We start from the raw sequence: 55,442 nt of genomic DNA, 5'->3' as shown, positions 1-55,442 counted from the left end.
TTAATTTTCCTTTGATTACGTCCCACACTTTCACTCGACCACCTTCGCAGCAACTTGCAACAGTGTCATCGAATATCTATAGATATATCAATAAATTAATTCAATCTGGATTATAATTATAGATCTATCATCTCACTACAAAACTACAAAATCCATATATGCAGCAGGCGACAACTAAGCTAACGATGAGTTAAGTGTACAAGTATAACGATCTTTTAATTTACTTGCATCATTTGCAAGTACTATTAGCTTACCTTGACATCAGATATGACATGCCTATGCTTGAAAGTCCGCCTACATCGACCGGTAAATATATTCCACACTATAGTGCCCATAAAACAATACGTAGCAATAATTAGAGAACATCTTCTGCTTTAAATTTTTGTTCTATATTAAGATTTAAACAACATATTAGAAATAATAATTTATTTATCCTATACTGACCTTTCACTTGTTTATCGCGAGCACCAGAAACGGGAATATTATTGTGCAAATCAAGGCAAGTAATTGTTCCTTGATGGCTAAGAGCATGGAAGTAATGTTAATTTCATGAAGAAATTGATGCAAATACGAATATAAATCAAATCTACTTATCGAAATACTGTATATTTTGCAATACACTGCTACGAAGACAATTCAATGGCCAAATAAATTAAAACTTACCCACGAAATATCTTTAAGAATGTGCCTGTGGCTAGAGACCAGCACCTGTATAGTTTTAAGTCGGGTTTTGACATAAAAATTATTCAGTAATCATCATCTAGGCCATTTATCTACTACAATTAGACATATAGCATAAGTACATAAAATTTTTACCTAATTGTAGTATCATAGCTACCACTTAATATGTAACCCTCTTTCTCACACATGTAGAGAGCCCTGATTGAGCCTGCATGACCATGAAAGACGCGTACTAATTTGCCATTCTGTGCATGGAGTAATTTGATTCTACGATCGACTGATCCTACTAGGATATACTCGCCACCACCAAAATGGACAATCCGATGTTTATCCAATCTATTTACAAGTATAACATAAAATAATGATTAGCATCTAGTCTCGTAATATAAACAAAAATTTTGAAGTGAATCATGCTTGCAAATATACATTGACTTACTGATCTGAAACGACAATGAGATTATATGCATCACAAAATATGTTTCTTTCATCCATTACAACATCTATAGTCTTAACGCCATTATAGGCATGCCTTAAATTTCGAATATCATGGAGATGCTTCGGGCTATTTACTGATTCTTTGGTTAATTCAACCTGGTGCGTCCCTTCGACAACCTGGGGAACAGGAACGGGAGTCATAGAGGCAAAACGGATGTTGCATCCTCGAGCGGAGGAACCCTATAGATCGATTTATATATTAAAAGGTCAGAAATCAAATTTTCTATTAATGCAGCTACAAAAGGTCGAATGATAAATTGTAGAGAAATCTGAATGAGTTCATTAACAATAAAAAAAGTAAACCGGGTATTGTATTCTGTTTGTACGTAAAGTTATGCACAGCTGTCACTTTTAATATCTTTATTTTTATATAATTTAGCTATCAATAAGAGCATAATTAACAAAACTATGGAAAACGCCTTCACCTACTTTTGCTAGAGTGAGAGATTATGGCTATCACTATCTGAAAGTAATATACTATCAGCAAACTGCTAGTCAAAATTGTTGTAGGATTTTAAATTTCTCGATACTATTAGCTACAGTAATTCATCAGATATTTACAGACAAATATTATCATTAATGAATTCGTTACAGTTGGTAAAACACTGATTAGTAATTATTGAATTGTAATATCATAATACTTTTAAATACTTTTAAAAGCTTCAGTGTTTTATTAAGAATGGTTAAAGATTAAATAAACGGAAGATATCATTTGCAGTCTAATAAATCGTATACTCATGATGATTGATTAGCGTCGTTACTTACTATTTAAGATTTCGCTCTTTTAACCACAATATTGTACAAGATACCATGCTATACTTATTTAAAAACACTAACTACTTCCGTACTATGATTTCGCTATAAACTGCTCAGGACGCTATATTACTTATTCTATTCTTCCATACCTTCATAAGCATAATTTCTTCCCAAACTTGTTGTTGCAACATATTATCATTTTGGACCTGCTCGACTAGAATTCGCCAATGTTGACTGACGCATAAGCAATTAGCTAAATGGACTCTATCCAACATTCCTAGAATATTCTTAGAAATATGAACAGGTAGACGTTTGATCATGTCAACATAAGTGCATGATCCTGATGTATCGTTGATAACATATTGTGGAAATGAGATTTCTTCATCAGAACTCTGACCATCATCGCTTATGTATTCTTCTAAATTTTCGTCTCTAAAATCTTCAATATTATTATATTGATTGTCGCTATCTTGGATACATTGCGGTATATTGGTCTCTTTACCAGAATAGCTAGAATACGATTTAGGATTTCGGTTATCATTATTGTCAGTCCAGTTTCCATATGTTTGAATTGGAACTGGTTCAGTTATACATGAGCTGTTATCCGATCGAACAGAAATTGCCGTAGAGGGTCTGGCTAATTGCGAGCTTATAACAGTACTTGATCTACTTTCTTTAGCAATTAAGGCAGACCTCGATGAAGGCGATGGAGTTCGAGGAGAAGATACAGTGTACTCTGATCGACTGTCATCATTATGAAAGCTATTTTCGGGAGAAACATCTATGAAGTAAAGATCATTAATTTACTTAGTTAACATCTGCCAAAGCATAGCTGATTTCTTTTTGTAAAGAGTTAACATTACAGTCAACCGATACTACTATTTCTCACCAAAAATTTGAAGTGATATCGATTTATTTTACTTACCTTCTTTAGTTTTCCACTTATGCAGAGCTTTACATTGGCTATTAAGTATGTGTAATAACCTTGTGTCACACCATTGCAAGATGCTTAGCAAAAAATTTATACGCGTCCATTCTTTAGCTGAAGTAAACCATTGCCAAGTTTCGTTGATACAATTAATTACGAAAGATTTCTTAAGCGCTCGATCAGATGGTGATGAAACGTAATCGATTTCTAAACTAGGACTACTACGCGATCTAGTGTAAGTGTAATCTTTTCCAACTAAAGGTGTAAGTAACATTAATAATCTTTCATACGTTGTTTTACAATCAATACGACTCATTAAGCCCATAGTAAAACGACGTTGCGATGCTTCGCCACAACGTGTAAACCATTCTTTAGTTTTATTTAAAACCTGGGTTAAACGGCAGGCTTCGCATTCGCCACATGTTGTAACATCGTACTTGTTAGTTGTACAACGTAATTGTGGTGCATTCGCTATACTAAATGGCGTGGGATTTGGCATTGTCGTTAGACCTATAGGAATACATAAACGATAAATGACGGCTGTTGAAAATCATCAATTTAATAATATATTTAGATATCTTGATGTCAGTGGTATGATATTGTAAAATTGAAATAAAAATCTCTGTTTAAACTTACGTTCAGCTAGATCATTAATGATATACTGTTAGTGCATTTTAATCTAGGCCTTCAGAAGCAATCCAATAACAAATTAGACTAAGTTATTTTGTGATACGTTGTTTTGGTCGGATAATAAATACGCGTATGTCCGGTAATTTCAGCAATATATGCTATTTCTACTTGATTTCCGTGATTGGAACGAATTTCCTATGAGTCTTTAGAAATAAAACGTCCTTTATATCAATTATAAATCCAAGAAATAGTATCTTAAGATCTTGTAGTCTCCTTATACGTATACCATGGATCAATCTCTACTAGTAAATTAAGAAATAAATTAACTCAAGTAAGATGATATTTTATGCCTAATTACATACATCACAATCTACTATTACAGTACAACAGGGAAGGCATGAATGTAGTAACATGTACAGGAAATATATATAGCAGGTACTATAATTTATTGTTTAACAATAATAACGGTCGTTGTTATAGGAATGGACAATGGAAAATTGAACAATGCGTTTCAGTTCAAATGATTGACAATATTTTATTGCCAGGGTCAACGACTGTTGCGTCGTATAGTATCCATACTAGTTACTCTCCAATCAACTAAGTTGATGAGATCTTATACTAGCCAAGATGTATTTAATATAATAAGACGAACCTACTATGCTTTTGTTCGTATTAAAATGTCATAGGCATAATTTAGATTGCCTATGGGGTAGTACATATTGTCCGCACTAAATTATGCAGGATAGTATTAAATTCGGTTCCGGCCGTATTGACTGTGCAAAAAGTTATGTATTAGAAAATGACTGTGTGCGAGTACTTATAAACTTTAAATCGCGCTAGTTCGTTCATATCGTCAGATCAGTATAGTATGCTGTACTATTATAGACCGTTGCCTATACTCAATGCTGTATGTTATGTCGAAAGCATGCTCTAGTACAAACATAACTTTCATTTTAATTGATAATCGTGTCTTGAATGCTGACATATAGAAGTAAGCAGCGTAAAGTAGTACCTACTGTCATATAGTCACTGCACTAAAAGCATGATGATGTGATAATTTTGACTAACATAAGTATCATGAACGCCATATTACAGCGTTCTAGTCATCCGATGAAATTCTATGGGGTAGTATTAAATATCATTTATACTACTTTATCTTATTATTGCAAAATTCGTTAGTTTAAGAATGTTACCACGGCAACGGTCGTCATGACACAAACCACTGCAACAACAGTGGCCGCCATATAACATATTCCATTAATTATCTACTGCTGCAGATCGTTTTGTAATTAATAGGGATTATACCGTGATGGAAACTTCCATCCCGATGTAGGTATAGAATTCCAAGCAAAAACAACAAGAACATATTATAGGCAGTGGAGCGTATTAACACGCATTGTTCTGCTTGAGTCGTGCTAATACGTTTAATACTGTCAACGTCACTAAATGCTACTAAATTATTATTACGGATGTATTAAATAATGATATGGATTGTCCACAATAATCATCTGTTTTATAATGTTGATGAGCTACTGTAGATAACAGTAGCAATACCACTTATGGTGATACTATCTCCCTAGATGCATAGGCTGTGACCATTATGGAATAATACCAGGCTGCCAGTATAATTGAACTGGTACTATTTGTGTACATAGGCTCGATTCTCTTAGATACAGTTACCAGTACAGAGTAACCGATTAAAGTTCAAGTCCTATTTTGTCACATTATCACAACTTTGGTTGAATTATTTAGTTGTCATAATCTTTTGATGGAAATTTACCATCAATAAGTCAAATCGATTGTTCAATGTATTATATTGCAAATACATCGCATAAAATTTAGAGAATAAAATTGGATCCTACTGAAAATAATAAGAAAGAATTGAAGAACTGCAAGTGTAATCAACGCCTCTTCTAACGATTGGTATAATTTACAGATTAATTAACATCAAGTAGTATAGTTCTGTGATTACTGCACGATTTCGTTGATGCAAACTAACGTGTAATAAATGCTGTAGTGATGTTATAGTAGCAGTATTGCTGAAGACAAATATTACTTAATATTAATTGTATTGGATGATTAAGATACAACATATTCACGATTTGTATCTCGTTAAATGTTCTCTTATATATTTATACTTTTAGTTGCTTTGATGATAACTTTAATTGAAATGTTATGTCGAACTAATCAGCAAAGGACTAAATGTTAAAGTGTTTGTAACGCGGCTTTGACGGTTTATTTTGTATTTTTTCTTATTCTATAATGAAATTAACGTGGCATTTAAATGTTTTAAAAGAGCCAAAGACGCGGTCATGTCAGCTTTTGAGCGTGCTAAGGTAGTAATCGTAAAAATTAATATTCCACTCAGATGTGAAATTGCAGTATGATCAAATGAATATGAGAAAATCGTAAATAATCAAATCTTTTATAGAAAGTTAAATTTCTTTATCGCTTTTCTATCATCTTAGCAATATTCTTACAGAGCTTATGAGATAGGTTATCAAATGATTTCATATGCAAATAAATGACCAATAAATTATGTAAAGCTATCAATATCGTTTAACATCCCACACCTAGAAGATAATTGTACTACTCGAAATCTTGTAGATCAATTTTGAAATTTGTTCAAAATCAATCTTAAGCCTATGCACTCGTAATTCTAATCGTTACGTTAAAATATTTTTTAATACCTTAATTTTAACGTATACTTGTGTACAATTTTCTTAGCATTCGGAATCTCCTTTGATGAATACCTCATACATTCGAGGAATTCCATCTCTTCCTCCATTGCCAGCTGTTCAAAATAGACAATCCGATTTGTATGAGGCAAGTATCGTGATTAATTGGAGATTGCATTACCTGTACTTTGAGGATAGCTTTTACAGACAAGAGATACTCAATGAGAGTGATATGATAACTCTTAACCAAAAACAATAGTAATTCCATGCTTCTAAAATAATTAATTAATTAATGGCGTAATAACTTTATTGTGATGGTAGAACATTGTAAATTTTCGTTTGAAAAATTATTAAATCTCGTTTACATTTCGACAGAATCTGTCACTATTTACTGATTTACTTATTTCATGCTATACATTACTTTTCGTTAGATTGTACAAAAACACGGTGAGCATCCACCGATGATGAAAAATATCGGATCATGGACTCAAGCAGCACCATTTAAAGAAGAAAAGTACCATAGAACCCCAACAGAGTGTATTGGTAATAATTACACGCCAACCGCCCGGAATCTTCGTATACAAAATTTATCCAAAAAACGTTTTACCTCAAATGGTAGTGGAACAAATCGTATCTAAATTGAAAGATCTATTTCTATTTATCAACTATCCGTCAGCTAATTTTTACTAATCAAACTTTTACTATATTTACTTCGCTAATTCCTTTCTGTCAAATAGTAAATAACATAAACGTACAATTTATCTTATACGACTGTTTACCTTGACCAAATGGAAATTTCATATTAGAATCCACTTCACCGCGCAATAAGCAAACGTTAAAATTAACTATTCCTCCTTCATCCCCTCGAACTAATGGGCTTTCACATAAAAAGAAGAAGGATTCAGAGTTAGCATATTTTCACATAGAATTACTTTTTCGATGGATTGTACTAATACTCCATATTGTTCACTGATAAATTATATTTTAAAGACTGATGGTATTACCTAGTAGCCCTCCACTATCACCTCAAGAGCAAATCACAGCTACTAGATGGCAAACAGAAGATTATCAAAATAGTTCCGAACCCTCTGAAAAAGATGCTGAGGTAAAAAAACTATTTAATTTTTCTTTTCTTTTATTTTGCATATCGTAAATATGGCTCTAATTTGTACCCTATTTTCCATATTTTAGCGTTACTATTACTATCTCTATAGAGGGATCGACCAGCGAGCCATTGCAAAATATCCAGAAAGCAATTTTACATATATAGAAAACTTAATTACAGATAGACTTATGCAACAGAAGTTGGCACCAGATATTATCAATAGTGTTAAAAGTGAAGTTTTAAACGATTACTACTTCAGCATTCGTACATGCATTGGTAGGTAGAAATAAGTGCCTCCAGCATGACTATGAGCATATAGCGTTACTATTGTATTGTAGCTTGGTATTGTATCAGCTAAGAAATATAATTCTGACTACAAATTATATTACTTTTTAGTCGATTATATATTGAAAGATAATGAAGAAAGGGAACGACTACAAATACACTGGACTCCAAAATCTTTTCCGTCAAGGTATAGTATGATTTAATGTTAGATTAATTCATGGACAACAATAGTATAGCAGTGCAAAGTTCTTTACCCTAACTTATGTTAATGACTTAATTAGTGCTAATTTAACTTGATAGGGAGGTAATAATATTATACTAAATTTTATATAAAATCCAAAATAGAACCATACGAGCACCTGTTCCCTGGCATTCAAATTACATATCCGCTAAAGAGTACATTGAAAGCCATTTGTTCACCATTAATCCATTGTTAATCAATATTGAAAATATTTGGAATGACTGGTAAGAATATATGTAATTAATTATACAACGATGCATTTTTAAAAATCGATTTGAAGCCCCTTCATACAATTGTATAACGCTTCATTCTTCAATGCTATTCTTAATTTAACTTACCCTTTAAATTCGACCCTATACAATAATATCATGTTTTTAATTTTAATAACAGTATGATTGATGTACACAATATAATTAATCAAGGGATAAATAAAATTAAAAATCCGTGCGCGTAAACTTTATTTGAATATCTGCAGTTGGATAATAAATTGACGAAAAAAGCCTCACCATAGGAAATCAAATTTATGTCTATTTATTCAATATCTCCACGTTTAAATGATATTGCATATAATTTGAATAAGCAAATTCCATAGATTACGGTTATTTGATCTCCTCAGGTAATATCAGCACCTCTATCGAAATAATAGCAAATAATAGAATTTGTTGTTTCTCATAGTTATAAGGACACCAGATTCGTTAATGTCGCGGAATTAATCAATATCACATCCTTACCGGATGATCAGTCTGGTCCTTACAATTATGAAGACTTAAAATCTCCACCGTTACCCGATGAATTGGAAGAAATAATTCGGAATCAATGTAATAGGACAAGGCAGATGTTAATCAACAGGTAAATAATGACAATTTTAAAAAATTATGTATGCTGCCATTATTGATTAATGAAATGCTATGTTATTAATATCTGTATAGTCTAATTTAAAAACTAATTTTTATTTACCTTTAGGTGGGTTCCAGAATGTGCTAAGCAATTCTTAACTAACAAACAATTATGGACGTATTTGATTCCCGCAAGCGAAGTAGAATCAACCGAATTAGTCCAACATTTGTATTCTTGCGTTGCAACATTAATGTCACGCCAACTTCGAAATTTAGTGATGGATTCCTTGCGGGATTTACTTGAATATTTTAAATTGTACAAGGTATATATATATATATATATATATATACATATACCGTAGTAGGCATAAGATTTAAATTTTTTATCGTAAATAATTACTACTTTTTATTACCTTAATATATAATTTAAGCAATTAGTACTAGACTGATTGACTAATCTTACTCTGCAGAATGGCAATGACTTTGAAAAATTTTATAAGGAATTAAACTTTCCTCAACGCCAGGTATACCTAGAAAAGGAATATTTTTTCGCATCATTTTGTTAATCTGGCTGTATTCGATTTAAGTTGACTTTATTTATCTTTAAAATTTAGATGATAACAGTTAGGGCCCTGACTAAAGCTCCTTCCATTATCATCAGTCCTACATTTTCTGATATTGGAGAGGTCATTGTTAGGATTTTTAAAGAGATAATCAGGAGTGCTGAAGATATACCCAGGGTATGCGAAAACCTTATTTGCTTGCTGCGATTAATAGATATTAGCCTGCATAAAGCATAATATACTAACTTTCAGCTTGTAGTTAAAAGTGATCCTTTTTGATCCCTCACCAAGATTTTTATGCGTTATGGCTTAAATTTACAGATCGAACACGAAGTATTTCCGAACATGAAGGAACATCAACTGGTTTTAAGCTCCGTAAAGGTTTCGGAGACAACGGTTGTCGATATTATTGAAGACGCGCTTAAGACCTATAAAAATAATACCAATGGCCCAAAACGGTAAAAGTCTGAAATTATTACTATTATGTGTTTAAATTTATCCTCCTGATTAACTCTAAAATAATTAATTTACGAAAACGCTATTCAAACCATTCCAGGTACCTCGATATCTATAAACAATACTTGCATTTATTAAGTGGTAAAGCGGAATCAGAGACGATCACGTTTCTTAAGGAAGATCATGAATTATATGACTTCTCTGAGGTATCGAATTGATTCCATCATTGCAATACTGCATTATTACGATCTACCTATGAAATTTCATATAATTGGATTGAAAATATTTTAATTTATTTCGTAGAAAATAGGCCAATTAAAAGCAACCAGAAACGAAATTGGCTCACTGTTAACCGTTGTATCGCTGAATATGTTGAGACTTGACTGTAGTGAATTGAAAAGAGATCTTATGGATCGTTGCAATTTCCTGATTAGAAAATTGGTGACTCATGTAGTAGAAAATCATCGTGAATTAAATAAGGCATTATGTCGTCGCTATGAAGAAATTTCTGAGCGATCTCAAGAGATTCCTCGTAATACCGAAGAGTTAGTTAGTTTGATGGAGTTCATTAAAGAAGCTAGTATGATAAAAGTATACCGATTGCAGGACGATATTGCTAAGGCTTCAAATCGATTAGACTTCCTCCTTGATTACGCAACATTGTCAACGGATGATATGAAATTAAATAATACAGTTTTTAATTGGCCTCATCAAATCGCTCGCACTTTTGATATAATGGGTGCTAGAATGCAAAATCGCAGGGATCTTGCGGAAGAAGAGGTATGGCATAGAAAGATTCTTAAGACAAATGAAAAAAAATATATAATTAAGATAATAAAAATCGCTATTCTACCGATGGAAACGTAATCGTGACCTTACAGTTTGATTTATGTTGTTGTAAGGCCTATGAAAATCCAATATTGACTAACATATTCTATTATTATTAAAGCTAAGAAAAAGAGTAAAACTACTGGAAGGAAAAATCATAACGTATAGCTCTGATATAGAAATATTTAGACGAAAAGAGATAATGGCAATGGAAGAAATGAAGAAAAATGTCGATACGTTGCAAGATCTTCATGAGAAATTGTTGGCTGCATCCGAAGATTTGGAAGCTATTAACAGTGAAGAAAAACTATTAGATTGGCCACCATCCGCTTTCCCCCAACTAAGTGTTATGTTCGCAACTAAAGACCCTTATGATAAATTGTGGAAAACTGCATTGGAATTTTATACTAAACATGAAATTTGGATGAACGGTAAGTAATTACTTTCAGATTGATTGCTGCTATCTGCCATCAGCTTCATCATGATAAAATAAGTCTTGCTCTGTCGATTAAATAGGCATTAAAATTTTTTCACGATATATAGGATCATTTCTTGAATTGGATGCTGATAAAATTACTGAAGATTTTGAAACCATGTGGCATACCATTCACCGATTATCAAGAACATTTTCGGATGTGACTTCGCCACGACGCGTTGTCGAAACCGTTAAATCGAAATTGGAGAAATTTAAAATAAATTTACCCATCTTACAAATATTACGAAATCCAGGTTTGAAAGATCGTCATTGGGAATCGGTATGTAATTTATTGTACCTATAGGAACCTCACCTTCATTTATTTCCAAATACACCAAAAAATCTACATGGAGTATAGAAGTATTTTATAACATAGACAATGAATCCATGGTCTGTATTTAGGAAAAATTGTAAATTTCTTTCTTTTGTCTTTGGTTAGATGAGCGAAATCGTCGAATATGATATTAAACCTGACGAAGATACCGCCTTTAGCCACCTGTTGGATTATGATTTAAATAAATTTATGGAGAGGTAATCACATTTAATGATATTAGTTATATAAATTTATATAGTAAAGTGAATGATCATTTGTTGTTTTAATTGGCGATCTATAAGATATTTGAACCAGTTATGATTTATAATTAATAACTTTACAGGCTGGAAGAAGTTAGCGGTTTAGCAACAAAAGAGTATGCATTGGAAACTTCTATTAAGAAAATGAAGAGTGAATGGGAAGAAATAGCTTTTGAATTCGTTGAATATCGTGAAAAAGGAATATCTATCTTGTCATCCATCGACGACATACAAGTTCTACTAGATGATCACCTTATCAAAACGCAAACTATACGTGGATCTCCTTATATTAAGCCATATGAAGAAGAGATTAAGATATGGGAAGAACAACTAACAAGTGTACAAGATATCTTAGATGCATGGCTTAAATGCCAAGCTACTTGGCTATATCTGGAGCCAATATTCGGTTCTGAAGATATTATGGCTCAAATGCCGGATGAGAGTCGTAAATTTGGCATCGTTGACAGCTACTGGCGCGATATCATGACGGAATCGGTGAAAGAGCCACTAGTACTCATGTGTACATCGCAAATGAATATGCTGCAACGTTTAGAAGATTCCAATATATTGCTTGAAGAAATCCAGAAGGGCTTAAATAGTTATCTTGAAAAGAAACGACTTTACTTTCCTCGTTTTTTCTTTTTATCTAATGACGAACTATTAGAAATTTTATCGGAAACCAAAGATCCGTTGCGTGTACAGCCTCATTTAAAGAAATGCTTCGAGGGTATTAATCGATTAGAATTTAATGATGACTTGGAGATTACTGGAATGATCAGCGCTGAAAATGAAATTGTCACTTTAACCAATAAAGTTTATCCTGTTAGAGCTCGTGGAATGGTCGAGAAATGGTTGTTGCAAGTGGAACAAGCTATGACGGGAAGTTTACAAAAGATAATTGAACAAGCCATGGATTCTTATCCTCAAGACCCACGACCAAAATGGGTCTTAGACTGGCCAGGCCAAGTAGTTATTTGTGCTAGTTCAGTTTATTGGACACTAGAAGTCATGGCCGCTTTATCTCAACAGCATGGATTGGAGAATTATTTACAAAAGTGTAATAAACAGATTGATGATATTGTTCAACTAGTCCGAGGAAAATTAGATCCTGGATCACGGGTTACATTAGGAGCGCTGATTGTTATTGATGTTCACGCCCGAGATGTTGTTCATCAATTAGTCGAACATCAAGTGAATAACACCGATGATTTTCAATGGATAAGTCAATTAAGATACTACTGGGAAGAATCACAAGTATTAGTTCGCATGATTACCACTAATATATGCTATGGTTATGAATATCTTGGCAATAGTTCACGTCTCGTAATTACACCGTTAACAGATCGTTGTTATCGAACTTTAATGGGTGCGATTAAATTAAATCTTGGTGGAGCACCTGAGGGCCCAGCCGGTACAGGTAAAACTGAAACATGCAAAGATTTAGCAAAAGCAGTAGCAAAACAGTGTGTTGTATTCAATTGCTCGGATGGGCTTGATTATAAAGCAATGGGGAAATTTTTTAAAGGTTTAGCACAGGCAGGTGCTTGGGCATGTTTCGATGAATTTAATCGTATTGAATTAGAGGTATTATCGGTAGTAGCACAGCAAATCTTAAGTATACAACAAGGTATTGCAAGTGGTGTCGAGAAGTTTATATTTGAAGGAACAGAAATCTCATTAGATCCTACTTGTACAATCTTCATCACTATGAATCCTGGTTATGCTGGTCGGCAAGAATTGCCTGACAATCTTAAAGTACTCTTTCGTACTGTAGCCATGATGGTACCTGATTATGCTATGATTGGTGAAATAGTATTATATTCGTTAGGTTTTGTCGATGCACGCAATTTATCGGCTAAAATTGTTGCTACCTATCGGTTATGTTCCGAGCAATTATCTTCACAACATCATTACGATTACGGTATGCGAGCTGTTAAATCAGTCTTAACAGCCGCAGGTAATCTTAAGTTGCAATATCCCGACGAAAATGAGAGTCATATTTTACTTCGAGCATTGAAAGATGTCAATTTGCCTAAATTTTTAGCCCAAGACATACCGCTGTTTAATGGCATTATCTCAGATCTGTTCCCTAACATACAATTAAGTCATAATGATTATGGACCATTAAAAGAAGCCATTCTGCGAGATCTAAGATTGAAAAATTTACAATCAATCGACTGGTTTGTCGAAAAAATTATCCAAATTTATGAGATGATGTTAGTACGCCATGGTTTTATGATTGTTGGCGAACCATTAAGCGGTAAAACAACCGCATATAAGGTATTAGCGAATGCTTTACTTGATCTAGACCAACAAGGTCAATTATTAGGAGAACATCGTGTACTCTATCGTATCATTAATCCTAAAGCAGTAACCATGGGGCAATTATATGGAGCATTTGATCCTGTTTCACACGAATGGTCTGATGGTATATTAGCAAATGCTTTCCGTGAGCAAGCTAGCTCGACAAGCAATGAACGCAAGTGGATCATATTTGACGGCCCTGTTGATGCAGTATGGATTGAAAATATGAATACTGTTCTTGACGACAATAAAAAATTATGCCTTATGAGCGGTGAAATTATTCAAATGAACGCAAAGCAAAATTTAATTTTTGAACCAAAAGATCTTGAGCAAGCATCGCCTGCAACTGTTAGCCGTTGCGGTATGATTTATATGGAATCCAAACAATTAGGCTGGCAATCTTTGATTAAATCTTATTTAGTCACCTTACCACAAACTATTACTTTATTGAAGCAAGAAAATATCGATATGATTGAGCAGTTAATGTGTTGGCTATTACCACCGACATTGAATTTCATCCAACAAGAATGCAAATCCTTCGTGGATACATCAGATATGCACTTAGTAGCCTCATTTTTGAATTTACTTACTTGCTTGTTGAAAGATATTCAGTCTATATATCAGGACTATCGCCATCATGAAAACGAAGAAGAGATTGCCATACTAGAATCCAAAACCAATACTTGGTTGCAATGTACTTATTTGTTCGCATTAACGTGGTCGATTGGTAGCGCAATCAATAACGACAGTAGGGTTAAATTGAATTTATTCTTTCGCACTTTAGTTAGTGGAACAGATAAAGAAAATCCTAAGCCCAAAGATATTAAAATACCTAAAAGTCATGTATTTCCAGAGCGTGGAACAATTTATGATTTCTACTACGATTATAAAGGATTACATAGCACCTGGACTCATTGGCGTGATAGCATACAACAAAATGAATTAAATACGCCATTGAGTTCTAAAATTAATGATATGATCATACCAACACTGGATACTACAAGACAGGTTTATTTCTTAAAACTCTATTTATCGCGTTCTATACCATTACTCATTTTAGGACCAACAGGCACTGGTAAATCAGCATTAACGATTGATTATTTAATTAATTTACCAAAAGAAGAATATGTACCCAATTTTATCAACTTCTCTGCACGTACAACGGCTCAGCAAACACAAGATGTTATTATGTCTAAACTCGATCGACGTCGTAAAGGAATTTATGGTCCACCTATGGGTAGGAGAGCGATCTTATTTGTGGATGATTTAAATATGCCAGCTAAAGAGAAATATGGAGCCCAACCACCAATTGAATTATTGCGCCAATGGATTGATCATGGCCATTGGTATGATAAAAAAGATACCACTCGATTAGAATTAACGGACACTTGCATCATTAGTGCTATGGGACCTCCTGGTGGCGGCCGCCATCCAATTAGCCAACGACTATTGCGCCATTTTAATATATTTACAATCGATTCATTCGATAATTCGACATTACTGCAAATTTTTGGTACTATGCTAGATTGGCATTTTCAACGCAATGATTTTGATTCATCCTTTATACACTTAGGAAAGATGATGGTCCAGGCAACATTAAATATCTATAATCTTGCTATTAGGAATTTCTTGCCAACACCATCGAAATCGCATTATATCTTCAATCTGCGCGATTTTGCTCGTGTTATTCGCGGTGTTATGCTACTACCGCCGGATCAAATACATGATCATGATGATAAAATGCTACGCTTATGGGTTCATGAAGTCTATCGTGTATTTTATGATCGCTTAATTGACGATCAAGATCGACAAAATTTCTTCAATATGATCAAAGATTGTACTCAGCAACAATTCAAGATTAGTATTAATAAACTATTTAAACATCTTATTTCCGATGTTCAAAATCCAATCCTTACCGACGATGATTTAAGAAGTTTATTTTTCGGTGATTATATGTCAACTGGCAATGAAGTTAAAGCTTACAATGAAATTACCAATTTTTCACAGTTAACATCAATCATGGAGCAATATGTAAGCGATTACAATCAAATTAGCAAAACGCCGATGTCATTAGTAATGTTCCGTTTTGCTATTGAACACGTATCTCGTTTAAGCCGTATCTTAAAACAACCCAATGGCCATGCACTCCTCATCGGGATTGGTGGTAGCGGTCGCCAGAGTGCAACTAAGTTGGCTACGTTTATGGCTAATTATGAAATCTATCTCATTGAAATAACACGCCATTACGGCCAGGTTGAATGGCGTGAAGATTTGAAGAAAATATTTCTTAAAGCCGGTCTCGATGGCAAACCTATCGTTTTCATGTTGAATGATAATCAAATTAAAGATGATTTGTTCTTAGAAGACATTAACACCATTTTAAATACTGGTGATGTACCTAATTTATATCAACAAGATGAAAAAATGGATATCCTTGATAAGATCCAGTTGATTGCTAAGCATGAGGGCAAACGATTAGAAGTTAATCCGTTAATCATGTACAACTACTTTATTGAAAGGGTTAAGGCTAACTTGCATATTGTACTGTGTATGAGCCCAATTGGTGATGCATTCCGCAATCATTTAAGAATGTTTCCCTCGTTAATTAATTGCTGTACTATCGATTGGTATCAAGCATGGCCAAAGGATGCACTAGAAAGGGTAGCTATGAAATTTTTGGAAGAAATTGATTTAGAAGAAAATATCAAGAAAGCTAGTGTGGAAATGTGCCAATATTTTCATAGCAGCGTACGCCAATTATCGACTGATTACTACTCTACATTACGTCGTTATAATTATGTTACACCGACATCCTATCTTGAATTAATATTGGTGTTTAAATCGTTATTGAATTCAAAACGGCGTGAAATTATGATTTCGAAGCATCGTTACACAGCTGGCTTACATAAATTAGATTTTGCTGCTGAACAAGTAACAGTAATGCAAACTGAATTAACTGACTTACAGCCTGAATTGATGAAAACATCAGAAGAAACTGAAGTGTTGTTAGCTAAAATTGAGCAAGATACCGTTGAAGTTCAAGCTAAGAAACAGCTAGTTGAAGCAGATGAAAGGTCTGCTGATGAAGCCGCAGCTATCGCAAAAGCGATTCGTGATGAATGTGAAAGTGAATTAGCCCAAGCTATACCTGCATTAGAAAGTGCAATTGCTGCTTTAAATACCCTTAAACCGCAGGATATTAGCTTTGTCAAAACAATGAAAAATCCAGCGGCTGGTGTTAAATTGGTCATGGAAGCCATTTGTGTTATGAAAGGTATTCGACCCGAACGTAGACCAGATCCAGCTGGCACAGGCAAAATGGTTGAAGATTATTGGGGTCCATCTACTCGTTTATTAGCGGATGTTAAATTCCTAGAATCATTAAAAAAATATGATAAGGATAATATTTCACCGGTTATTATTAAAAAAATACGCGAAAAATATGTCAATAATCCAGAATTTGAACCTACCGCTATACGGAATATATCAGCGGCATGTGAAGGCTTATGCCGTTGGGTACGCGCTATGGAAGCCTATGATAGTGTAGCAAAGTTAGTTGCTCCCAAAAAAGTTAAATTAACCGAAGCTGAACTAGTCTTGGCTAAACAGCAAGAAAAATTAAATGCAAAACGTGAGCAATTAAAAGAAGTAACCGATAAATTACAAGAATTATACAACCAGTTGGATGCTATGCAACAAAAGAAAGCCGATTTAGAAGCTAACATTGAATTATGTTCATTAAAATTGATTCGTGCTGAAAAATTAATCGGTGGTTTAGGGGGTGAAAAGGATCGTTGGAATGAAGCCGCCGATGCTTTAACTCAACGTTATAATAATATTACTGGTGATGTCTTATTATCAGCCGGTATTATTGCCTATTTAGGCGCATTTACCATTGATTTTCGTTCAAGTTGTGTTGACAAGTGGAAAGAATTATGCCAGCTCAAGGCCATACCCTGTTCCGATAATTACAGTATTACCGATACTATGGGCGATCCAGTTAAGTTACGATCATGGCAAATGGATGGCTTACCTATTGATACATTTTCAAATGAGAATGCAATCATTGTTACACATGGGCGCCGTTGGCCATTAATGATTGATCCACAAAATCAAGCTAATAAATGGATCAAGAACATGGAGAAGCCCAATCAGTTAGCAGTCATAAGATTAACCGATCAAAATTATTTGCGTCACTTAGAAAATCATATACAGCTTGGTTTGCCTATTTTATTGGAAGATGTTGGTGAAGAACTGGATCCAATATTAGAGACTGTCTTATTAAAACAAACTTTTCGACAAGGTGGTGTGGATTATATTAAACTTGGTGAAACTATTATTGAATATTCCAAAGATTTCCGTCTGTATATTACAACTCGATTAAGAAATCCTCATTATTTACCGGAAGTCACAGTAAAGGTAACGCTGCTAAATTTTATGATTACCCCTACCGGCTTGGAAGATCAACTCTTAGGCATTCTTGTAGCAAAAGAGAAGCCAAATCTAGAAGCAAGACGTAATCAATTAGTAGTTGAGAGTGCTGACAATAACTGGCAATTAAAATTAATTGAAGGTAAAATTTTAGAGATTTTATCCACAACGCAAGGTGACATCTTGGAAAATGAAGAAGCGATTAAAATTTTATCTTCATCCAAAAATTTATCTGCAGAAATCTTTGCTAAACAGCAAGTTGCATTGGCAACAGAGGAAAAAATTAACGAAGCACGTAATAAATATAAACCAGTAGCTACTCACTCATCGATCTTATTCTTTTGCATCTCTGATATCGCCAGTATTGATCCTATGTATCAATATTCACTGACATGGTTTATTAATTTATACTTGCAATCGATTGAACAAAGCAAAATGACATCAACATCGCCATCCATAGCAACGATAGCTTCAACACCATCTTCAAGAAAGCCATCCCTTGCCAACAAAGACAAAATGAGTACAGTTAAAAATGATGATGGCAATGATGATGATGATGATGATGACGATAGTGATATTGAAGAGCGAATTTTTCATCTAAATGAGCACTTTACCTATAGTATCTATAAAAATGTATGCCGATCATTATTTGAAAAAGATAAATTGTTGTTCTCATTCCTCTTATGTGTTGGTATCATGAAAAGTCAAGATCAAATCGATGATGAAGCTTGGCGTTTTCTCTTAACCGGAGGTGTAGCATTAAATAATCCTTATCCAAATCCTGCTAAAGATTGGCTAACCGATAAGGCTTGGGCTGAAATTGTGCGTGCATCTGCATTGCCACATTTTAAAGATTGGCTACAAGATTTTATCGATCGATCCCATGAATGGAAAGCTGTCTATGATGCAATCCAACCTCATCTAACTCCATTACCCTCACCTTGGAATCAGAATCTAAACGATATTGATAAATTAATTGTAATACGTTGCCTGAGGCCAGATAAAGTCATACCAGCCGTTCAAGATTTTATTGCGCATCATTTAAGTAAACAGTATATAGAGCCTCCACCTTTCGATCTGGAAAGTAGTTACATGGATTCACATTGTTGTGCCCCACTGATATTTATCTTATCCCCTGGCGCTGATCCAATGGTAACGCTATTAAAATTTGCTGAAGATAAAGGCATTAAAGGCCATCAATGTCGTGCAATTTCATTAGGACAAGGGCAAGGTCCAATTGCAGCTCAAATGATTGAGCACGCTATCCAACATGGTACATGGGTAGTGTTACAAAACTGTCATCTAGCAACAAGTTGGATGCCAGTATTAGAAAAAATATGTAAAAGAAGTTATCACACCGGATAAAACTCATCCCAATTTTCGTTTATGGTTGACCAGTTATCCATCGAAGCATTTTCCCGTCACATTATTACAAGATGGAGTCAAAATGACAAATGAACCACCGAAAGGATTACGTGCTAATCTATTAAGATCTTATTTGACAGATCCAATTAGCGATCACGAATTTTATAATGACTGTAATAAACCTGTAGCGTGGCGTAAATTGGTGTTTGGTTTATGTTTCTTTCATGCTCTTGTCCAGGAAAGGCGTCAGTTTGGCCCATTAGGTTGGAATATTGCATACGAATTTAACGACTCAGATCTACGTATCAGTTTAAGACAATTACGGTAAATAAAATAAGATATAATTGTCAGCCATTAACATATTTTAAAGCTTAAAGGTTTGATGATTGCATTTTAAATCACGGAAATACAATTATCATTGAATAGGTTCTTCATTGTGGGCTAGTCACCGCTAATATAAAATATAAATATTTATTTCATATACTGATGTGGATGATTTTATAACTGAATAATAACTATTCATTATATTTTACACATGACATTAAAACTGAAATTAATAGTAGCACAGATGGAGTTATTTATGTTGGTTTTATCTAATTACTACAACTAGATGTTTCTTAACGAATATGAAGAAATACCCTTGGATGCTTTAATTTACTTGACAGGGCAATGCAATCATGGTGGAAGAGTAACTGATGATAAAGATCGTCGACTACTTTTAAGTACATTGTCCATATTTTATTGCAATGAAATAGTTACAGACGATAATTATAGGTAACTAACATTGATTTTTATCTTATTAATATAATTCTATAATCAAGATAAACATTACAGATAACATAAGCAAACTGATGATATTTATAATACACGTAGATTATCCCCTAGCGGTTTATATTTTGCTCCATCTGATGGTTCTTATGATAATTGCATTGAGTACATACGAAGTTTACCATTAACGCCATATCCGGAAGTGTTCGGTCTTCATGAAAATGCTGATATTACTAAAGATCAACAAGCAACTTTACAGGTATTTGAGTTTACTTTAAATGATAACCTGCAATTTTCGTCATATCAACTTAATAATTTCCGTTGTACTTGACAATGCAGCTTTTCAATGATATCCTCACTACATTACCGAGACAAGCCACTGGCAGTAATAAATCTTCCCAAGAATTAATAGAAGAATTAGCTTTGGACATCTTACAAAAGATACCAAAAGATTTTGATATGAATTATGTACGTTAGTTAAATAATATTTTTTACCCAATTATGCATCGCTTATATCGGTAAATTGATTGTTGTAATATGTAATTAATTTATTCTTTTATACTTCTATAGGTAATGAAAAAATATCCTGTTAGCTACGAGGAGTCAATGAATACAGTTCTCAGACAGGAATTGATTCGATTTAACCGGTTAATTGTTGTAATTCGAGAGAGCTTGAAGGACATTTTGAAAGCAATTAAAGTAATTACACGGAATTATTTATCTTACTAGTTATAAATGCTATAATATACGAGGTAGATTAGATATACCGTACTGTATGCATCTATAATATCTGGTTTGGAATTATAATTTTCATGCTCTTATTATGATAATAATTATTTGTAAGCTAAATCATGTATATAATTAAGGCTATTTGCATTAACCTCGTTTAGGGTTTGATGGTAATGTCTGAAGTTCTGGAAGATATGTTTGATAGCATGCTTGTTGGCAAAGTACCAACATTATGGGCACAGAAATCATATCCGTCTTTAAAGCCTCTCGGAAGCTATATTTCTGACTTATTAGCGAGATTGAAATTTTTTCAAGCTTGGATAGATAATGGCATACCAAATGTCTTTTGGCTCTCTGGGTTCTTTTTCACACAATCTTTCTTAACGGGTGAGTATAGAAAAAGTAGCGCAGATTATTGGACTTTATTATAGTGAATAATTCCTAATAATAATTGAAACTTTTCAATAGGTACATCGCAAAATTTTGCCAGAAAATATACTATTCCAATTGATCATTTAGGATTTGACTTTGAGGTATTACGAGACGATGGGTCTACAAATGGAAAGCCTGAAGATGGAGTGTATTGTACTGTAAGTATAATAATATTGCCCTAAATATTCATTAACCAACAGTTCCTTTACTATTTCATACTAATATATTATATTATTTGTAGGGATTGTTTTTGGAAGGTGCTCGTTGGGATAGAGAAAAAATGGTTTTAGGAGAATCTTACCCGAAAATATTATATGATGCACTCCCAACAGTATCCTAACATATTTCTAACTACCGCCATTATGATAGCAAATTTATTTTGAAAGTTATTTAAAATTATAGAAAATTTTATAATTAAAACTATTCATTTTTTTCCTTAACTGAAAACCTCTAATCTACAGCTTTACATAAAACCTTCCAAATATGAAGACATTCCAGACAAATCTACTTATTCATGTCCTGTCTACAAAACAAGTGCTAGGCGAGGCACGCTTTCGACGACTGGCCACTCAACTAATTTTGTCGTATTTGTTAATTTATTAACGGATAAAGAAGCAACTCACTGGATTCGACGAGGAGTTGCATTACTCTGTCAGTTAGATGATTGATAGACTATGCTCATATGGGATTTTAATTGGCGTCCGTATATTTCATCGTAATATATTTCTCAGTACTTTCGATGAGTAGATGTAATCGAGAAATCGATATAAAATTTTTCTAGATAACTTTGTAGAATACTAAAATATTAAAAGTGTTACAAGATAAAATTTCAATTCACATTTTGAATAACATTAAAGCTCATATTCAATTCTTATTCGCGAGTAAACTTCAGATATTCTAAAATATTAATGTAACGTTACTACAGTATAACTGTCTCATTGGAATGGATTTGTATCCGTCATTATTTACATTTCAGTTCATGCCTTAATCAAGTATGTTTGTATGAAATTTTACACGATAAGATTGGCGTCAAATGCAAATTGTCTATTGAATATAGTTTGGGTTATAAAATATAATGAATACCGACATACTATTACTTCATTAATTTTATGTATCTGATTCAAGTCAATAAATTTTTTATATTTATTAACATTAAGTACGTATGCAGTCTACATTTAAAGGGGTACTTAAGCTAGCTAGCTAAATAATAGTACATTATCAAATTTTCCCGTTCACTCAGCAATAATATTTCCTGTGATGCGCTTTTTTACCTGATGTACCACCGTTTATCAATATATAGTAGAAGTGATAATTAGGATTCAGTTGTATAGCCTACAATCTCTATTTAAATTAATTTTAGTTATGCATCTTTATCAGGAAGTAAAACTTGATGATTGATTTTACTATTTGTGATCTGATTCAGACCTTGATTTGCAGTACATTAAAATTATGCTATTTATACTTTTCACATAGTGTGCCATAGATCTTAGAGATTCCAAAGTTTTACAAATGTGCTTATAGTCTCACTCTCTTTTTTAGAGTATTTATAGTAATTCATAGTAATTTATATACACGCTGCTATGTAAATATTTGACTATATCACACATGGTATTTTCGCTTACGAGCCAGAAATTTATTTCAAAAAGTAACCAAATATGATCTGTACGCGTATAATCGTATGTGTATTGATGTTATATAAGTAGCTGTCATAACAATTTGTTAGAAACTACAGTGAGATTAACGAGTTTTAGAAAAATAACATCTTAACTTGAGTAATACTGTGGTAGTCTGAGTACCAAAAGCCTTGTGGCAAAAATTTGTAAAGAACTCTGGTTCAGGTACCATAACTCAGGCTATTTCCTCCATTATTTTCAGTCTCTATGCAAGTGATAAATCAGCACTCAATTTCTTGGCTGAACTCTACAGGCTATTGATTAATTGCTATATTTTCTTCACGTTACGACTTCCGAACACTTTTTAAGCAATTGCTACTTTTATTTTACGACTAAATGCACTTAAATAGATTTCTACAGTGAGTTTTCGTATTAATTGACGTAAATTAGTATAGATATAATTACTAAATAGATACATAGATATGCTGAATCTAGGTCGCTGTGAACTATCAGGTGTTGAAATGCTTATCATCCGACAAAATACAGCTCAATTATTAGAGCTTAGCACACCTTTTAATGTCAGTAAATTAACTCGCAGTAGTCTATTTTTATATCACAATTCTACCACCGCTCTATTAACTACAAGCCCAGCAAAATTCAATAAATCCATTTAAAAATATTCAGTATTCAGTAGTCAATAAATACTTAGTTGAAAAAACGGTATCGTGATATTGAGATATTTCCACCTTGATGAGAAAATGGATAAAAAATTCGGTTATGTAACCATGTCAAATTTCACTAGCAATCTGTGTAATGATACTTACTGTTGCAACTGTCACGTTCAGCTAATAAAGCGACAATGCAAACAATGTTATCGATTTAAAATTTCAACTTTAAATTAAAAGATGATCTACTGCATCAGTTTGTTCAATTGAAACTGTCACGATTTCATGAATAAATGCAAGCTTAACTCTATTAATGGGATTAACCTGTTTTAAGTTATTTAGTCAACAAATCGAAAATTTATTGATAAGAATAGTAGTAATAGAATAGAAATGATCAAACTCATATGACATCGCTTTATGCTATGTCTAAGAGTATTTTAGAGTAGGTGCAGTAGCTTCAATGAATGCTAAATAATCATTGCTATTATCTCTGATTTATATTCTTCTGAAAGCTATTATTACATGGAGATAAAGTTTTAGAAAATTATGTAAGCGTACTTATAATGTTGGATAGACCAATACAGTATTTGGCGTTCTTAAGTTCTGTTTAAAATCGCACTTCAATATAGCCGATTAAATAATGGGTGAAATAATGGAAATAACACGAATTCTTTAGTATTGCAAATATTATAAAATGTATACATGCAAATACATAATGTCCTTACTAAATAAATAGAGTACTAGCTCTTGTGTGCTGCAGCAGTACGATACACTGTAATCTTAAGTCGCACATACTGTATTTTAACGATCAATAGCAAGCAAAACCATGATCTATAATCTTGTATTTTATTATTTAGGCAAAGAACCAAACATGGTAAATAAAAAAGTTTTGCATGAAATATTAAACATTTTACGCCTAAATGAAACGGGACGAATAAATGTCTAAAATAAAAAAAACGTTATCCTGAAGATTTCAATTTATGAAGTGTAATCATATAAAACACAACAATTCTATAGTACAATGCATGGACACGCACAATGAAGAAATATGCAATCACATGTCATTTATCAACTAAGTAAAATTATAGCTACAATCAATAAATCACGGTATAGTTACGGTAACATACACCAGTCATACAGCAATAATAGATCAAGAAACTTGTCAGTAACGATCTATGATTATTTTGAAAACTTGGGATACAATATCTGGTAAATGTTGAGATTAGAGAATATGAGTTGAAGTTAAGGGTAAGTACAGATCCATAATTTGCTTAAGATTTGAAATAGGTAACGGCCATTCAAGGTTAACAAAGCCTAATCTAAATTTGGTTATGATGAACAAATACAAGCTACAGTGGAAAAAAATATTTTAGGAAGAGGACTAACCTGTACGGAAGAAGCAAAACAGTGTATTATAATCAATTGGACGGTAATTGTTCAATAAAATACTATCACACAATAAGGTTAAGATGTGAACACAGGACATTTTCTATAACGCCTTTTATAGCAAACCCGATTATTGATAACCAATAAGGAAGTCATCTACACAATAAAATGTAGTTGTAATATTACGGTTATATAGCAAAGGATAAACATCCATATAATCGAGTTAGCATAATATTGACTAATGCGGACAGTAACACTTTCAAGGCCACTAAGCGAACCAAGATTATATACGTATACTCCTAGAATGGTAATACAAATATTAAGGAAGTTATCACTTCTACATCATATCTCCATACAATTTTACATTACTAATAATTAGATGGATCGATGTATAGAAGCGTAGGGTTATTGTTTGTGAAAATTTTTGTTTTGTCACTCGCTATGGACGACCAATCCATTCTACGGTTACGACCATCGTTCATGAGAAAGTTCATCGGCATCAACGATAGTGACATCAACAGCTTGCAGCTTATCACATTTTGGTGGTAAAGGACAAGTTTTAAATTTGACCGCATCACCCGCTTTTAATACGTATTCTCCATTAATACTATATTCGAAAATAGAAATTAATTTAGAAAAGCTCCTAATATTCTTAGTATTATCCGTCATAATTTACAAATAACAGTGACAACAATCGTCGAGTTGACATCATAACTATAGTTCCAAAGCCTATGCCTATAATAACATGGTGGCAGTGTATAGTCTATACCGAACAATTTTAATTTTATCTAGAAATCATCAACTCATTAATATTAGAACAATAACATTTTTTGAACGACTTTTTAACATAACACGGTTGATCACCATTAAAAGGCAACATCTACTATGGTCAATGAATTATCTCAACCAGTGATGATAAAAGAGTATTAACGATTTCGCGTTCCGTATCACAGTATACAGTACACTATATCGATAATAGAGTTCATTGATCGACTGTTCACCGGTCAACAACTGTACTGTATATATTGATATGCTATCTACAGTAATATGAATATAGAAGCGGCTCCAAATTGAATTCTGGTTCTTCAATACAACTGCAAAGATAACGATGCTACTGACAATATTTCAAGGTGTAATGTATGTTGACCGTGAACTGAAAAAGAACAAGATAATGCAGTCTTTGGCAGCACTTACTCGGATATATGAACAAATATCAAGTCATTACTATCCTCAGGCTTGATAAATCCATGGCCCTTGTCCCGATGAAAATCATGGCAGACTCCAATCCTACATTCACCGGCAACAGCTCTCTCATGCCTACAAGAAAATATTGAAATGCATGCGTTTACATTGTAAGCAAATCCTTCAGCCATTTTCGATATCCTTATAATGCAGCACAATCCATTGTCGCATTACAATCGATTGACATAACGATACTTTCCGTCTTGTTTGGCTAGTGTATAATTAATATATAATATCTTGCTGAAAAGAACTCGTTCCACGAGTCTGCACGTACACGCGTATACTAATATAGTCCATAGCGCACATTCAGTGCGCTAATAGACATTCATTTTAGGCACATGGAATTGAACTCCTTTCGATCAACACATTAATACGTTGTTGGTATGTGCATTGATCTAGATTTATCTTTGTCCATATTTTTGTGGATACTATTGGTCATACAGTGCAATGAACGTCTATCAACGATGATTGATGCTAGAGACATCTCTATTCTAGTCGACTGCGTGATGTAGAGAACATGTCAATGAGAAGTTATTTTTCACTGATGTACACTTGTACACTTGTACAGTGAGGAACTTTATTGGCTGTAATCTTCAGCTTGTCTCGGATTCATTCTGTTCAACTATGACGAGTATAGAATAAATAGCTTACGTGGATTCAGATCTTAGTCGGCGAGTTGGTACTGGGCTTGGTACGATAAAGTGAAAGTCTTGCTGGCTATTTTCTTGGGCGGCCATGTTCCTTGTGTTGCCTGGAGAGGAGGTTTAAAAGTAAAATCCAACATCCAGTTGGCGTCAGGTCTGTAGTCGAGCTTATGCAAGTGGAGTATTTCACCTTGACGTCGATACAGACGTCAGGTCTAGATACAGTACAGTAAGCGTTTGATAAAGTGAGATGTTCATACACTCATACAGTAAGCCGCGTACAGTGTACAGTCTACAACCTACAGTATAGCACGCTGCGGAATGTACTGTACACTGTAGGGTCGTGTGTTCAACTTTTGAATACTGTACTGTACAAATTGGAAGAGAACTGTGGAAACGCTTTGTACTGTACTGTACAGTACTGTATACTGTAGTATAGTCATGTGTCCATCATTAGGGACTGTCACTCTGTTTGCATTCCTCCTCATACAGTACACTGTACTGTACACTGTACTGCACAGTGTACAGTACAGTACAGCAAAGGTAGGGTGGATCGAGAGGCCGGACAATCAAGGGTGTCTTCGCTTTGGGGCTGCCATGCCAGGCCAGGACGAAATAGAGTAGTACAGTACAATATACTGTACAGTACTGTAATGTAAGCGCTATTTTAAAAAATTAATTTCTCAAATTTGATTTATTTAAAATTTTTTTTTTTTATTATTATCCTGTAGAGTAAATAATCTGTACAGTACAGTATAATAGTGTAAATAAACATACAGTACAGTATCGTACAGTGTACAGTACTCTAGTACTGTATCTACAGTACATTGTACAGTGTATACGAATACTGTAGTGTACACTGTACAGTACAGTACAGTACTGTACTGTACAAATTGGAAGAGAACTGTGGAAACGCTTTGTACTGTACTGTACAGTACTTTATACTGTAGTATAGTCATGTGTCCATCATTAGGGACTGTCACTCTGTTTGCATTCCTCCTCATACACTGTACACTGTACCGCACAGTGTACTGTACAGTACAGCGAAGGTAGGGTGGATCGAGAGGCCGGACAATCAAGGGTGTCTTCGCTTTGGGGCTGCCATGCCAGGCCAGGACGAAATAGAGTAGTACAGTACAATATACTGTACAGTGTACAGTACTCTAGTACTGTATCTACAGTACATTGTACAGTGTATAATGCACAGCGTACAATGCACAGTGTACAGTGCATAGTGTACAGTGCACAGTGTACAATACTCGCTATCGCCATCACTTCATGAACTGGCAATTTCTCCAGCTCAGTTGCCTCGATTATAAACAAACTACTGGCGTAGAACAAGGATAAATCAATTCCTATATCAGACCGTATAGGAAGAGAGTCGGGGTCGCCATGGAGAATCTGTCCAATCTTAAAATCGCTGGAAACACCGTTGAATATCGTATTTATAGTGCAGACCTACTGACCTCACAAGATGTGCCCAAATGCAATGAACAACTACAGGATCGGCGTAGTCAATATATTACTTATCTTAGGTCGTATCTAGTCGAATACATCTGGCATAACGAATCCTTTAACCTTCGAGTGATTCCACCTACAGGTTAGACCTTACCCTGATGTGCTACAAAAATGAATTCATAAATCGAAAGTCATTTCCAGCTTCATACTCAAAAGTATGACCTGTACAATGCTCATTTCAGTGGTAAAGAATTAAGATTAAAAATGATTATCATTCACTGCAATATAATCTTGGCATAGCTTGTTGTAACGCGATGTCGGTAGTGGATTCATCATACTGTACATGTTGCATGAGTGCATAGTCAATACTGCAGAAGTCAATATTCATACATCTATATTAGGCTATCAAGGTAATTTATTCCAGTCCAACTAATAATTCAAAATAATGTATTATTATACCTCATCATTTCCATGGTTGTTAGCTGCTTGTCCAGCTCACCTTTATGGCTCGACTGAGTTTGCAGACAATATTGATGATGAATGGTTTATCGTCTTCTTATTGTGGAAAATAACTTCGACATGGGATGACGTTATTGTTAGGTATAGGATTACTGACTGTAAAGTAGCTTACAGGTATAGTGATATGCACGCGTATAACGATGACTTTACTATCCAAACAGCATTTGGGACAATGATGAGCAATTTTTACTCATTGAAGCTGCAAATGACCTACCGAGCTGGTTAGAGCCCAATACTAGCGATAATAGGGTCCGTATTTCTACCTTTTAAAGTTAAATCTTTAAAATCAATCGATAGCATTTGTATTTTAACTTTATATAATTCACATATTTTCCACTGCAGTTATTGGTGCAACTGCTGGCTAGTAGTTTCCAGTTTCTACCATATAACTTCCATACGATTCACTAACAACACAATAGATGTGCACGTATTGTAATTTGCAATATGGATGTTAACGCATCCATTATAGTAATTGACTGTATACAGTACCAACAGCCTGTTACGTACACAGCTGTAATCCTGTTCTGCACAAATAAGGCGTCATTATGATGATACTGCTGTACAATAGTACTAAAGTAAAGATAGTTTTGATCCTATTTTGCGTAATTGTTCCTAGGGTGTTATTCTAGTGACTCTGAAAGAAGTACCAATGCAGCAATAAATACAACTCAATAGCAGTTTCGTATGGTTTGCTTTTAGATTATAGATTAGTGTAGGTTGTGATCCACTTCACTAACAAGCTCAAACAGTTTTAATACTATTAAAACTCACAGCAATGCGAAATCGACCACATTCAGTTTTATATTGCCTTTTATTACGTATCATAAATGTACAATATATCCAGAAATTGGATCGGTAGATAATATTATTAAACGATATACCCGTAAATCATCAAAGTGTATATTTGCAAATATTGAGGTAATAAATGTGAGAGGTTGTAGTCTGTTTGGATGTGTCTATTATTTGATAAGTGCAACTTTATCACATGTATATATGAGAACTGATGAACAGCAAACAAGTCAGATTGGCATCAAGAATCAATTTTTATCTATTAGGTCTTTATTTATAACGGTTTATTACAAATCATTCCCCTACCTAACACACCAGCTGAACTCTCGTCTTTACCAGTCGGCCAACTTTCAATAGGCAAAGCTTTGGCAATTGTCACGTCTCAAAAAGTAAATACTGTGGCGTCTTCCCCTATCCAACAGGCAATTCTCAATCGTATCGAAGAGTAAGTTACTTCTAAAACTGGCTACGACAATCAATTGCTTTACAGATGCTATAGGAGTAATTTTGTCTCGTTTTCTCGTCAGGTATCCAGAAAAATTAGTATTAAATAAGCACAGAGCTCACCTTTATGTTCCAGCTAATGTAGCGTATATCCTAAAAACAAGACCTGGACTTCTTTCACCAGCTGTACAAGCATTTTACGAACGCGATCCCTTAGACCTTAAGGTATGTGATCGTGATTATAATATATTCCTAGTCTGTATTGACATCGGAGCTTTACGTGTGTATAAAATTTTGAAGTTTAATTAACTTTAAAAGTATCTAATTACCATTCATTTAAGGTATGCCGCTTGATGAAGCATTTTCCTCCTGATACTTGCATAAAAGCTGAGGTTAACTTTATTTGGGTGCAAAGTAATATAAAATTTTTTGAACTACGGAACTTTTCTCGCTTATATTAGCATAAATCTTTGTATTAGATTACATTCACAAGATGCTTGTATGCTCAGCTGCTGCAACAAAAGTTCAAACCGGATAAGCGCAGCTCTTGGAAACTACCGTCTCAATATCACCCAGAATATAAAGCTTATGAGCTTGGAATGAAACTAGTAGGCTTTAAAATTCGAGCATCCTAGGCAACATTCACTTTTCATTAAACAATTCCTCTAGGTCTTAATGTCTTGTAGCAAACACATACCAGAATAATACTGGAATAATTCAATATCGCTTCTTTTTTATACTGTTCCGAATGAATTAAGGCATGCGGATTTGAGATACTATGTAGCAGACATGAGAGTAAATCAGGCGTAGCCACCCAGGTATGAAGTGATTACAGATAGTTTTCTGGTAAAACGTTATGAGTTCTCTATAGGGCTGGATTGATGTGGTACAATTAGGAAAGATCCATATGAATTATGCCATAATACTTATCTTATTCTTTAATAATTTAACTGAAGCAAACCCCGCATACTACACGTGCATTGGAGAGTTATCTGTCTAATTTGAAAAAGCATGGGTACTTTCAGGTAATAGCGACTGGATATTATTATCTGAATAGTGCTATTCGATGTGTCCAATACTGTACAAACACACACAGTATTCATTGCATTTCTTGATTTTAAGCAAGACTTATTCATTCAATTTTGGATGATACACACGTAAATAGTTATATTTATGAAAAGATTGGGATCATTGTTAAAGATTGTAAAACTATCCATCTCTTTATTGGTCATTAGAATGAGATAGAAGGTTCTCAAAAGTATCAGATGCTACTTGATGCTGCAAAGCAATATTTCATTAATCCATCGCTGGGAGGGTATGATAAATTAAAACTAATTCCATGCAAACTATTGCATTAAAATGATAACATACCCTTCATTCTTGCAGTGATATTGATCATCCTGGTTGTGAAGTTCTTAATATCCTCCGAACCGCAAATTATAAAATCGAAGATTTAAAGAGAGCGTCTGAATCATTGCAGCGGGAAGACGGTACTGCTACTTCATTAGCAATATCTGTTTCTATTTCTATGTAATTATGATTATAGTTGCATCAATTCGTATTGTTACGATTAGATGATAGTTGGTTAGAATTGTCATCTCAAGAAGTTGATAGTATGATTGAAAAGGCGAAAGGAAACCTAGATGAATTAAATACAGAAGATTTAGATTTCGAAGTTGACGATGAGGAGGTGAATTTTTTGGAAATCATTTAAGCGAAGTATCGATGGAAAAGTTTTTAATTATGTAATACTCGTAAAATGTCCTATTCTAAGTCCAAGGAGCTCGGAAACATCGCCAGCGGGATGAAATCCTTCATTAGTAAAATATCAGGTTATGAGGGCGCCGAATTTCCTAGGTGAATGTCTAAAATTGTAAATTTTCTTGTCAAGATTCCGCAGTATGTTTCTATAGTGAATTCAGTGTAGCTTGCCTAATTGGCCATGCATTGCTGCTGTAGTTCGAAAAATGATTGCGACGTCGACTTCGATCCTGATGCATTTCTTCAATCAATTTACAAGTTTACAAAAGGTTATAACCATTATGTGACTATACTTAACGTTATCGATGGTATCAACTGACTTTCGTCATATTTATGTAACATGGCTTATAAATGTTTGTGATTATGATATTGCTACTATTGCATAGTTCATATCAACGACAATGATGACCTGTCAGAGCAAGATAGTGATAATAATGACGATATAGAATTTGATTCATCAGGTAAGATAATATATTCCAATCTTAAATTATACCGGTATTCCTTGAAATGATTCCCCAGCGAAAATTCGAAAATAGTCTGAAGACATTGTTTGTCAATACCATTATTTTTTAAGATATCCATACCAGCATGAGTGAAGTACAGAAGTATATGGATCAAATGGATCAGGAGCTAGCTCCAACAACCATGGGCAAGAGTTTTACTAAAGCTAAAGGTTGGTAGTTAAAGTCAAGAAATTATTTAAAATAATGCTGATTTAATATTCCTTTATGTACTTTTAGTTATTGATAATTATAATTCCTGTTGACTATTTAAAGTGCTTTAGACAATGAAAGAATTATTAGCATAGCTAATAATCTACATATGTTAACTTAATAGATAACATTGACGATAACGGATCGAAGATGTCGCAAGATAATGTTGGCCAAAAAGATGTTCTTGACACGGATGATCTTGATAACTATAAGCCGATAGATGTAGATATCAATTTAGTTAAAAATATTCTAGAGTCATACAGCGCTCAGCAAGGGTTGCCTGGCCCTGCTACAAATATCTTACAATCTATGAATATCAAGATTCCCGACGATGCAGTTGAATAAAATTATCTTTAACACGTATATGGCACACTATTGATTCGGTAGCACAATTACTCAGTTCGAAATCTAAAATAGATCATTGACGAATTACAGAGATAAATGGCTTTAGAATATAGTATTTCTGTAAACACGTACGTCCTTACTTTATTTCCTAGAACACTGTGAATGATTCTAGGAAGGGTATAGAAACCTACTAAAAATTATGGTATGGGAGAGCGATATTTTACCAGCTGGTATGCGCAGACTTTAACAAAATATTAATGAGTTCATGTAATAGATAAATGAATTGCTAAAAATAGTTCAGGTTTGGAAAAAAATTCTTACTCACTAATGTGGAATTAGTATCAGCATTATTGCTAGTATTATCTTATTACTGTAAGACGAAACTCGTTAGTCGAAGAAGCAAGAAAACTTAGCCAACATGAAGATCAAGTAAAATCTACCTAACATTTACTTTATTTTTATTTACTGGCCTTTCTATAACAACTTAGCAACAAGAAATAAGTAAATATTAAGGACAACGTGAAACTATTTTCTATGTATAGTAAACAACATCTTAACATAAATTCTTTAAAGAGTCGCCAAATGCTACGAAACTACTTTAATGTGCAAACCAAATTCTACTAGCGATTCCAACAGAATGATCGTGTAGCATTTAAATTAACTATGAGTATACTTCGATGTTGGTTACCCTACACAAGTATAGTAGCACATCATAATATAAATAGACATCCAGTAAGGGTAAACATTAACAGCTTCACACTGCATTGAGTACTATACTGTATTATGCAGCTACTGCTACCACAAAATTATAAGGATAATAGTAAACTTGCGACCGTGTAATCGAGGGTTAAGAGGATGAATTATTGCCCGATACCTCTCAATACTCAATAACGTTAGTGTTCCAACTGAAGCGGTATAACATACTAACCAGAAGTAAATGCTGAACTTACAGATAATATTCATTAATGCAAATGGCCAACCAGCTTGTTGCTCTATAGTCATATAAATGTTGGCAATATTCAACTGAAAGGAATTCAAGATTTTAAATAATATTAAGTTACCGACGAGATAGTTTACAGCATTTTGAGTATAGCGATTTCGAATAATGTAGGCCATCACTATCGAATTAAAGATAAATCCTGCTGCATTTAATGTGATAGATATTGTTAAATAAGCCGTTTCAGACTCATTTTGTAGAGGTCTAGTTATATTAATAGGCGGATCTGTGATACTGGATGTCCAAATTTCCATTGTTTTCGATTGGCTCTTTCACTTAGATATTCCAAATTTTTTCCTAGATTGATTTCGATTGTAGAACTAGACAGTTAAGAATAAAATGTTAACTTTTAATTTTACTCTCTATATCGTAATCGTTATCAAATGGAATACTTTCGTTGAATACTTATTCGCTTCGTAGAGAGTCGTAGTAATAGTACGAATAAGTTTGACTAGTGTCTTATAAAAGACGTTACACCGTTCTCTTTTGTTGACCCCGTTATTCTATAATTTGATATTTTAGGTACAATAGCTCTGATTAATACAAAAAGTTTACCAAGTAATCAATTTTATTATTTTGAAATTTAGCTTTAAAATAAATCCAGAATGAAATAATAACTTAAAAATGTCTCATACAAGCAAGAAAGATGCTGTACTGTACCGGTAGATTTTAACTTAGCGCTTTCTATTCCGAAGCTCGACGTTATTTATATTGAGGCAAGAGATCATTAATAAATTTTACGCTATCGGCACAATCAATAGAATATATTATAAAATCGAGAACAAATAAGAAGGAAAATCTTAAAATTAAATTATCATGCTTCCGCAGAAATATTACATTTGAAAATACTAAAGGTATTTATTTTATCCACGATCAATTTATTGGCGATATTTTCACAATTATCAGTTATATTATCTATTTTGTGAGTATTTATAAACAATTTGTCGCTATACTGTATTTAAATTTATTGTGTAACAATGATTTGTAGTTTGCGTCGATTAATAGATTCTCGGATCGATAGTAGTAATCGTATAGTGGGAATAACGTTATTTAGAATTACAGAAGAATATTTTAGATAATAAATATTATATTAAGTATCGTATGTGAAATTATAATAACACGTGATTTAATGTTAATAATTCTGAATCTTCTAAGATTAAAGTAGTCATGATATGGCGGATACTGAGTAATTATGAATGGTACTTTTAATTATTTATATTTATGACAAATCTGAGCTGATTAATTTTAGATTAATCCCAATCAGTTTCTACAATCACACATCTACAGTTCGTATGCAAGGCAGAAAGGTCTAATAAAGCTTCCTGGTTTTAATTAGGTATTGTAACTAATAATTACGAAATAGTTCATTAAATATCATATTACTACAGTATCGTATCGGCCATACTCATGATATCAAGATTTTAATTAGCTTTTTCCGTTATTACTAATATCTTATTATAATGTTATTTGAATCATATATGTTACTATCACAAATTTTCTTCTTTGTGAATGGTTTACTCCTCTAGTAACTAATATCCTAATGTGCTCCGGGTACGTATAATTAATAAATTACTCGAAAAGTCTTCAGTTAAAAATTTTATTATCTCGCTCGACAAGCCTTTATGACTACTGAATTTCGGAACAACTAGTCGTTGTGAGCTCGCTCCTTTTATATTTTATATTAGTTTATAATTTTAATAGTGATGGCTATCTAGATCTAACAAGCATTGACTACGGTCGACAATTATAAAGGAATAACTTAAGAAAATTTCAATAATGTAAACTACCTAAAAGATCTTTCATCTTGTCAATATTCTAATAAGAGCAATTTAATAATTAATTAAATGGATAAAAGATGTTACCGCTTGGTGTATTTTGACAAGACGGTGCTGGAATAGCTCACGAGGTACTCCGACTATCAGGTAGCTGGGATACTTGATCTAGTAACTCATAACAAACTAAGCAACCTTCGGTTAACTGATAATCTAGTTCTCTACTTATTACACTTCACGTAACTAAGAGCTACGAATAAGGCAATACGCGTAGATCCTAAGTTATTACCTAAAGATGCAGGACTTACAATCTTCGAAGAGGAGCTCAAATTTAATAATGTGAACGCTCGTCTACGAGCACTGAGAAAACAACTGAGTACCGAGTCCTTGAATATTGTATTATTTAAATATTAGTATTTGTAATGATACGTACGTACCGACAAGACTTGATGTATCCTTTCAGTTTAATTTACATTCTAAACCGTAACACGATTACAGAACTCAGATTACAACAAAGGATACACCTTACTCGAGCTAATTGCTTTGAGTGAAAACAACAGAAACTTATATTGGAATATTCCGGTTGAATTCGAAGTTAACAGTACGCAAGTTAATCAAAATAAGAAGAGAAAAGCATGCATTTCGAACATTATATTGTATCAAAAAGCAAACTTTAAAGCTAAATGATTGCTGTACTGCTGCAGTTTATTAATAATGTTTATCATACGTATTTTTTATAACCGCTTTTTCGTTGCTCCTATTATAAATTATAGCATGCCATTTATTTCATATTTCTATATGCCCATTATCTTCTATTAGTTATCGAAGTTACTTTGAGTTAGATGCTGTTGGAAATTACTTGTAATACTTTTCTAGTTGTTATATGAATAAGTTTACAAATGATTTAGAAGCTTCTGGAATAAAAAATGATAAATCTACCGTCATTTCGAACCTCATACTCAAAAAATTTGCGAGATAACTTACGAAATTCAGCTATCGTACCTTGCTGCGATAGAAATTATTGTATTTTTTTCTCTGTAATAGCTACTGCCTGACGTTACGTTTTAATATTATAGTTAGATCGAGCTAAATAATATTACCTTAAATCATAATACATAGCCCGGATGTTAATATCTGTAATAATAAGATTTAAGGCTAGAGAAAAAATAATATAACTTACTATTGTAATAAGTCACTAACGTTAATCTGATTGCTAAGAAACACTAGGATACTTGCGCTTTTATTTAGACTTAACAAATTAATACTATATCTTGAAGTGTTCTAAACTGTCTAGTAACGTTAAATATTACCATTACTTTAGTATGCATAGTGATGGGCTCCATAAGAATTAAATATACGACTGCTAATAGAACTTTTCTATCCCTACAATTAACAGCAATCAACAATCTGTAGTTTAATATAGTCTGTGCATTGAGATTAAAGTTAACTATATCTAAATTATACTCTGTAAGGCAAAGATAAACGTAGCGTTATTTTCTCTTATATACGGTATTCGCGCATGCGAGACAGAATTATTGCCTTCGAGATAACTTAAATCCGGCAATCAAATAAGGAAGATATTTTTTAAGCTGTGGAGTTATTGCGGATGAACGCCATTTTGACTGGTAGCTTTATTCGAGTACGACTAGTAGATTTACTACTCTCGTCGTTACTGACACTGATATGGCGATTGCTTAGAATATAAAATATTGGATCATAGAAAAGTGATAATAAAAATAAGAGCGGAAATAATTGAAGTAGAGTATGCGATGAGTCGCCGTTGTCTGGATCTTGTTGAGAGCCATTTGATGAATTATCAATAAATAAAGCTGCATTGAAGCCAAAGATCCAAGGTAAAGCACTTATAATAAAGCACACGGTTAAAATTATTGACATTTTAACGACGCGCTTTTTTCGACGTTCGCCAGCTGATAACTTCTTATTTCGTAAAGCCTGGACTGATGTCTTTCTTAACTTGATAATAACTTTTGTATAACAATATATCATAACACAAACAGGAAGAATATAATCGATAAAGTTCAAAAATATTATATGCACTAAATGGAATATAGACTGACTAATATTAACAATACAGTCGTATTTGAGAATTTCATTGGCTGCTACACTATATAGAACCGGTAAAGAAATTATTATCGCGAATAGCCACAAAATTACAAGGATAATAATAAGCTTGCGACCGTGTAATCGAGGGTTAAGAGGATGAATTATTGCTCGATACCTCTCAATACTCAATAACTTTAGTGTTCCAACTGAAGCGGTATAACATACTAACCAGAAGTAAATGCTGAACTTACAGATAATATTCATTAATGCAAATGACCAACCAGCTTGTTGCACTATAGCCACATAAATGTTACCACAACTCCACTGGAAGGAATTCAAGATATTGGATAATATTAAGTTACCGACGAGATAGTTTACAGCATTTTGAGTATAGCGATTTCGAATAATGTAGGCCATCACTATCGAATTAAAGATAAATCCTGCTGCATTTAATGTGGTAGATATTGTTAAATAAACCGTTTCAATATTATTTTGTAGAGGTCTAGTTATATTAATAGGCGGATCTGTGATATTGGATGTCCAAATTTCCATCGTTTTCGATTAGTTCTTTGACTTGGATATTCTGAATTTTTCCTAGATTGATTTCGGTTATAGATCTAAGCAATTAAAAAATAAAATGTAAATTTTATTCCTACACTGTATATCTCAATCATCATTAACTGATATTCTTTTGTTAAATGAGTACTCCTATTGCTTACTTACTGCCCGCTTGAGTATATTTTTATATATCTACTAATGGAAACTAATTACCTTAATGATCTGTGATTGGTAAATTTTCTTTATGTACCTAAAGTCATAGTGTGAAAGTACAAATATATCAGATTGGTACCTTGGGCAGTGCAATAGTAACTGCACTAAAATTATTCCATATTACTGTGTTACATTCTGACTTGATACTTTAGGCAACGGATTATTAGGAAATGTTTAATAAGTGGCCAGTTATGGTATCTTGATACTTATCTTTAAAGTAAAACTAGAATTAAATAACAACTTAAAAATGCCTTACGCAAGCAATGAAGATAATGTATTGTGCTGGCAGATTTTCAACTAAACGTGCATTGTTCTTATGATCGACGTTATTTATGTAAAAGCAAGGGATCATTAATAAAATTTACGCAACCAGTATAATCTAAAGAATTGATCATAAAATTGAGAACAAATAAGAAAGAAAATCTTAAAATTTAATTATGCTTGCGAAGAAATATTATATTAAAAAAATGCTAAAGATATTTATTTTGCTTGCCATCAATTTACTAACGTCAATGTCACAGATGTTAATTAATTATCTGTTTTGTGTGTGTATATATGCAATATTTATTACTATAGTACTAAAATTTAGTGAGTTGCAATAATTTGTAATTGGTGTTAGTTAATGATTTCTTGTAACCATAGCAGCAACCATCTAGTGAGAAGAATGATATTGGGAATAGCAAAAGAATATTTCAGATAGTAAAAATTATATTAAGTATAGTATGTACAATTGTAGTAAGATGTGATTTAATGCTATTAATGCTGAAAATTCTAAGATTAAAGGAGCCGTAATATGGTGGATACTGAGTCATTATGAAGTGAAGTTTTAATTATTTATATTTGCGACAAATCTGAATCGATCAATTTCCTATCAATTTCTACAATCATACATCTACAGTTTCCAATCCATTTGTTAGAGAAATCAAAATCGAACAAATGGTAGCTAAAGTGCTCATTGATACAGGTTCAGATTTGACGCTGGTCCAAAGCAAGTACTTAATGGAAGATGATATAAACTACGAGGATCAAGTATGCGCGACTGGATTCATGCAAAATCCTATAATAGTGCCTACTACCAACATCAGCATTAAAATTGGTAGGAAGAAAAAAATTAGCCTTGCCGCTGTTGTGGATGCACTACCGTATGATGCTATTTTGGGACGAAACGCTATTGAAGAATTCAATTTACTAACAATTAATAACCTGGACCTGGAAACTGTGGTCAGTGAGGAGCCGGATAATTTAGAAGCTACTGCTATAAAGGCCATTAGAGAACCAGAAAAGGATATCTTTTCTAATGAGGAATCTGTCGTGGAACAAAAACGACAAAAGCCGGAAGAAATCGCCAAAGATTAACGGTATGTGAAAGAAGGTACAACTTTCAACTCTGAAACGGGTAAACAATTTCACCGCAGCAACAGCTCGTTGGCAACTCCGGAAGCGAAGTTCCCAGTTGAAAATCAATTGGCACTGCCGAGAATATATAAACAGAAAATGTCAATAGTCGGAGCACCATTCGAAAGAGGCAAAGGACAGCCATGTGGATAATTTCCTCTTAATATAGTCAATTGTAAATATTTGTATGAATATAGAAAAATAACAAATTTTAAAATTACTTCCTTACGAGGTAATTAAAATGTTATGATTAAAATTTATAACCCTGAGCTAAATTTTAGGCGAGGGGAGTGTCACGGTACGAACTACCGAGAAGAAATAGCTATCTAAATTTGGTGAATATAATAATATAGTGATAATATATTACAACTAGTTACTTACAATAGGAATTACTCTAATTGTAAATGTGTTACAGTAAATTTAATGCTGTGCTGTAATGTGTACGGAAATGATTCTGTGAATGGACATGTTGTAGTCCGACTGTGAAAAATTAGTTAGTAGACGTTCTCACCTAAGTATTTTTATAAGATGACTCATGAATGTTAGCTGCTGTAGAACGGTATATAAGCCCGTCAGATAGTTGAATAAAGAAGTTCTCAATTGTCTAGTTGAGTTTAACGTAGAATCAAAGGCGTCTAAATTCTTGTGAGTAGGGATACTGAATCTGCAAATTTTTTTGGAGATTTAGAGATTTATTTTACGTTATCCTTGTCAGGAAGCTGGTTTGTGACAGCAGCAAGCGAGCGTATTTTATATCTAAAGTTTACCTTGTAAGTACCCACATCTCCTCAATATTAGATACCGAGTAAGTAAACATGATATCATTTACTTAGGTTCATATCTATTCAATTTAGAACTATTGCCCATCATTCTCATCCTATAACCTGAAAAAACGCCGCTAAAATTATTGTATGCCTTTAGATTCAAATTTAATTATACATATTAATTTCTGTTAGCAATATTCTATTACCATAAAATTTTGTTTCATTCTACCTTTGCATTTCAGTTATTAGCTTACAATGATCAATATCTTTATTTTAACCCTCTGAATAAACACTTTAATATTAATGGTATATTTGATGAGATTACTTAATTATTCCTCTCTATTAAGAAACTTTTAATATCATTTATTGTAACTATTAGTAATTAATTTTCAACCCTATAAATTAACTTAAAATAAGAATGAAATTTTTTGGGCTTTTAGACAATTATTAAATTTTTTACTCGTATATTAATACATACATTAATTTCATTATAGATAGAGCTTCGCAAACTATTGAACAGCATAAACTTATTTTGCAAATATATTTTTTCGGTTTACGAATTGCAAAATTAATGGCGAATAGTGCGAATAAGAGTTTTTCTTCTGGATAAAAAATGTCGACGACAACTGCGACAGAAAAGTGGGTTAGATATCATGTAGAATAACGGATTGTAATATAACGACATCGAAAATAGGAGAGGACATATTTTAGGCAGATGATTTTAAAGCCACTGTTGCTGATACTTATGAAGACTTGAACGATTTTAATAACTGGAGAATAAAATTAATGTTATTAAACAAATCCAAGGCAATGCTGTCGCTAGAAAACATACAGTCAAACCAATCAACATTCTAATAACCTGCTTTCTATGGAAATCTTGAATAGAAATTGTAGTTCTATCTCTTAGCGCTGCTATCGAGATCCTTCTCATCTTGAAGATGACATTGCCATAACAATGAACCATAATGAATAGTGGAATGAAATAATCAATTGCATCTAAAAAGATAATATAGCCTGTAAAATATCGCTTTCTATAGGATATTGCAATACTGCCATCATAACTTCTATAACTTAGCCCGTTTGCGACAAATATAATCGGTAGTGAAACTGAAACAGAAAGCATCCAAGTAATTAAAACAACGATGCGAATATTTCGCGTTAATACACGAGATTTAGTTGGATGAATGATAGTTCGATATCTTTCAATGCTGAGTACTGTTAGTGTTGCTACTGATGCCGTATAACACGTAAACCAAAGGCATAAGGCTAACTTACAATTAATATTAATGAATTTAGTAGGTAAGTGTAAGAATTTTGCCCTATCAATGTTAATAACAACAACCAGTCACAGTATTGAACCCAAATATTGGATAGAATCAAGTTAAACACAAGATAATGAGTCACATTTTGTAATTGATGATTCTGGATAATCATAGATATAGCTAATAAGTTTATAGCAAATCCAAAGCGTACTCTTTACAAACATCAATGATCATCATTGATGTTTGTAAAGAGTACGCTATAAGAGCCACTGCTAAGATTTGAAACATTGCCGGTTATATTGCTCTTTACATTTAACATTGACAATTCCATTTATCGCTAAGTTCAACTTCCATACCATTTGGTTTCAATCTCGCCCTTTATCTTCTTTCTTATTCTATTTATTTCGCAGATGTTGTCTAACATGATAAATTAATCAGAGCAGGGTAATTTACAGATTCTAATAGTATATTTTGATTAATTTGAGTGAACCGTGAATAAGAAATAATGATTTAATGGCTACTCGTCAAAAACAATTAGAATTAATTTTAGTCGATTGATAGTTAATTAAAATGAAAGAGACCCCTTAGGTTTCATCTTTTGTGTACTCTCATATTTTAAAACAAATCTGTCCTACTCAAAAAGGCCTTAAAACATTACTTCATCGTTCGAGTTACTGCTTATATCTAATTGATAGCTTTGACACTAGAATGAGTTGCAAAATATAATTCCATACCAGTAATGGCACGAAATTTGACAGATTTAATTTGTTATTTTATTTATCATCAACCGCAATGAAGTATCCTCGGGAGAAATGATATTCTATTGAGATTATTGCCGTTAAAGAATTTCTTGTTATAACAGCTCGTAAATAACATAATTAGATTTAGAATTGCGTTGAAAAGAATAGACCTGATAGAAGTCTTGATGCTTTATTAAATCTTTCAAGGATAGCATTAGCTATGGTGGATCCCAGTATGAGCACTGCAAAGTATGCAAGACTGCACTGTTTATATCATAACTTTCGCTACTTTAGCTAAATTAATTATTTTGGGCTGAATTTACTATTTAAAAACTTTATAAAGCGATACTGCTATTTGAAATATGGGTAGCTAGACAAATTAACATTTAAACAGGTCAATCTTTTCATTATTATTATGACCAGTATTAAAAAAGGTTAATTACAATTATACCTGTCGATGGTTTATACAGCAACTTTTATTAATTTCTCAGAATCACCCGTTCCTAATTCCAAACTTATTCGGCAGTTTAGTGAATATCATGTACTAAATTATCTTTACAGTTCTTCAACAAGCTATCTTTATCTTTGTTATCTGGAAATTGATTAGATTACTATCATCTGGATTAACAAATTAAAAATGTTAATTTGATCAATAAAATTTGCCAAGAACAAATTATAGTACTTTACCATACGAAATTGTTTCTTGCAATTTAAGGCATCAGCTCTACATATCATAAAACTTATAAAATGATTGTAAGGTAGAAATTATTATAATTTACGAAACTTTTCGACGTGCAATATATTTTTTATTCTATCATATATGCAAATTTTATCAAGACAACTTACAGTGTTAGAGTTATTATACGTTTGCTTCCGAATAGTTCTCCTTATTAGCATTACAGTAAACAAAACGTTGTCTAACATGAGATTCTCATTTTATAACGCAAGCAGTGCATACTTATGTAAGATCGTCATTATTGTAAAAAAGTCTTGAATTTGATCTTAACGATTACTGTGTCGATTAACATTTGCCTTATCGATAAAGTATCCATTACAATTTTCCGTTGTTGCGGCATGTCACAAAACAGCTTTGTAACAAGAAAACGTAATGTACGATCAATAAGTCAATTCCTTGAATCACGTATCAAGGAACGATATCTGCACTATCACAAACACTTTTGCTCTACTAGCAGACTACACAAAGACTTAAACGCCTCGTATTTTACGTTAAACACTAAGTTTGAGAATCCTCTTTATTACACGATATACTGCATTTATATACTATTCTTCAATAGTTCATGAGTCATAGTTAGTACGATTAACTTTGGAATCACTTGCTGAATTAGATATTATAGCTACTGCTCCCTTAATGCAGACAACGGTACTTACGAACGTAGACATCTGGTGACTAATACAGAATAGTCAGATTACGATATGTCCTATCACGGAACATTTCCACGATAATTTACAATCTACCATAAGTAAATTACAATCACAATGATTCGAACTGTAAGTAGATGATTTGCATTCCCTATTATGACTATTAACTCAGTATGTGTATATGTGTTCTGTCATAAAAAGTCAGTGCTATATAATAATCATAGTATATCCAAATTAGAAGTTAACTAAATAAGGATAGTCTAACAGAATTATCCTAACATAGATATTTCTACTCTAATACAGTATATAACACTGTAATACGGCAGTACTCGTCAAAATATAAACTTGCAGAGAGATGAATCTCTGAGAATTTTAATCCAATTGAATTTATTTTCCAACCTATCAAGAATATATTCATGAATATCACTATCATTCGTAGTTCTCATACTTAAAATTAATAGGCTGTAAACTTTAGCTTTAAGACAATCCTTTATCATACATTTTACCTAGTGAGCTACTTTAATCCTGATTAAAATAATTCGGCACCATTTGATTTTGTACTATAACTAGCTCGTGAATTCACGTATATTGGTTTTTCTATCTTTACAGCTACATCGCATAGCAAATAAATTATGAAATAATTGACGATTAAAAGCAATAAAAATTAGCGGATTATAAAATAAGGATAAACTAAATAAAAATGGAATAAATTGTATAAAAATGTTATACAGTTGGATATTATTCTGTTGCATTGGTAATAAATCATAAGCAATGAAAATACTGAAAGTAGTAGCAAATATCCAAGGTAATACTGTACTACTAAAGCAAATTGTAAGAACTATTAACATTTTAATTACATGCCTCTTATGCTTTTCACGGTTAGAAAGCGCTGTTCTATTACGTAAAGCGATCGCTGAGGTTTTCCGTAACTTAGTTATTATCTTGACGTAGCAATATAACATGATTATAAATGGAATAATATATGCTAACGTATCTAGTAAAGTAACGTAGGTAACGGTATAAGCGAGTGTCAAATCAGTATCGATGACGCAATCATAATGGTGATATGGATCGACTTTTGAGATAAGATACATCGGCCAAGAAAGTACCAAAGATCCTAGCCATAACACACATAGCATGACTTTTAGTTTTCTACGATCTAAACGATATTTTACAGGATGAATAATAGCTTGATATCTTTCAATGCTAATGGCCGTAAGTGTCGAAACAGATGACAAATAACATGCTACCCAAATATAAAGCGAAAAATTACATGCCCTATCGATTGCGGATATTGGCCAATTGAGTAGGCGCATATTAAAAGTTAGCAATAAAACAGACATCAATATAAACTGAATAGCGTAGATTATATTGGCTAAAAGCAAATTACCAACAAGATAATGTGATGCACTTTGATTTTTTCGCCCATGTATGATAATCGAAATTACCAACATATTTAAAAACACGGCTAACGTTACAATTACAATTAATGGAATAAAATATGACCGTAAATCCACCAAGGAACGGTTTTGATTTAAAGTAGAATTGTAAAATTTATTGGTTGTATTCATGAGTAAATATCGCCTTGCTGTAATTTTATGATAATTTTACGAAATGAGTACCTAATACTATGGAAGAATTGAATAGTCCTGGGAGAAAACATAGATCAATTTAGTACTACACTATCAGGGCTAATCATAAACCTTTACTAGTTAGATTAGTTGATAACAAATTTAAATTTGCTTTCAAACTTATGTACAGAAGTAAATATCACTACAAAACTATTATATTCTTTTAGTACGAAAGTCACTTTATTTGTGAATTAATATCGGTAATGTAACTAAATATACTGGCAATATTGCACAACAAACAAGAAATAAACTGACGAATGGTGAATAGTATAACGAAAAAGTAGCTTGAATTATCATTTTTAAAGTAACTTACCTAGCAGATCTTGGAGATCTATATCAGCTTACAATTAATCTTGCCTCACGATACCCTATTTCACAATGTACAGTGTATTAAAAAGAGCTCTTTAGCGCAATATATTTTTAATTTCGATTCTATTCACTAATTTTGGGAGGTTTAAAAATGCAACCAAATCGATCGGCGAACGAATTCGAATGGATGGCTACTTCTTTCTCTAGTTAAGTATATTATGTTAGCATCCGCTAAATTTATCGGTTTTATCGAATCAGCCAGAAAGCAATTAACGCGAGTAAATGGAGATCCTGGATTTTGACTTTCAAATCGGTTATATGTCGATTATGTACCTTTGATGGAGTACCATCATAGACTAATCAATTCGTTTGATAATAATGGTCCTATGGAATAACTATAATTGCAATTTTATCGAAGTGATTTAACATCAGTAGTGACTATTGCAGCACACCATTTATATGAATCTTAAGTATCATTATTTGCATCGGTTTACAGAAACAACCGGTGATTTTTTAATGCCTAATTTAATATTAATTATCATTAATGAATGAGTGAATTCTCAAGTTCGGAGATTTGAAATAAACACCACTATTTTCCCTATTTTTTCGGTTGCTATATAATTTTTATTAAAAGATTGAAATACGATGAATTATAATGATCTTGGCATTATAACAAAAATTTCTTTTCTAGAAGAGCACTTTCTTCATATAATAGTGCTTGACCTTAATATTGTCAGTCATTACTACTAAGATCCGGTAATTAGCTAAACAATCATTTTTTCAGCAATTAATAAAGGAACTAATAGCAGTAGTTTTCTTTAGAATTTGCATTACTTCTTTGGCAGAAGCAGTAGACAGGCGTGTAGATGCGTTTGTCTGTCTTTGGCATAAGAAATAATCATCCCAGACTATAGCTTACACCATAGATACAAAACATAACTTGTGAATTTTAAATATCTACATGCTGAACAATAATGGACGAAAAAATTAAGAGATTCGTAAGCTACGTTTCATTTTGAATAGTATTTATAATAGCATTATCAATCAATTTTTAGCAATAATTTTCTAGTTAGTTATAAAGAAGAAAAAGTGTCATATATCATTGCATTATCTTAAATTGTATAGGACAGACCACGTGGCAAAATTGTGCTAGATCATGAATAACTTAAAGTTATTGTGGCCCCTCTTGGAGTTAACATATGAAAAAATTAATAGCTGCAAGTGATAATAAAGTAAAGTACCGGGATCACGTATGAACTTTGGCTAGGTAGGTGGCACTAAAATAATTGCAGATCATAGCTCTCTATTATATGTCTGCTACTTGGCTAATCTTTTATCCATAAACAATAGCCTGCAAAATTGTCAACTACATGCTTATTTCCAAATTGTTAATAATAAGTTTAACCGCCTAATTAAGGTAAGGGTTATTATAATTAGGTTCAACGTTTGTTTGCGTTCTAGTAAAATGATAGCAGTAACCTACAGCACCTAAATTAAAATACTATGCAGTTTTTCGGCAACTATGCAATAGGTACTTGTCACAAATTTCGATCTGTAACAAGAAAAAAATGTTAAAACTGTTATAGGAATCATGCTACGAGTCTACTGGCTGGTTTGTCCTCCCCGACACATACCTACAGTATGACTCTAAATCCTGAAGATAGGAGATCGTCAAGAGGAACAGTAGCACAACTGGTCCCTCTTAAATAAACTGGGTCACATTAGGTTCTCTGTTCTTTCTAGAAGACTTTCAGTAGTTATATTCAGCTAGAGTAGAGCTGTGTGTAGCTAATCTTTGCATAAGATCTAATAAAGTTCCAATTTTTTTCAAATTTAAAATTTTTGCGATCGGATTTTATCACATGATATTGGAGTTGACAAACTAGGTAACAGGGATTTCTTAAAATCCACGAAATATTTGATAATGATGTATTAAACACCAAGTCGATCTCAATTTAGAATGACAGTATAACAGGGCAATAACATTTGAAATTTATGTATTTTGTTCTGCCATATCTTTAAACTATTGAATTGCTTACATGCAAGCCTATCCTGCTATTGGATGTCTTTTACAGTATTACACACTGTAATATCGAGATTAGAGTACAGTAGAAATATCTATCTGAGGATAATTTTGTTGGCTTACCCTTATTTAGTGAATTTCTAATTTAGATATGTGATGTTTAAATATAGCGCTAGCTTTTATGGCTGCGATATACATACATATACTGAAATTAATAAATAAATTAGAAAATCCAGAGTAATTTACTTACAATTCAGATTACTATGATTGTAACTTGCTTATAGTAGATTGTAGATTATCGTGGAAGCTTTCCGGGATTAGAAATATTGTAATTTGACTATCTTATATTAGTCATTAGATGTCTATCTTCGTAAATACTGTTGTCTTCATTGGGTAGCAGTAGGTAAAAATTAGCTTTTGATTCATTGGAAAGTTCGAACATTAATATTACTAACTAGGATGTCTGAACTATTGTAAAAGGGTATATAAATGCGGTATACCGTATAATAAATTTAGTTCTTAAGATTAGCGTTTAACTAAAACACAAAGCGTCTAAGTCTTTGTGTAGTCTAAGAGTATTGGAAAAGTATTCCTGATAGAGTAGGTATTGCTCCCTGATACGTGGTTCAGGGAATCACCTTATTGATCGGACATTACATTATTTTATTGCAAAGCTGTTTTGTAACAAAGCCATACTCAATAGCTAGGTTATTAATTGTTTTTATCAATTAGATATTTTCTGAAACGCTTAACTTAGGTTCTCTGACTTTAGAAATAATCTCTAGTCACTTATCTTGTGTAGGTGTATTTAAGCTTCACCAGTAATACATAAGATTCAGAGCTAGAGAGGTCAATAATCCCCAATAAATTCTATTAATTATACACATCAGGGGTCACTATGGGTTGTATCGTTTAATTATTGAGATTGACAGAAATTTATTTCCAATCTAGAAATAGAGACAACTGAAAAACGTATCCAGATAGAGCGTAGTTTTTACCTTGTCATTTATTCGTATTTGCTTCTTCCCACTACATAATATATTTTCGGAAATCTGATGAGGAATGAGTAGTAATTTAGCTGAAAGCACTAACTTGGTATAATGGAAATACGAATGATAGTCAGTAAACATGCGTATATCCTGCTTATCTTTAAAAGGTTATAAACAGTCACCTCAAGAATATACCGATTTAATTATTATATCTGTAATTAGATAGGCATATTATAACGTACCATGTGACATATACAAAGTAAAGTATTTACCATATACCGTGCATGATGATATTATTAGCAGAGATTAAGGCCATCGTATAGATTATCGCTATCATTTAACAGATCGCACATTTAATCAGTGCCCTTCTGTAGTACTTCATATTTTGGATTGATCTAAGGAACATTATATGTATTTACTATTGGAAGAATTTGATACGATATAGACTATATTAATATGAATTTTTCAATAAACAATGGAAGCCATTTACTTATCAATGGCACCAGTCGAATCCAGCCCAGTTACTCGACAATCTTTCTTGTTTGTATGACTATCATAAGTCTATTAGGACTGGCAATTAACAGTCTAGTAATGGCAATCATGATTAAAAATCGCCATTCACATCTTGCTACTCACCATCTCATCAGCCATCTGGTTTTATCCGATTTACTGTACGTCACACAGTCTTTAATTACCCTCATCATTATATTTTATCTTCCTGATGTTAACGAAAATTGGTCTTTTTCACTTAGAGATACAACCTGCAAATTAGGCATTTTCGTTTGGATTATCTGCTATTCCACATCAGTAGGTACTTTAACTGTAATGAGTATTGAACGCTATCGCACCATCATTCATCCAACTTTACCAAAGTTATTTGGTAAAAAGTTACGCTTAGTGTTACTATTGGTATGGGTAGTAAGTATCTTATTAGCGTCGCCATCTATCTCTCTAGCAGGAGCTGATCGATATAATAAATATGATTGTATTTTAGATAATCAAGGGCCAAAATACCTCATTCGAGCTTATGCAACAATATTAAATCTAATGGACTATGTTATTCCTCTCTCCATTATGCTCTATTGCTATACAAAGATAGTTATAAAATTGAGGAAGACTGCCTTAGTGACAAGTCGTCTTAAGAAATCTTTAACTGATGGCGATCGTCATGTGCAAAGAGTGATAAAAATGTTAGTTTTTGTAACAGTATCTTTTATTATCACTGCATTGCCTTGGACATTAGGAATAAGTCTAATCGCTTACTCACCTTTCAACAATACAGAAACGCTCATCACTCATGACGAAACATTAAGTATTGTTTCTCAAGTAGCTCAAGTTTTATCCTTATCATCACCATTGTATGATCCGATAATGTATATCATCGCAAATCAAAACTTTCGTCGTGATTTATGTCAGTGGCATAGTGAACAGAAATCACCCATTATTCATATTAGAGCTTCTTAATCGTGTCCTAATTGTCTACCTTAAACTTTATGGTTATTGTCAATTTTAAAACTTAAAATCATGTTTCCTATCATTTCTGCTGATTTAGTTTAAGTATCATCTGAATTATTTTGAATGCCAATTGCTGATAACTACAAAAAATCACGTAGTGATGCTGTCATACCATACGAAATTTATTATATAGATACGATGGGATCTTCATATTTTCAAATTCTTTATATAGCACCGGTATGATTTTATTTGTTACGATTTTATTGGCATTAATTTCATAATATGAATTACTTTTTGATATGCTAAGTGTCGTGCAGAATTTTAGATAATAGCAGAAAGCAGTATTAAACTAAATGGTGATGAAATTTTAACAAATTATAAGGAATTATATACCGCAGCTAATATAATATTTTAGGCATTCATGTTATGGGGTGACTAGCTATAAATGATCCGTACGATATTAAATTAGAACCCCAAAAAGAACTTTAATAATCGTGTGACGGAGTACAGACTCCGTAAATTAATTGTAGCGTTAATTTTATTAATTATTAATTAAGATTTTATTAATTGTTAACAACCTTTATTTATTAGATATTCGATAATTGTAACGTTGTTAGCAGTCTAGTTATACGTGTTGTAGACTCTGTGCAGAATGGTATATTTAAAGAGGTGACAACTAATATTCACACATAGTAATTTCGGTTACTTTGTGCCGAGCCTTTGATTGTTAATTGGCTCTTAATTAGTTCGTAACTCATTAGCGTTGTTTACACCGTCTGCCATACTGAACCATATAGACAGCCGGCTATACGAAAGCTATATATTTTTAGGGTTATTTATCTAAGCTGTGCACCGGGTGCAACCGAGCTAGGGTATATAAAGCCCAGTGCTCTCATTAGCTATTAAGTTGACGATTGACCGTGTAGAGTACGCTTGTAGATAGAGTAGTCTTGGATGTCAAGACTACCTTTATTTAATAAACTATTTTAAAAAGCCTAAGTTTAGTCTACACTATGCCCGTTGGAGGCATATTTGGCTGTTGTAGCCTTAGTATTCGTACAGATTCAAAGACCCAGGTTTTCTTGTCTTGGGCTGAACCCAACAATTCGATATCGAAATCTAAGGCTTAATTGTAAGATAAAATGACATACATTACCATGGAAAGACAGGCTTAACGTTCATGCGATAGTACCGTTATCGTTAAAATGCCATCGGACTGAATTGATTATTTTGTATAACACTTTTACATCTCGACGAGAGCCAGGTGTACTTAGAGTTTGCAACATGATTCATACATAAATAAAGTTTATTGTAGAATAATATTGGTGTTCTAGTTTCATTTTAGTAAAGAGCACAGTACCTTACGAATTTTTATCAGCACCTTTATCGGTTTATCTAATCGAATATTGCCGAAAACTGGTCAAAAAATGAACTATCAACGTACGATAATTAAATTCTGGTGTACCGGTAGCAATATGTTTTTAAGGTAACTTATTCTAGTCATCTTTTCTATTCCATATGATTCTCGTATAAGATTAAGTAAATTCTGTTGGAAGTTACTATCAACCACAATTTAATTGTATTTATTGATTGCAAATACATTTTCTGATATAGTTATCACAAAATTAGCTTTGACACTGACAGTGATATGCACTGGAAACATTAAAAATAGGATGCATATTTTTAAAATTGAACTGAAAAACGTTAACTACTGTAATACCAAGAAATGATGCACGAGCACTAATACTGTATTTCTACATTCGGAATGAAATTGCTTTCGGTAGCCATAGAGCTAATCTCTGTTTAAGTTAGACGCTTTTCTCCATTACCGATAACTAGCAATAACTTTCCGCCGGTGCCATGCCAAAAAATAATAAAAAGTTACGTAACGATATGGTCGTGTCGTTTACTCTCTTCTTTACCATCATTCCATATTTACAGTTACACACATTAAAGTATTTTTCTGTTGGTATATCCTTTTGGCTTTGATGCTATAGCTGTTATATACAAAACCTTTTTTATCTTACAGTATAAAGCATATAGAATTATAGGATAATGTACTGTAACGTAACAAGGTGACTTTTCTTACAAAATATTTATCATATTTTCCTCAGATAACATACCGATTTCTATGACATTAGATATACATACTTTTAGCAGATACCGGTAACTGCTTAGTTTATACTATTATCTATAGAGTGATAATTAATGTTTAAGTAAGCTTACTATAAATTGAATGATTTTTCCATACAATTTGGGTTATCTGTTCATTCTAGAAGTCTTTCAGTAGTTATATTCGGCTAGAGTAGCTTAATGTCGCCTACTCTTATACTCTCCGCAGCCTTCACTGCTACGATCATCATAGCAGCATTTACCTTATTTTATACATAATCAAGTTAATATTAGTAACACTATTTTACAGCGAATCATCATTAATCTAAAATGGAAACGATTACAGTATTTTCGTTGACATTATCCCATCACTCAAAGTACATTGAACTAACCATATCCTAATATATGGTTTTCATTTCTATTTTTACCTCTAGTCTCATTAGTAGCTCAACGTCCTACTGTATATAGTTATCCGTACTCTAGCATAGAGTCTACCATAACAGTCTATAATTGTGGGCTAATAAATATATCATTAGATAAAAATAGAAACGACACTACCGTACATCATACTTAGTACGATCAATAATCTACAATCACAATACTGCGTTACTTTATACATCATTACTACGATTAGATCAAAATGAATTACGAAAGAAATTATAGTTTAAATAAATAAATTCTATATAATACGAATTTAGTTTACTATTCAGTTCTGAAAAGAAAATCCTGATGTGTGTGCCACTACTTATTGCCGACGCCACTGCTATAATATGCGTCATACTTTCATTTTTAGAAATAAAAATTTCATATTCATGTAGTGAGCTACAGAAATCTATTATACCATGTCTGCTGCAAATCCTATTTTACACGTACGATTAATAGTAACAGTGATTATTAGCTACTTTTAAAATACCTGGCGTAAGAGTATTCTTCTAATGTGCATGACTATGCTTTGCAGGGAATTCTATCAATACTGTATGGATAATCATGTAATTCTTAAATTTGAGTCATTTCAGGAGCATGACCGGATATTAAGTATCACTTAACTAATTTCCGATCTAGTATTTTGCTAACGATTCTGTCCTTAATTAACAAAAATTAGAATTAGAATGATTAAAGCAAACTATAGATAAATTATTATTGCAATATTAAATATCACTATCATGAGTCCGTTCATAACGTAGCTGATTCTTACTGAGAGAAGTGGATTCTAATAATAATACTTATCGAAATTTCTGCTCTAATAAAAATGTTTGACAATCTATTTATTTATTTTTCGCTTGATAGCTTATGCTCATCAATGCATTAGAATAGGCTGCACGATGATGGACTTTTATTTACCGTATTAATGAAGAAAATGCGAGTACATTTTATGTAGATTGCTAATTTAGTAGCCAAATTCGTACCGTCCCACTTAAATATGAATAAGTGACCCATTATGTTGTACCTTTGGATACAAAATTTTATATAAATGGCAATAAAATTTATTAAATTACAGTTGGCAATAGAATTAAATTTTAATATGAACTACGATAGCTACTTAAATTCCATACGGTAATGAATAAACATTTCAATCAGATATTGCAACTTATCGACACAAATTTCGCAAATTGATTGATTTGCCACTTTTATTTTAGTAACTTATTTTAATAATAAGAACCAACAATCGTCTTGGAGACCTTATATCTCAGATTTATTTTCACTATAAGCATATCCCAAAACAGCTTTGCAACAAGATAACATAATGTACGATCAATAAGTCAATTCCTTGAACCACGTATCAAGGAACGATATCTGCATCACAAACACTTTTGCTCAGTATTACTCTTCATAAAATCATAGTTACGGCACTGTGACTGATGGCTGCAGTTATTGTCAGCATATAAATGGCGTGATCGGAGCTTGGACTTTGATCTGAATCCTTCTTGTTTCGATAATAAAACTGTCCGAATCACCTAATGGCTACTTATGACAAACATCAGTGCCTGTCTTTAGTGCAAAATAATGCCAATACTCATTGATGATTAAACAATCCAAGCAATTAGCCAGTAACAACTATCAATAAAATCCTTTTATTCGTATGACAGAATCATTATTCGTAAACACAACGTAACGAAATTGTTGATTTCAAAAATTGCCTATTAACGCAATGAGTCGTCATAATTTTAATGTAAGTCAGTAATGTGTTGAATACAATTGCAATAAGTTTCAACTCTTAAACAATTTTAATTACTTTAATCAATTACTTCATAACTTGATTTAAGTTAGTAAAGACAAGCAATGTTGAATTATTTATTAGTAGTATAATCCTCTAGAATAAAATTATCTGACAGCGTTGATATTAAACTCAATTTCCGATATAAACTTGACAAATCTATAATATGATTATTCATAAAAAACTGGAATCTAGTCTGAATTCGATGCCTTTAATATAAATCTTTTGTCCATGGACTGTAGGTTCATAATAAACTGTACGCCTAGAAATTTCCAATCAATTTCTAATTTTTCAACTTCCTAACTGCGCGCAATTGTGATAACTTTATTAATTAAAAGCTTACGCTGCCATAGGTAATTCTGTATAGCCTAGTCATCGTATAAATGAATGATGTATTTTATTATACAATTAAGAAAACTATTATA

The 55,442-nt window shown here is 32.8% G+C and overlaps 6 protein-coding genes across 6 annotated transcripts in view; 3 read left to right on the top strand and 3 right to left on the bottom strand.

Moving 5' to 3' along the window:
• Positions 1-3,359, bottom strand: part of TRIADDRAFT_52993 (uncharacterized protein) — a gene marked incomplete at both ends in the record, with an annotated part of 5,546 nt that extends 2,187 nt beyond the window's left edge. Inside the window, 8 exons of the mRNA XM_002109172.1 lie at positions 1-76; positions 255-322; positions 445-521; positions 664-708; positions 817-1,017; positions 1,118-1,356; positions 2,082-2,713; positions 2,858-3,359. The exon at positions 1-76 is cut by the window's left edge and continues 5 nt beyond it. Coding sequence (XP_002109208.1) covers positions 1-76; positions 255-322; positions 445-521; positions 664-708; positions 817-1,017; positions 1,118-1,356; positions 2,082-2,713; positions 2,858-3,359 — 1,840 coding nt within the window. The remainder of the gene's footprint in view (positions 77-254; positions 323-444; positions 522-663; positions 709-816; positions 1,018-1,117; positions 1,357-2,081; positions 2,714-2,857) is intronic.
• Positions 3,360-5,802: 2,443 nt separating this feature from the next.
• On the top strand, positions 5,803-21,899 carry TRIADDRAFT_52992 (uncharacterized protein; the record flags this gene model as incomplete). The annotated part of the gene is made up of 26 exons (XM_002109733.1): positions 5,803-5,826; positions 6,600-6,783; positions 6,975-7,074; positions 7,159-7,273; positions 7,360-7,549; positions 7,670-7,745; positions 7,904-8,023; positions 8,475-8,648; positions 8,763-8,958; positions 9,106-9,159; positions 9,250-9,375; positions 9,520-9,656; positions 9,755-9,860; positions 9,958-10,434; positions 10,604-10,913; positions 11,026-11,237; positions 11,397-11,488; positions 11,614-18,560; positions 18,924-19,538; positions 19,771-19,954; positions 20,504-20,657; positions 20,738-20,866; positions 20,969-21,097; positions 21,289-21,514; positions 21,596-21,717; positions 21,801-21,899. 26 exons carry the CDS (start codon positions 5,803-5,805, stop codon positions 21,897-21,899), a joined length of 11,298 nt encoding a protein of 3,765 aa, XP_002109769.1.
• A 3,789-nt stretch (positions 21,900-25,688) lies between these two features.
• Positions 25,689-27,202, bottom strand: TRIADDRAFT_20474 (uncharacterized protein; the record flags this gene model as incomplete). Its single annotated transcript, XM_002109171.1, has 3 exons — positions 25,689-25,830; positions 26,418-26,540; positions 27,117-27,202. 3 exons carry the CDS (start codon positions 27,200-27,202, stop codon positions 25,689-25,691), a joined length of 351 nt encoding a protein of 116 aa, XP_002109207.1.
• Positions 27,203-28,501: 1,299 nt separating this feature from the next.
• On the top strand, positions 28,502-33,138 carry TRIADDRAFT_21872 (uncharacterized protein; the record flags this gene model as incomplete). Its single annotated transcript, XM_002109732.1, has 17 exons — positions 28,502-28,709; positions 29,050-29,167; positions 29,248-29,335; positions 30,142-30,320; positions 30,403-30,544; positions 30,661-30,711; positions 30,799-30,927; positions 31,078-31,125; positions 31,276-31,344; positions 31,555-31,634; positions 31,706-31,809; positions 31,894-32,009; positions 32,094-32,176; positions 32,279-32,349; positions 32,467-32,575; positions 32,668-32,753; positions 32,918-33,138. 17 exons carry the CDS (start codon positions 28,502-28,504, stop codon positions 33,136-33,138), a joined length of 1,902 nt encoding a protein of 633 aa, XP_002109768.1.
• A 4,617-nt stretch (positions 33,139-37,755) lies between these two features.
• TRIADDRAFT_5191 (uncharacterized protein) lies at positions 37,756-38,430 on the bottom strand (the record flags this gene model as incomplete). Its single annotated transcript, XM_002109170.1, has 1 exon — positions 37,756-38,430. A coding segment is annotated over one exon (675 nt), but the record flags the coding sequence as incomplete, so codon positions are not given.
• Positions 38,431-39,678: 1,248 nt separating this feature from the next.
• TRIADDRAFT_52988 (uncharacterized protein) lies at positions 39,679-40,098 on the top strand (the record flags this gene model as incomplete). Its single annotated transcript, XM_002109731.1, has 1 exon — positions 39,679-40,098. The coding sequence occupies one exon, from the start codon at positions 39,679-39,681 to the stop codon at positions 40,096-40,098; it is 420 nt and encodes a 139-aa protein (XP_002109767.1).
• Positions 40,099-55,442: the final 15,344 nt, after the last annotated feature.

Source organism: Trichoplax adhaerens, genomic scaffold (assembly GCF_000150275.1).
Source record: "Trichoplax adhaerens TRIADscaffold_2 genomic scaffold, whole genome shotgun sequence".
In the NCBI taxonomy this organism is placed as follows: Eukaryota; Metazoa; Placozoa; class Uniplacotomia; order Trichoplacea; family Trichoplacidae; genus Trichoplax; species Trichoplax adhaerens.
The sequence above is the reverse complement of the archived record's forward strand: the minus strand, read 5'-3'. Positions and strand labels throughout refer to the sequence as shown.